Source organism: Leptonychotes weddellii, chromosome 4 (assembly GCF_054177405.1).
Source record: "Leptonychotes weddellii isolate Sample4059 chromosome 4, ASM5417740v2, whole genome shotgun sequence".
NCBI lineage: Eukaryota > Metazoa > Chordata > Mammalia > Carnivora > Phocidae > Leptonychotes > Leptonychotes weddellii.
In genome coordinates, this window is record NC_138372.1 from 15,878,751 (window position 1) to 15,949,785 (window position 71,035).

The following is a 71,035-nucleotide window of genomic DNA, read 5'->3' on the forward strand; positions in this document are numbered from 1 at the left end:
TATGTATAATATTAGTACTTACATTCTTCTGCCTTTAATAAAAGAGGAAGAATTACTACTTAGAGAGCTCACTGGCAAGTCAGAGAAGGTAGCTGGTAGAGAAGGTAACTGGCTTGGAGTCATCCTTGACATTAAAATAAAATGTTATTCAACAAAATAGTTCAAGTGAGGTATTACCTAGTCTCTCATTTCAGTTAATAACTCCAATCTGAGAGCATTAGACAAGCACTGATTAAGCATCTTTTTTTTTTTTAAAGATTTTATTTATTTATTTGACAGAGAGAGACACAGCGAGAGAGGGAACACAAGCAGGGGGAGGGGGAGAGGGAGAAGCAGGCTTCCCGCAGAGCAGGGAGCCCGATGCGGGGCTCGATCCCAGGACCCTGAGATCATCACCTGAGCCAAAGGCAGACGCTTAACGACTGAGCCACCCAGGCGCCCCGATTAAGCATCTTTCTAAGAAAGAACTGCACATAGTTAGTTCTTTGCCAGTGACAGATTCCAAAGGAGTATCTGCTTTGTGGTACCAGGACGGGACTCCTGTACTTTCACACCCTGATAATTGCCATACCAACCTGAAGCAGTTGGAGCACTCCCAACCTCTGGATTAGAGAAAACACTAAAAATTCTAATAATCCATTTTTTTAAAGATTTTATTTATTTATTTGACAGAGAGCACAAGCAGGGGGAGGAGAGGGAGAAGCAAAAGAGTCCATGCTAATAAGCCTAAGAAATTAAAACCGCTACCTATACATAAGCATCATTATGATCAATCATCAAAAATTCTGAGGGGGGCGCCTGGGTGGCTCAGTCATTAAGCGTCTGCCTTCGGTTCAGGTCCTGATTGGGATCGAGCCCCACATCGGGCTCCCTGCTCCACGGGAAGCCTGCTTCTCCCTCTCCCACTCCCCCTGCTTGTGTTGCCTCTCGCTGTGTCTCTCTCTGTCAAATAAATAAATAAAATCTTAGGGCGCCTGGGTGGCTCAGTTGGTTAGGCAACTGCCTTTGGCTCAGGTCATGATCCTGGAGTCCCGGGATCTAGTCCCACATCGGGCTCCCTGCACGGCGGGGAGTCTGCTTCTCCCTCTGACCTTCCCCGTTCTCATGCTCTCTCTCTCTCTCTCTCTAATAAATAAATAAATCTTGAAAAAAAAAAACTAAATAAAATCTTAAAAAAAAAAAAATTTTACCAAGGGCCTACTATGTGCAAAGGGGAGTTTCCAGCTAAAACAACTTAGCTTCTAATGAAGAAGCTTCTGATCAAATTAGGTAAAGATACAAACTAGTAAAACTGACCAAGAATATAAGGGGTACTGGCATTACAAGCTGCAAGATTTGGCGGGTGGGGGGGAGCTTTGGATCCAATTAGGTAGATAAGATACATGCTAGTGTGACTTACCAAGAACATGAGGGCTATCAGCAATAAATGTCAAAATTTTAGAGAAGAAAGATTTACTACTGCAAAGTCAGCACAGACTTCATAGAAAGGAACTGAGCTGAGCCTTGAAGGATGGAAAAGTTTAAATAGTTAAACAGCATAAGAAAAGGACAAAAGATAATGGGAACAAAGATGCTGAATTGGGAATGTGGTCATTAAATATTTATTAAATACCTACTACATGTCATTCACCGTGTCAGGTACTGGGTATACACTGATGAACAAAACAGATGAGTTCCCTGCTCTTGTGAAGTCTATGGGGAAGGCAGATAATAATCATGCAAGCAGTGTATCATTATAAACTAATAGGTGCTATGAAGGGAGGCAACAGACTCCAGTAACAGGGAATAACGGAAAAGGACTAGCAAGATAAAATAATGAGGGAGAGTATCTCTGCTCTATATGCTGAGGCTTGAAAGAGGCAGCCAGGCAAAGAGCAGGGAAAAGGGTGTTCAAGGAAGAGAGAGCCACACGTATAAAGGCCCTGTGGTAGGAAAGAGCTTGTTAAGGATAAATAAGAAGCTGGTGTGATTGAAGCATAATGGGCAACAAGATTGGTATAAGGTGAAGCTGGAAAGGTAGGCAGGACCAGGTTATGTAAGACATCATGAGCCAAAATAAAGAGTTTGAATTTGGATTTTATCCCAAGCCCTAAAGAAAACCCTTAAAAGTTTTTTCATACTCATAAACATACTGTTGAATAAAAGGAACCAGACCCAAAAGAATATCTGCTGTATGCATTCCATTTTTGCGAAAGTACAAAACAGGCGAAATTAATATATGCTGTTAGAAGTCATGCTGGGAGATGGAAGGGAGACAGGAACTGGAAAGGAACTCGGTGGGGGCTTCTGGGTACGAGTAATACTGTTTTGATCTAGGTGCTGGTTCCACGGATATATTCAGTTTGTAAAAAAAAAAAAATCAGCGGCGCCTGGGTGGCTCAGTTGGTTAAGCGACTGCCTTCGGCTCAGGTCATGATCCTGGAGTCCCGGGATCGAGTCCCGCATCGGGCTCCCTGCTCAGCAGGGAGTCTGCTTCTCCCTCTGACCCTCCTCCCTCTCATGCTATCTCTCATTCTCACTCTCAAATAAATAAAATCTTTAAAAAAAAAAAAAATCAAATTGTACTCTTTATATATATACATGCGCATGCACACACTCTCAAAAAAATAAAATCTTTCTGTTGTTGTTTAAAGATTTTATTTATTTATTTGTCAGAGAGAAAGAGCGCACAAGCAGGGAGAGCAGCTGGCAAAGGGAGAAGCAGACTCCCTGCTGAGCAAGAAGCCTGATGTGGGACTTGATTCCAGGACTCTGGGATCATGACCTGAGCCAAAGGCAGACGCTTAATGGACTGAGGCACCCAGGCATCCCAATAAAATCTTTATTAAAAAAAAAAAAATGGGGGGGAGGGCGCCTTCGTGGCTCGGTGGGTTGGGCGTCTGCCTTCAGCTCAGGTCGTGATCTCAGGGTCCTGGGCTGGAGCCCCATGTCCAGCTCCCTGCTCCTCTGGAGAGTCTGCGTCTGCTTCTCCCTCTCCCTCTGACCCTCCTCCCTGTTTGTGCTCTGTTTCTCAAATAAAGGAATAAAATCTTAAAAAAAAAATAAAATAAAATAACACATAGCAAAGCCTAAAAGATTTGCAATGCTTGTTTATATTTTGGCTTATATTTTAATATGGTATTTCCAAGCTCTTCCCTTGCTACCCCAACCCGAATACATAGAGAGTGTAACGAAACTGATCCCAAACTTGAGTACCAATCACTCTGAGTTCAAATCAATGGTCTCTGCCCCTCACTAGCTCTGGCAGTAACTGCTCTGAGCTCAGCTTCCTCACATATAAAGAGGATAATGACTACCGCACAGTTATTATTTTCTCCCTATTATCACCCAAAATACTGAGTTGGTAGACTGGTATTTTAATTTAATTATTATTTCCTAATGATATACGGAGGGCCCACGGCTGATGAGGTTCCATTCTCAAGACTGACAGGTGGGAGAGAAGGGTTTTTATAAAAGTCAACATGTAGAAACAGAATGGACAAAGAGATACAAGGAGTAAGATATAAAAATGGGACTGCTTCTAGGGGCACCTGGATGGCTCAGTAGGTTAAGCATCAGACTCTTGATTTCGGCTCAGGTCATGACCTCAGGGTCCTGATATCAAGCCCCTCAACCAGCACAGAGGCTGCTTGAGACCCTCTCTCCCTCTCTCTCCCTTCCATCCCCACTCGCGCATGCTCATTCTCTGAATAAATATATAAAAATCTTTTTTTTTTTTTTTAAATGGGGTTGCTTCTAGAAGCTGGGCAACAGAGGCTTCAAACTTTTTCTAAGACAGACTTGAGCTATAGCAGCAGATTGGGACAGGTTCAGTGACCTAAGAAATTATGAGAAGGAGGAGTGCCTAGGTAGCTCAGTCGGTTAAGCATCTGACTCTTGATTTCGGCTAAGGTCCATGATCTTGGGGTGGTGAGATCAAGTACCATGTCCTGCTCAGCGCAGAGTCTGCTTCTCTCCCTCTTCCTCTCCCCTCTACTCCTCCCCCCGACCCCGTCTGTCTCTGTCTCAAATAAATAAATAAATCTTTAAAAATTATGACAAGGAAAAAATAATCTTATGTCTTCCAAGAAAGACACAATTTCTAACTGATGTATTCCCTTTGTGGAATATTAACTAAAATAAGTTAGAGATAAACACTAAGGATATTCTGCCATAGGTGGAAGGGCAAGGCCTTCTATTATTTTATAGCATCCCCACCCTTAAGAATTATTTGAACTATAAGGTGTAAAGCACTTAAGTATAGCCGAAGATGCTGAAGTTTTATATTTCAGAAGGTACCATTTCAAAAAGGAAACAAAAATACAAGTTCAACTCCTTAATAAATCTTTGGGTAATTTCCCCCCCCAACGTATATCCTCGTCCTAAAATGAAAACCTGGTCCCTCATGAATTTCTTTCTGCCAAGTATCCCTATCTCTACCTCTCTTATTCTTCTCATGCACCTCACCAATAAATACCAAAGGTTTCCCTGTTTCCTACAAAGTCGGCATACTGACTCTCTAGTACTCACTCTGATCTCACCGGTTTGAATCAGGAACACAGAAACTTCACAACATTCCCAGGGATCACTTTGCTAACCAATACCTTAAACACAACACACAGTTTAAACAAATGATGGCAGTCGTGGGGATTACACAACTGCATACATTTGTCAAAGCTCATCAAACTGCACACTTAAAACTGATGAATTTTATTGTATGAAAATTACACCTCAAATAAAGTTGATTTTTTTTAAAAGAATGCATGTATTTCTTCAGCAAATATTTACTGAGCATCTATTATGTGCTTCCAAGTTTATACCAAATCTCTCAGCTTGACTATCTGGGTCCTACCTGTAAGTAATGTGCCTTACTCAGAAGCTGACACTGTCCCAAAAAGCCGTATTACATGAAAAATGGTTCTTGCTTCTGATCATGAATGTCACCTCAATGATGGCCTCTATAGTAGGACCACTAGCTATCCATCATTCTCCATTATATAAATGAAATCTGTGATCACCCAGGTATCTGCATTTCAATACAAATGCTTCCATCGTAAAAAATACAGCTATATATATATATATTTATTAAGCACGTACTTTACATAGGACACACCACTAGCACAACCTTGTATGTTTGTTTTTCTACCAAAAACCAAGAACATCTCAAAAGCATACTGACAACATTGCTGGAAGAAAAAGAAGGCAACGCTACTGGGGGAATAGACTTAATTGACTTACTCTACAGTCCAATGTGACCCAGTGGCTGAGGCAAAGGCCTAGAAAGTAATGCAGTGTGCACAATGGAGATAATCATGGACCTCAGAAACAGGCTTGGGTTTGAATTCCAGCTCCACTTCTTACCAGCTGTATGTGTAAACTTGGGGAAGTCATTTTACCTTCTGACCTTCAGTTTGCCCATCTGTGAAGCAGGGATGCCAACTACCACCTCACAGCATTGTTGTGAAAATTATAGGAGATATATACCACCTAGCACAAATCCTGGGCACACAGTAGGCAACTCAACAAAGTAAGCTCCCTTTCTTGGTCTCAAACTATTTAGGAGTAAGAAAATACCTATTAATCAAGGCTAATTCATAATCCCTGTTAGTAATCACAGAACAACAATGAACCTGTATTTGCTGCCTTGTTCATACTCTAATCAACTCCCTCCCCATCCCACTATTTCCAGTTTTTCAAACTTTAGTTACTATGTTTAGAAAAGTGATTTAATTTTAGAAACCTGGAAAATTCTTCTGAGTAAATTAAGCAAAACCTTAATCTGCCCCAAGGGGAATCTTGAGCAAAATAATTATTTCTGACAGAAGAGTTTTCTACGGAGTTACTTAATTTAACCACACGAATGCCACCAAAGCTGCACACAAAGTGACAGAACACAATCTGGAACATACTGTACAGATTCTCCAAAGGGAAATATCCTCCTAAAATCCAAACCTGTCCTTCCCTACCTAATCTGAGCTAATAAAATCTTACTGGGGATCTGAATTCCCCTAACTCTGACTCTAATCCAGCTCCTTAGGCCAGAACTGCAGCAGTCCGTAAAATGCCCTGAACTAACCCCACCTCTCAAAATATCCCCATAAGGCAGGGAGGTCCAGAGGGTATTTTCTCCTCAATCAACAGATAAGGCACCAGGAGCTCAGAAGTACAATTCCTTTCCCAAGGTCATTCAAGTCAGTGAAGGTGTGACGGGAGAATCTGCAAGCAATTTCTAGCTTTCTGGACATTACACTGCAGGGTTATGGGGGGGAGGGGGCGCCTAGTCTCTTCCCTTCTCCCACCCTTAAGTGTGAGCACTGGTCTCGGCATTTCCGAAACAAGCCACAACAAGCTCTGCTGTGTTAGGAAAGGGGCTGACGCGACGAAGAAACAGATGCTGCAAAGCAAGATGGTCTTTCTCGGCTCGCAGAGCCTTCTCCAACGTTATTAAGAGAAACCGCAGGCCCCTCTGAGAGCTCTCACGCGGGCTGCGAACCCCTGGCCCGGCCGCTCCGGGACGCCGGCTTCCCCGCAGACAGCCTCCGCAGCCAGAGGCCACGAGCCCCAGAAACCGCACTTCATTCCTGCGCTTCGGGAAGCCATGGCTCCTTCCCCACCCGCCCAGGGGCGGGGGTGCGCAGGGAGGCGGGCCGCGCGCGCTGCGGAAAGTTCACCGCGGCGGCGGCGGCGGCGGCAGCGGCAGCGGCGGCGGCAGCGGCGGGCGGGGGGCGGCCCGGGCCCGGCTCGCCCGCGTCCCCCTGCAGATTCCACCATTAATTAGTCCTAAGGACTGTCTACTGGCAACTTAAACAAAGCGAATGCCTCGAATTCCTTCCCGGCCCAGCGGTCTGGCTGCGAGACCAGCATCGGCCGGGACGCGGGCCGGCGCGGCGGGCCGACAGCTGCGGCGGCGGCGGCGGGACCCCTCCCCAGCCGGCCCGCGCCCCCGCAGCCCGGTCCCGCAGCCCGGCCCGAGCGCTCCCAAACGTCCCTCCTCCTCCTCGTCCTCGTCCTCCTCGTCCTCCTCCTCCTCGGGAGCTCCCGGGCTCTTCCTGTAAGATCACTTCCTTCCTCCCGGGTGCCCGCGGGCCCCGCGCAGCCCCCTCCCCGGCGGTCCCGGCCCCCCGCCCGGCCCGCCGCTCCCCGCCCCCACCGCGCTCCCTCCCCCTGAAGCCCAAACTCGACCCGAAACTCTCCTCCGCCCCCCGAAAATGTCCCCTCGGCTCTCTGCCCCAAACATTTCTCCTCAGATTCTCGCTCCCACCAAAAGTCTCTCAGAACCTTCCCTCCCCCTCCAACAGAAAAATTTCCAACTCCAAGAAATTTCTCAAGGTCTCGCCCCAAAAAATCTCCCCTTGTGAGCACTTTCTCCAAAATTCCGCTCCAACTGCCCCCCGCCTCAACTCCATACCCCCCCCCCAGCCCTTCCCCGGGTGCGCCCACGGATTCTGTCCTGTCGCCCCTGGGTGCCCCGACCCCTTGCCCGGGCAGGCCGCCCCCTTCGGCCGCCCTCCTCCGCCCCCGCCCGCCCCAGCCTCCCGCGCCGCGCGCCCGCCGCCTCCCCGCGAACCCCTCACCTCGGCGACTCCGGCCCACGCTCCCGCCCGCCGAGGGGTCCAGCGCTCGGCTCCCGGCGGCCGGCGCCTCCTCCGGCTCCCCGGGACTGACAATGAGGGGCGGGGCCAGTTGTGACGTCAGTGCCCTGGAAGGCGGGGCCTGGTGTGAGGGGCGGGGCTGACCGACAGTCCCGCCCCCTCCGTTCTTTAACCCCCTTCCCAGGACTTGGACTTTGCCAAGTTTTTATTGCTTGCCTAGCTAGGTGCCCGGGGCCTGTGCTAGGCGCGGTGCGAAATCGAAATGGCAGACAAGAAAGATGTCCTGCTTTCAAGAGGGGCACTCCCAGGAGGATTGTGAGGATTAAATGAGATAATCCATGTAAAGGTGTTTAGCCCAGGGCCTGGTATGGAGTAATCACTCAACGAATACTATTTCTATTACTCAGCAAATGTGGAACAGGCGCTCAGAATAGAGGCATGGGTTCCAGTCCCCAGCTCTGCTATTAATTCATTGTGTGACCCTAGACAAGTCTTCTTCCATCTATGTCCCTCACTTTTACCTTCTTTAAGATGGGAAGGAGTGATGACCAGATGATCTCAAAAGTCCCTCCAATAATTCTATGACACATTTCCGGTGGAGCTACTATGTGCAAGGTACCTAGGGCCCAGAGAAGTGGGGGGAGGGGGCCTTTGAAGGGAGCCCAAACCCAGCCACAGCCACAGATGCACTCTCCCCATAGATGCCCTCCCACGTGCTGGCACAGAGCTGCATTCACAAGCCGGGACACAGATGCGCGGAGGGTTGCTACCTCTCTGACTGTAGCAGCATAGCTAGTCTCTTAAGACATCTCTTGTGTAAGCTCCTTATTGCCTGTGGAATAAGGGCCAAAACCCTGGCCTGGTCTGGTCTCTTCCTACCTTTATACACACACACACACACACACACACACTGTAAAGTTTATCCAAACTTCCACTCGCACTCCCACTGCTTTCCCACATCTGCCCCATGGCTCATGCTCTTCCCCTGCTGTCTCATCTCAACTTACAGCTCCTCCTAGTTTGCCCCAACCAGGAGCCCACTCTCCCTGCTCTCAATCCCCGAATACCTGTGCATTGTGTTTGACACTCATGTGGGCATGAACCCATTTTAACTTGTGTCAAACTGACCTCCTGTTTGTTTCTTAGCACGTCCTCACTTCCTTGAGGTCAGAAACCACGCATGTTTCGTGGTGCCAGAAAACCCTGGAATTATACACCCGTGTTCTGGCCCATGCTAGCTCTCTTTGAGCCTCATTCTTCTCATGTGTAAAATGGGGATATTGATATAGCCCTTGCAGAGTTTGTTCTGAAATCACATAAAACACTGTGTGGAAAGCATCAGGCACAGTGTTCCAGAAATGATGTAGTTGTCATTCTTATTTTCATCATTATCATCAATATTATTTTCAGCTCCTAACAGCACATAGCACACCTAGTGATAATCCTCCCAGTCATTTCACAGGGTTAGACTCGGAGGTCCCAAGAGAGGAAGAGGCTCACTAAAAGTCGCCTGCAGAACATTGTCATTAGAACAGAAACCAACACTCCAGTTTCTAGACCGCAGGGGGGATTCTGCAGAGTCACATCTGACGCCCCAGGGTGTCTGTCACTCAGCACCCATCCAAGTGGGGGACAGCTTCAAGTTCTCTCTGCAAGTTATTTGCAGCAGAGCTGACCCACTTCTCCCTCATGCCTTTCTGCTCTCACTTCCCTGACAAAGAGATAGATCTGTGTTCAACTGCCCTTGGCATCTCTGCAGTCCTCGAGGAGAACTGCAGCAACGCACTGGGCGTTTCCAGAGTGCTGGCCTGTGGGAAGAGGGAAAGGGCTTTGGGATTCTGATTAATTTCCTGAGCTGCAGACAGGCAAATGGCTGTCCTGAAATGCCTGGGCTGGTTCTCAAGGGCCCCTAACAAATTGCAGCTTATTTTTAGAAGAGGAGATTAAAAAATGCTACTTCCCATGAAAAATAGGCACGGCCACAGGATTGCTGCAGGCAAAGAAAAGGCCTTTACTGAGTTCCTCCTGTGTGGGGATGCTGATTCCAAGCATTGCAAACCATCGGCAGAGAGAACCTAGGACATACAGGGGAGGTTCTGAAGGTAGAACTTTCTCTCCAAGACCCACAAGCCCATCAATCACGTATTTGTTCATTCACAGCAAAGGCTTTGGCACAGAAAAGCTCAGGATGCAAATCTCGGCTCTGTCACTTACCAGTTGTGTGACCTCAGGCTTTCAAGTATCTGCACCTCAGCCTCTCATCTGAAAAGTGGGAATAATAATAGTACCTATCTCATACAGTGGCTGTGAGGATTAAATGAAATAACACATGGAAGAGCTTAGTTTAGAGCCTAGCACCTCGTTCATGCCCCAATATGGTTTTGCTGATATTACTATTTCAACACATCTTCCCAGTAAGGCCTGTCCTGTGCTGGCCTCTGGGCTGAAAGTAGGGTGAACAGGGAGTCCTGACCTCACGCATCTCAGTCAGTAAAAGGAATGGGGTAGATTTTTGGTTCTAGGGACTTTTCCTGCAAAGCAATTCTGCTGCAAACATTTTCACCACATAACCCATTGGCCCTCAGGCTATTTTTCCATAAAAGATCAAAATAACTGGTTGACAGTTTGGTTTGATAGTTTGGTTTCATCAAACTGGTAGATAGTTTGGTTTCATTTCTCCATTGACTCAGGATTCCTATTTTTATATTATGTAAATCGTAGCCCTCATAATGGTCTGTACAGGGGCAGAGTTTTGAACCCACATTTCCCAGAGAGCTTTGGAACGGCGATCAAGGGACATGTGACAATATGCCAAAACCAGACAACAGTGTAGAAGGCTTCCACAGTGCAACAGAAAGCTCAGTTACAAATATGCACCCTAGTGTTTGGAGACTGATACCTCTCTTAAGGAAGGAAGAAATTTTAGTGAAAAAAGAAAAAGTCTGGGGCACCTGGCTGGCTCAGTAGGAGGAGCATGTGACTCTTGAGTTTAAGCCCCACATTGGGGATAGAGATTACTTAAATAGCTAAACTTTAAAAAAAAGAAAAAAAGAAAAAGAATAAGAGTAAGGTATGGAATTATAGGTGTAGTGGGATCTCATGGTTATAACTTTTATGCTCAGTACAAACATAAAGGTGGAAAATACACCTTTTTTCACCTTTTTTCTTTCTGATTTGCTTTTCTGTGTGGTGTGTGTGTGTATAGCAGGAACTTTCAAAAAAAGACTCTACTAAATTCTAAGAGAGAGGAGAGGGGATGAAAACACAGCTACAAGGCAATCAGCAGTGGGCATCTGAACCAATTGTGCATACTGCCATAGAAAGTTCCACAGTGTCCATCTCATTCCAGGGAAAGCCCCTGCCCAGACAATTCTCCTTCTCCCCACTCTCCAGCCCTTAGCTACACTTGAACTTTCAATGCTACAACCAAAGGCAAGACTCCTAATAAAACTTCCAGAAGCCATGGCAAGGCCAGTAGGAAAGACTTTAAAGTAGGAAGAATTTTTTTGCTGCCTGTCCTGTGCCCCTCCCAAAGAATAACAATATGTCAGCATCTTTTGTCTACTGTGCCTAAACTTGCACTTTTGTTTTTCCTCATATCTTTTCTGCAATTTAAATTTTTTACAAGAAGCATACATTATGTGGTCATCAGAAAAAATGCAGTAAAGATAGGTATAAAAGGAAAGCTAAGCAAGCTGGTGTTGGTCCACTTTTGTTGGTTGCAAACAATAAATTATAACAATGTGGTTGAGGCCAGTGCTAAGTTCCATAGGAATCATAGAAAGTGAGAGTGGGAAGGGATAAAATCGCCCTCCGTTTCTCCTACTGTCCCCCCAGTGGCATGATTTCCAGTCCTTCACATTGCAGGCCATGCACCAAGATGTGTATTTCATTCATTCATTCAACAAATACTTATGGATCCTTTACTGTAAACGAAGCATCCTACTGGGCACTTTACAGATACTATCTCATATAGGTTATGGAGGTCATTATTCCCACCTTGCAGATTAGGAAAACAAGGCTCAAGGGAGGTAAAGTAACATGCCCAAAGTCTCACATCTAGTGGGATCTAAACCAAGACCTTCACAACATCAAAGCCCATTTCCTAAAGGATGTGGGCTGACTTCCAAAGCGAATGACTTATGTCCTTGGGCAGCCATTATTGCGTGAGTGGCCTTGGCCAAGTCACTGAACTCTTCTCAGAAGCTGCATCCCCATCTCTGCAAAATAAGGGTTTACCCAGATATTTTATGTAAGGTATGTGCTTTTTAAGTCATAACACATAATACAAAGGGAAGTGGTTCCATGAACTCTTGAGGGACTGAGTCTCACTCATCTTTAGATCTCTTGGCGCAAGCCCCGTTAGCACATTTAGAGCTCCTTACAGGAACTCTATCATTACCCCCACCAGCCTGGGACCTCCTCCAGGACAGAAACGACACTTAGTCATTTTTGATCCCTTTCTGCCCCCAGTGCAGCATCTGGCATGAAGCCCTCCATTCCCTCCGTCTTTTATTTATTTCATAATAAATGGCTGAGGGCCTAACATGGGCCAGGCACTGCACAAGACTATAAGACAGCAAAGGGTCTTGCCTTCTTGGAGCATGGCTGATGGGGTGGAGAGACAAAATAACATTAAATACAACTCGTTACTTAAACACAATTGCATTAAGCACCACAGAGCATCAGGTTTGGGGGATGTGGAGTGGGAACCTAACTGAATCCGGGACACAGGGAAGGCTTCCTGGAGGAGGTGGCTTTGAGGTTCAGAGAGACTAAGAAATTTGCTTAAGGTCACACAGCTGCTAAGCACAAAAGCTGGGATTTTTAACCTAGGAACACCTGACTCCAAGGCCCATGCTGCACCTTCTAGAGAATATTGCCTTCTATCTCCTCCATCTTATTCTTCCCTCACTCTTATTGGTGAAAGAGGAGTAAGGTCCGTTTAACACTGGATGCTCTAAAGCAATGTTTTTCCCAGCTTTGGGGATCAGATACCCTTTTGAGAATCTGGTGACATCTATAAAACCTCTCCCAGGAATTACATGTATATGACACACCCACAATACCTTGCCTACAATTTCAGGGCATCCTAAGGCCCAGGTTTAGAACTCACACCATGGAGGACCATAGGACCTTAGAGTGAGATTCTAGAACCTCTGAAAAGAGACTCCAAGATTCCATAGGAACCGCAAATCCCCAAACAGACCCCAGAAACTCTATGGAAAGATTCTCAAGATCCAGAAGGAAGATCCTGGGATCCTGTAGAGAACCCAAGTCCCACCAGAGTAGCAGCAGGGCCCTGCAGAGATATTCAAGGTGCAGATAGGCTGTTGAGGAGTAAAGCTGGAGTCCCCACTGAGGAACCCGTGACCTTGGAAAGCTACGGTTCTTAACCCTTTGGGGGTCACTGACACCTTTAAAACTGAGCAAAAAGGCAATACACATGTTACACACAAAATCAAGAGGTTCACAGACCTCTGGGAGCCCCCGGATTCAGACCTCCTGTTCATGAGCTTCCACTAGAACCTGAACCCCCTGAGCCCCTCAAGAACCTGGACCAGGACCGCAGACTGAAGGCGCACACTTCAGAGTGCAGCAGACGGAGGGTCGAATTCCGGCCTCGCTGTGTGCTAGCCGTGACCTTGGACCACTCACCTACAAACCCTCAGGCCTCAGCGACCTCTCCCTCCCCAGCCCAGCCCCAGCGGCGTGGGCTCCGAGCCGGGCCGGGCGGCGTCGCCTGGGGGACTCAGCCTCGGTGAATTGGGATGTGCGGGCACGCTGCGCGGGGAGTGCGGGCGGCGGGGGAGGCGGCGCGCCTGCCGCAGGTCAGGCCTGGGAAGCCGGCAGTGCGGGGCGCGCTCGCGGCCTTTCCCACCCACCGGGCAGGGCGTGCCCGCCAGCCGGCTTCCTGCAGTCGAGGGCCGGGGAGGAGGGAAGGCGCTGAGGGGCCCGGCGCCTGGCAGGCCTGGTTCCTGGCTTTCTCTCCACGTTTCCTGAGCAGGACCGCCGGGGGATGGGACCCAGCACAAACCTCCTTCCCGGGGAGCGCAGCCAGGAAATCGCGTCCTCGTTAACTCAGGTTCCTCCTCTCCGCCGGAAGGTGCTGACTGCCATCCCCAAGCTTTCAGTCCTTACGAACTGGGTGTGATGTGACCCACTTACCCCGGGAGGACGCCGAGAAATGAAACGGCAGACCGCAGACCCCCGCAACACAGCAAGATTCCAGCCCCCCACCCCGTGGTGTGAGTGCATTAACTCCATCCTACGGATGAGAAAGCTGGGGGCTTACAAAATTGAAATGACCTACCCAAGGTCATTATTAACGTATTACTTGGACTAAAATAAAGTGCTTACTACATTTCACTGTGTTACAAATGCTCTGAATGTAATTGTGCCATTTAAGTCCTCAGAAGCTATGAAGATAACATTGTCCCTATTTTAGAAATGAGAAAACTGAGAACCAGAGAGGCCAAGTGGCTTCTCCAATGTCACACAGCTAAAATCAACAGAGTTAGAAATAAACTCCAGGGGCACCTGGGTGGCTCAGTCGGTTAACCGTCTGCCTTCAGCTCAGGTCATGATCCCAAGGTCCCGGGATCGAGTCCCATGTTGGGCTCCCTGCTCAGCGGGGATCCTGCTTCTCTCTCTCCTCCCTGCTCATGCTCTCTCTCACTCTCTCTCTCTCAAGTGAATAAATAAAATCTTAAAAAAAAAAAAAAAGGAAAGGAAAAAGAAAGAAATTAAAACCCAGTCTCCCATTTCCAGAGCTCAAACCATTAAAGGAATGGTCTCCTTCCTAAAGCAGGAAGGATACCTGCTTCCCAGATATCCTACTTCAACACATTACAGCTGAGTAACCTGACGGCCAGAACCTTGTCTCATTTGTTTTGGGGTCCCCAAAACCCCACCTAGAGCTTAGCACAAAATAGGTGCTCAGAGATGACTGTGGAGCCCAGCACGGAAGCTCAAAGTTGGAAGGACTGGTAGGAGGCATCTAGCTTGACTCCTTCTAAGAACCTTTAGCCAAGTGAAAATTCAGCCTCTGTTTGAATACTTCTATCGTGATGAATTCTGTCTTCCATAATAGCACATTCTCCTGTTGGACAAATATGTTTGGTCCAAAATGTAAATACTGCATTTTGCTCCTGGCTCCCTATAAATGAAGGAAGACCATTTCCCTCCTCGTGGCTTCAATATATATTGCATGGTATTCTTAGCCATTTTATAAGGACCAATAGCTCAAAAATGTTCAGTTCCTTGTGAACTGGAATAATGTCAGCTGTTCACCCAAGATGTTCACCTTCCATGGGTAGAGTTGTTTCAGAGAAAAGCAGCCCACACTACATTTTCCAGCACCCCTTGTGATTAAGTATGTGACTAATTTTCACCAATGGGATGTGGGCAGAGACAAAGTGTGCCATATCCAGGCCAAATCCAAGTTAAGAAGTATGTATGCTTTCTCAGAGCTCTACCTTTTCTCTATCACCTGCCAACTGGATGCCAACACTAGGGTGACCTCGGAAGACACATACGAAATGTGGCAGAGCCTTGGTCAGCCTGGGTCTCACCCAGTCACTTGACTGAATGGGGAACTCAGTGAACTAACTTCCACTGTATTTAGGCATTGAAATTTCAGGATTTCTCTATTACAGCAGTTAGTATAATTTAATACTGGGACTAACTTGGATTCATTGTTATATACTCCACATCATGAAGCATGGTGTTGGTCACACGGAAGATGCTCAAAAGACAACCATCTAGCACCGACTGTGTCCAGTTGGCTCAGCTGATCAGAAATTGTCTCTGTTCATGTAATTGATGCATTCTGTCCTGCCTATTCCCCAAAGTGTTTTGAGGTAGTTTCCATTGCAGCCTCAAGCCTATTTGATGGATAATCGAAGAGCAAAAAATCAACGAGTAATGAAGGCCTGGACCAAAGGCCAGTGAGAAAGGAGGGAAGAAAGATAAAAAATTGACTAATTATAGCAGAAATACTAGGCTAAGTTTCCTAAGGATAGCGCTGTGGTAGAGCAAAACAAAAAACAAAACAGGGACACCTGGGTGGTTCAGTCGGTTAAGTGTCTGCCTTGGGCTCAGGTCATGATCCCAAGGTCCTGGGATCGAGCCCCACAAAGGGCTCCCTGCTCAGCGGGGAGCCTGCTTCTCCCTCTGCCTGCCACTCCCCCTGCTTGTGCTCTCTGTCTCACACAAATAAATAAATAAAATCTTAAAAAAAAAACAACAAAAACCATGGCTGAGTTTCCTGGCAGTCAAAGCAAAAAGGGAAACAATATGAGTTACAAGTTGTATGGGAAATAGCAAACATGTAGTCAAGCACACAAAACCTGGGGCCAGACTGTTGTTTTGAAGTCCAAGTCTACCACATACTAGTCACGTGACCTTAGGCGGTTCTTTAACTTCTCTGTGCTTCTGTTTCTTCATCTGAAAAATGGGGATAATAGAATAACCCCTCTCTTTGGGTCATTGGAAGGATTAAATGAGTTAAAGCATATTCAGTTCTTATAACAGACCTGTCGTATAGTAAATTCTGTGTAGGAATTAGCTATTATGTATTGTACAAGAGACACCCTCCCCCCAACTAATAAGGTGGGCTGTTTTATGACATCTGCTGGGCTGTGGGTCACATGGTTATTTCTCTTATTGGCTTTTGGACCACACAAGCTTTGGCATCCTACTCACTGAGGAACTCTGGGGGCAGTTTGCTTGAGGGTAACCTGGTTTCTTTCTGCTGACCTGTCCACAAGACACATAAGTGTCAATGCAAGGAGCAAAGGGGTTGGTATTAAACAGACCCAGGTACATATGTTAACCTCTTTAAGCCAGTTTCTTCATTTGCACAGTGGACACAATAGCAAACAGGACCTACCTAAGAGTTGCCATAAAGATTACATGAAAGAATTCTACAAAGCACTTGCCATAATAGCTGGTACCGTAGGAAGACTGTAGTGCATGAGCACCTACAAAATAAGGAAGAACCTGAGAAAATAAAACAAGGAATGTTGTCTGAGACCCCTGGAGTAAGGAAAATAACTTTCAGTGCTTCAAAAAGTAGAAGAGAAATGGTACATTTCCCTCAGAATGTAGCCCCAGGCTGATCAAATCATCATATCTCTGCTTCTCGCTGGAATTCCCTTGGCTCAATTCAGTGTGGTGTGCAGCCCAGGCTGGCCCATTTTTGGAGCCACCCTGGCCTGGAAAGGTGCCACAGAGCCAGAAAGACCACCATGTCACAGCAACAGACTCTGTTTTTGAGCAGGATTGAGGACCTGAAGTTCCCCCTTTAGGCTTCCACATGATGGGTAGCAAGCACTGTGCTGAGCTTTACACACACTACCTTGTCCAGCCCCCCCAACAGCTTCACGGGGGGAGCCCTATTCAGAATCACACTTTACAGATAAGGAAACTGAGGATCAGAGAAGCAAAATGACCTGTCTGTGGTCACACAGTTAAGAAGTGGCAGAGCTGGGACATAAAAGAGATGTGTCTGACTTCATCATGTGTTCCTAACCATTAGTCTCTACTGCCTCTCCCCTCCAACCAGACCCAGAATCTTGTCTCTCTTTTTAGTCAACCTCTCTCTTGCCAGGATGTTTTCATCAAGGATCTAGGAAACAACTCTTCTGGGACCCCCTATTCCTCCTGCCTGGCCTCGGGGCAGCCCCTTACCCTGGGGGAACTAGCTCCCGGGCAAGACAGACAAGTTTCCCTGGGGTGCCTCAAGCTGATCAGAAGCTCCAAGTGGATGGAAAATCAGCGACCATCACCATCACCTGAGTTCAGCCTGCAGCTCTTACTTGCTCAGCCTCGTTGTTGGTCTCTCTGCCTCCAGGCTTCCCACCTCCATTCCTCCCTTCACACACAGCCAGAGTGATTGCTCTCTACACTTATCTACCCAAGTCATTCCCCTGATGAATAATCTTCAATAGTTCCTGTTGTTCCCAGTTTAAAGTTCAAAGTCAATAGCTTGGTTTAGCTCCCAAGGCCCAGCCTACTCCTCTAACCCTCTCTTTCCTCTCAGGCATCCTTGGCTCCCCCATGGCCCCAAACATTCAGATCACCAGCAACTCCAGCTCTGTGTAGAGCCCTGGGAAATGAGGACCTTATCTTGCACCCTCTGTATGTGTCAGAGCCAGGTGTCAGGGAGGTGACATGATAAAGCAGCAAAGAGGAGCTAGATTTCCTACAAGTCTGCCGGATAGAGATGACCAAGCTTTTAACAACTGCCCTAAGCTTGAGGCCGAATTCACCTCAGTATATGTTTATAATGTATACAGCTGCTGGAGTGCCCGCCCAGAGCAAGCACAGGCTTTTCCCACCTCACCATTCCCAAAAGCAAAGGAAAATTGCTCTGAATGAGGAAGGTACCCACCCACCTTTGATTTCCGCTCCTCTCTCTGATGCCCCTCCGCCACCTGGTGGTCATACCTGGAATAGACCAGGATTTCTGACCAAAGCTTGGAGGAAGGAGGCCTAGTGCCTGTCCACTCAACAGCAACATTCCAAAGGGTGGTGGTTTCATCCCGGTCTACATCCCTCTCCCCAGGGCTCAACTGTGCCTGAGGTTCTGAGAAAGGCAGAAGTTGATTCTGTCTCACTGTGGAATCTTGCGTCTGTCCACTGCCCCTCTCTGGGCTGTTTCCTCATCAGTAAAATAAGGGCAGGAGGGGGTTGGACCCTACCAGCTCTGATAATTTAGGATCCATGTCTAAAGTTCACCAAGTTGGGCCACCTGGGTGGCTCAGTTGGTTCAGCATCTGACTCTTGGTTTCCGCTCAGGTCTTGATCTCAGGGTCGTGAGATCGAGCCCCGCATCAGGCTACACATTCAGCATTGAATCTGCCTGTTCCTCTCCCTCCCCCTCTGCCCCTCCCCACTCTCTAAAATAAATAAATAAAATCCTTATAAAGTTCATCAAGTGACCCGTGACTTTGCCTCCTTCCTTAGCTCAGTGGGCAGATGTAAATTCCCAGAGGGCTGGGAAGTTGCTGACTTGTTCACTCTCTATACCAAGTGCTTTATACATAGAAGATGCTTCACTGAGCCCTGGTGAATCCCTGGGGAGCTGCATTAATAGAAGCACTATATGTTCAGTGAGGGAGGTGATATTCCTTATGCCCATGTCGGAAGTCCTGCGTTCCATTTGGGATTAGAACTTTGTTTGGGTTTTTTTTTTTTTGGTTTTTGGTTTTTGATTTTTGTTTTAGATTTTATTTATTTATTTGACAGAGAGCGAGAGAGGGAACACAAGCAGGAGGAGCAGGAGAGGGAGAAGCAGGCTTCCTGCTGAGCAGGGAGCCCAATGTGGGGCTCGATCCTGGGACCCTGGGATCATGGCCTGAGCCGAAGGCAGATGCTTAACAACTGAGGCACTGAGGCGCCCCTGGGATTAGAACTTTGAATGGGACATGGGGAAATTGTAACTTTTCCATAGGAGAAAGAACAAAATAATGGCTGAGGGAGGACCACAAACCACATTTTATAGGGAACAGTGGAAGGAGCCAGAATACTGACTCTGTTATAAAAAAAAAAAAGACTCAAAGGGTACAAGTGTCTGCCCTCAAACATCTGAAGAGGGCATCTGGGGAAGAAGGCTGGGAGAACTAGGAATTAGGGGCTACTACTTCAAGGAACAGAATTTTCTCCCCCCAAAACCACGAGAGGCTTTCAGTCTAAGATAAAGAACAGAGCTGCATTTGAATCTCAACCTGTCCCTAACTAATTTTGTAATCTTGGACAAGTTCCTTCATCTTATTAAAGCTTGGTTTTCTCCTATGTAAAATGGGTATAATGTGGAGCATATAGGACCCATGAGGATGGAATGATATAAAACATTTTTTAAATGCCTAGTGCAGGGGCGCCTGGGTGGCTCAGTTGGTTAAGTGTCCAACTCTTGGTTTCGGCTCAGGTCATGATCTCAGGGTCGTGAGACCGAGCCTTGAGTCATTGTCAGGCTCTGCGCTCAGCGGGGAGTCTGCTTCAGATTCTCTTCCTCTCCCTCTGCCTCTCCCCCACTCGCTCGCACACGCACTCTCTCTCTCTCTCTCACAAATAAATAAGTCTAAAAAAATCATAAAAAATGCCTAGTGCAAGACCTAGCACCTTGTTAGTGCTGGGTGAGTGTAGCTATGATTAATAAAATAGAAAGGTAGTGAGCCCCCTGTCACTGGACACGTGAGCAGAGGCTTGAGGATACTTGGTAGGAGTGGCGAGGAATCAAGCAACCGGTGGAGAGTGGCTCAGGATGGCAGTGTGGGCTGATAGCTAGCGGTACTGGCTCTTGGGTCGGTCACACCTACTAGATGTGAATCTTGGATTTGCTATTTATTTGCTGTGATACCCTGGGACAATTACTTAACCCTTCCAAGCCTCAGTCTTCCCATCTGAAAAATGGGAGTAATAGTGGCTCCCATTTAACCTAGTTGTTGGGGGATCAAAGAAGTAAAGCAATCAAAATGTGTGAGCTACAGCTCTGACATTAGTGATCTGATTGGGGTTGTCCTGGATGACCTTGAAGGTCCTCTTCCATCTGATAGCCTCCAGGACTGGAATCCCTGGGGAGCCCTGGTGAAGCAGGTAAATCCACTGTTCTAAGACTCCCCGATGCAGGTGACTACTTGCAGGCACTGTCCCTTCCCCTCCCCCACAAGCCAGCCCTCCCTGTGACAGGGAGGTGACTGGAATGGCACCTGAGGAAGCTGCTGTGGGGGCAGGGCACAGGACAGGGCCACAGGACAGGCTGTCTGGCTTTCTAATCTGCTCGTGCACTTTGGTCTCCAAACTGTGAGCTCTGTGAGGGAACCAACTGCCATACAGGGCCTAGAAATGAGCCAAGAGTGTGCGGGAGGATCACGGGTTGCCAGCTGGTGCCCCGGGGGGCCAAATCTGGCTCACAGGTTTGTTTTGTGGTTGGCATGGTAGCATGGTGGTTTGTTTGTTTTTTAATTAGTTGTCAACAATCAAAATAAGGGGACTGCACAGAAAATCCAGATTCCTCACTCTGTTAAAAATCAACAGCACTAGCACATTTCTGAACAACATGAGTCAGTTGGAGATGAGAAGCGGCTGCCGCCTTAAGATAGGGCTTGTGAGCTCCAGGTCACCAGAGTCCCCACGTCTCCCTCTTGTGTCACAGCCGGTCTGCTTTACTCACTTATGAACGGCCCCCATAGCCCCCTGAGCTTATGATTCCTGAGATAGAGTCAAGAGCACCAGCTTTGCGATGTGTCGGGACGATGGGTTGTCCCAGCCTGGTTATGTGACTCATTAGTGCTCCAAACTTCCTTTGCTCATCTGTAAAAGGGGGATCAGGACTCGGACTCCTCCCAGGGCTGATCTGAAGATTAAATTAAAGAAAATGTCTGTAAAGTACCTAGAATGTAGTCGGTGCTCAGCAAAATTCCTCCTGAGTAAACTGTGGCTGGGTCTCACTCAAGAATATCCCCTGGTTTTGGATGCTACAGTGTTGGCACAGTGCCAAGCCACAACCACCCTCAGAGGCTGACTTTACTGTTACCCACATTGTAGAGAAGAGCATGGTGAGGCACAGAGACAGAAAGTGAGTAAATGGAAGAGCTGAGATGGGTAGCCCCGTCTGTCTGATTCCTAAACCTGTAGCCCCGTCTGTCTGATTCCTAAACCTGTGTTTTTTTCACTGCTTTATGCTGTCCCTCACAGCCACATGCTGTTTTGACCCTGGCCTCATCCACTAGGGTTAAGATGGTGGATTCTAGGGTATAAATATATGGCTTGAATTTTGGCTCTGCTGCTTATTAGAAGCATGACATTGGGCACATTATTTGATTTCTTGGGACTCCAGTTCTTTATGTGGAGGATAATAAAAGGACCAACTTTATGTAGGTTAAATGAGTTAATGTTCATAAAATGCTTAGGGCAGTACCTGGGTACACAGTAGGAACTCAAAAAATGTTAGCTATTATTATTAATTGAACACTGGCTGTGTGCCAAGTACTAAGAGTACAGAGATCATGGAGAGTCCCTGTGGAGCTCATAGTCTGATGAGAGGTCACAGGTCAGAGTGACACGTGCTCTAAGGAGCCTGGCTGTGAGAGCAAGAATGGGGGTGATGGTTAATTGTATGTGTCAGCTTGTCTGGGCCACAATGCCCAGATATTTGGTCAAACATGATTCTGGATGTTTCTGCGAGGGTGTTTTTGGATGAATGTATATTTAAGTCAATGGACTTTGAATAGAGCAGATTGCCCTCCATAATGTGGGTGGGCCTCACCCAATCAGTTGAAAGCTTGACTAGAACAAAAGGCTGACCTCCTCTGAGCAAAAGGGAATTCTCCAGAAGATGGCCTTTGGACTTCATCTGCAACATTGGCTCTTTCTGGTTCTATAGCAGCCTGCCTTTGGACTCAAAGGGCAACTTATTTTCTGAATCTCCTGCCTATCAGCTTCATTAAGCCTCTTAAATTGTGTGAGCCAATTTCTTGAAATAAATCTCTTTCTGTACAAATGCATATCATATTCGTTCTGTTGCTCTGAAGAATTCTAATACAAGGTTGGGGGGCATCCTTAGTTGAATAGAGCAGGCATCCTTATCATGTTTGGCGATGCTAGGTTGGAGGAAGTGGTCCAAGGGCTCTGCCCCTGTTCCCAGTGGATGTAACAGTTCTTTAATGATTGGGATGCATTTCCTATGAGGATCCCACAAAACTGGGAGAGACAACACATAGCGAGGCTGACAGAATCAGGATTCAAAAACTGCTTGGGCGCCTGGGTGGCTCAGTTGGTTAAGCGACTGCCTTCGGCTCAGGTCATGATCCTGGAGTCCCTGGATCGAGTCCCGCATCGGGCTCCCTGCTCGGCAGGGAGTCTGCTTCTCCCTCTGACCCTCCCCTCTCTCATGTGCTCTCTCTCATTCTCTCTCTCAAATAAATAAAGAAGTCTTTAAAAACAAACAAACAAACAAACAAACAAACAAAAAACTGCTTAATCTGGGGCACCCAGGTAGCTCAGTCAGTTAAGCGTCTGCCTTCAACTCAGGTCATGATCTCGGGGTCCCAAGATTGAGCACCGCGTCGGGGGGGGGGCCCCTGCTCAGCAGGGAGTCTGCTTCTCCCTCTGCCCCTCCTCTCACTCGCTTGCTTTCTCTCTTGCTCCCTCTCTGTCGAATAAAAATATAATCTTTTTTTTAAAACTGCTTAATCTACTGAGTAATATGTAGGAATCTACAAGGAGAAATGTAGTGTGGATCACCGAGAAATCCTGCCCTTGGGTTCAATTACACAGGTGTTGAATCAGGGGCCAGGGGCGGAAGAGTGCAGCCATCTTAAAAGCACTAGGTGGGGGGCGCCTGGGTGGCTCAGTTGGTTAAGCGACTGCTTTCGGCTCAGGTCATGATCCTGGAGTCCCGGATCGAGTCCCGCATCAGGCTCCCTGCTTGGCAGGGAGCCTGCTTCTCCCTCTGACCCTCCCCCCTCTCATGTGCTCTCTCTCTCTCATTCTCTCTGTCTCAAATAAATAAATAAAATCTTTGGAAGAAAAAAAAAAAGCACTAGGTGGGTACAAGATTTATGCTTTTAGGGGTGCCTGGCTGGCTCAGTCGGTAGAGCATGCGATTCTTGATCTCAGGGTCATGAATTCAAGCCCCACATTGGGCATGGAGCCTACTTGGAAAAAAGAAAAGATTTAGTGCTTTTAGTTTGACTGCAAGTGCAATATGGGCCAATTCCTTCCTCAGTTATGAGAAGAAGAAAGGCTGAGATGAGGCTGATCAGCCTGGGGAGGAACAGTCCTGGCCTCCAGGTTTCAGAAGAGCAGAATCAAGCCATGTATGTAGAAGTTACTAGAAATAAGATTTGGGGGGCACCCAGGTGGCTCAGTCAGTTAAGTGTGGGACTCTTGATTTTGGCTCAGGTCATGATTTCAGGGTCATGAGATCGAGCCCCGTGATGGGCTCTGTGCTCAGCAGGGAGTCTGCTTGAGATTCTCTCTCTCCCTCTGCCCGCCCCCCTCTCTAAAATAAATAAATCTTTAAACAAATCAGATTTGGCCCCATTGGGAAGAACAGTCAGTGCTGACCAGTGGTGGGCTGGGTGTCTCATGGAAACTGATCTCCCCATCACCAGGAATGTTCCAGTAAGTCTCCCTTCTTGGTGGTGTAACCAAGACAGTGCTGTGAAGAGAAAGAACATGCACTTTGGATGGGACAGATGGAGATTCAAACTAACTGGTGTGGCCTTAGATGAATCACCCTCTCTGAGCCTTCATTTCCTCTGCTGCCACATGTTCCCATGGGCCCCATGGAGCGCTTGCACCACACTGGAAATCCCTGGGTCCCTGGGTCACCTCTCAAAGCAGCCAACGCACATAAGCTGTTTATCGCACTTGCTGGCTCACCCTGAACATCCTCTGGCTGTCTCTACTTCCCTGCCCAAGGCGTCAAGCCTGTGCCAACCCGAGAGTGCCTCTTGGCGCACAGGCTTGCTGCCATCCAGCCTACGGAAGGGCAAGGTAGCAAGAGAAAGGAAGACCCTGCCGTATCTGTCGGGATGTGTTCAGTAGCAAGTAACAGAAGAATCCAGCTAACTGGGTTTCAACCATAAGGATTATTACTGCTCAGTTAACAAGAAATCGGAGACAGGTAGCTCCCGGGTGCTCCAGTGCCTCAGTGATGTGGTCAAGGAACTGGAGCTTGTTCTTTGCCCTCCGCCATCCTCAGGGCGTCCGTGATGTTTTCCTACAGAATCACAGCAAGGCGGCCCAAGCTTCCCCTCCTCACGGGACTTCTCCCAAGCAGGAAGAACTTTTTTTTCCTTTCCTGTTGCTCTTTTCCTGCAAGAAGTATCTTTCCCAAAGCCCCCTGCCGGCTTCCCCTTATATTCCACATGACCAACTTGTTCTGGTTTGCCTGGTACTTTTCTGGCTTATACTGAACTTTGCAGGTTATGGGAACCCCCTCAGTCGTGGGCAAATATCTGTCTGGTTGGTCTCCCTACTTGCATCCCACTGGCCAGGGCTGGTTCACATGTCTATCCCTTGACCAATCCCTAGCAAAGGGCGTGGAAATACCACCAACTGGTTTAAACCAATGAGGATTCACCTCCTGGGGGGCTGGGCGCGTTGCCCTTGGAACTGGTCTGGGGTTCTGTGGGCAAGGAAGCAGGATTGGCTGTTAGGTGGGCACCCTGCCGTGTCCACTACACTTGCTTCAATCAGAAATGAGCTGAATCCCCTCCTAGCCAAGGCTCTGCTCTCCCCCAGCATCACCACTATCACGCTGTGTGTTTGTGACTAAGTGTGAAAGAATTAAGAGCATGACAAGGGTGTTGGGGGAGGGGGGGCGTGGAGGAGAAAGGTCTCAAATACAGGCTTCTTCTGTGGTCATGGGAAACAAGTTTATTTTTAATTTGACCTTCATGTGGCCTAATTAGTGTGCAGTTCTCCAGGCATGATACCCCAAAGGGCAGCTTTCAGGCAATAATAACAAAGATCAGAAAACATCTGGTCTCTCTCCTAAGCTGGTCTATCCTTTGACTGTCAGTTTGTAGAGACTAGGGAGGAGGGGGTCATCTGAACAAAAGGACAGAAGGGCCGGGCTGAGTGCAGGCTAAGAGGTCAGCCCAGCCCTGGCTCCATGGAGACACTGGGGTCACCCATCCCCCTCACTCACTTCTTGCATCAGCTACACTCAGAACAGAACTGTTGAGTCTGACCTAGGTCTACCTGACATCAGATCTCATGATTTGTGAGGTTCCAGCTCCAGGGCCTGTCACCTTCTCTTAAAATTTTAAAGATGAAGACATTGAGAAGAAGTCATTTGTAAACCTGGAAATGGTGTTCCATTAATTCATTCATTCATTCAAACAAATATTTATTGAGTATGTACTATGTGCCAGGCACTCTGGTGTACGGGGTATCAAACAGTGAACATGACAAGTAAGACCTCCACCCTGAAGAAGCTGACACTCTGGAAGCAGACAAGAAGCAAAACTAACACGTACACACCATCATTAGTAATAAGTACAATAAAAAAATAAAGCCAGAGAAGGGGATAGAGAATGACTAGGTAGATGCGGGGAGAGGTGCTTGCTTTTTTTTTTTTTTTTTTAGATCAGGAGTCTACAGCTACACGCCTGTGAGCTGGCACCTATATTAGTAAATAAAATTTTATTGGAATACAGCAAAGCTCGTTTACTTACATATTATCTATGGTTGCGTTCATGCCACAAGGGCAGAGATGAGTAATCGGAACAGAGATGATAGAATCTACAAAGATGAAAATACTTACTATCTGGCCCTTAAAAAAAAGTTTGCCTTCCCAATGAGATACCATTTCACACCCACTAGAATGGTTATCATCAAAAAACAAATACCAGTGAGGATGTGGACACATTGGAGCCCTCATGCACTGCTAATCGGAACGTAAAATGGAGCAGCCATTTTGGAGAATAGTCTGGCAGTTCCTCAGAGGGTAAACATAGAGTTACCATATGACCCAGAAATCCCATCCGCGGGTGTGTGCCCAAGAGAAATAAAAACATGTGTCCACACAAAAATTTGTACAAGAATGTTCATAGCAGCATTATTTATAATGGAAAAAAGTGGATGGGCACCTGAGTGGCTCAGATAGTTAAGCATCTGCCTTCGGCTCAGGTCATGATCCCAGAGTCTTGGGATTGAGCCCCGCACTGGGCTCCTTGCTCAGTGGGGAGTCTGCTTCTCCCTCTGCCTGCTGCCCCCCCTGGTTTGTGCTCTCTCTCTCTCAAATAAATAAAATCTAAAATAAATAACATGGATGAGCTGTGAAAACACTAGGCTAAATGAAAGAAGGCAGCCACAAAAGAGCAGATTATATGATTCCATTCATGTGACATGTACAGAATAGGCAATCTATAGAGACAGACAATAGATTAGTGATGCCTAGGGCCAGGGAGGCTGGGGAGTGTTGGCTAAGGGTGCAGGATTTCTTTTTGGGGTGATGAATTGATTGTGGTGAAGGTTACACAACTCTGTGAATATACTAAAAGGCTTTGAATTGTATACTTTCAGTGGGTGAATTATTTGGTACATGACTTATGTCTCAATAAAGCCATGTTTTGTTTTTTTTTTAAAGATTTTATTTATTTGTCAGAGAGAGAACACAAGCAGGGGGAGCAGTAGGTAGAGGGAGAAGCAGGCTCCCACTGAGCAAGGAGCCCAATGCAGGACTCCATTCCAGGACCCTGGGATCATGACCTGAGCTGAAGGGAGCCACCCTGGCGTCCCTGTAAAGCCATCTTTTAGGAGGTTTATCGACTTTTGTTCTAGATGGTCAAGGAAGGCCTCTGAGGAGGTGACTTTTGAGCTTCCTTTGTAATTGGCTCAAAGCTCTCAAACAGTAACAGATGACATTTTACTGAGCACTTATGTGCCAGACACATGCAAAGCGTTTTATAATTACCACCTCATTGAATCCCCACAAAAATCCTATGGCTTAGATACTGACAATCCCATTTAACAGATGAAGAAATTGGAGCACAAAGAGGATAGGTGACTTGCCCTAGGTCACACAGCTGATAAATGGCAGAACTAGAATTCAATTCTGGCTGTTTCTGACTTCAAAGCCTATGTCCGCTGAGTTAACCACTGAGCTACACTTCCCTGTCCAGTCTCTGAATTCCTAATGTTTCCCAGATCAGGAAGATGGCCCAAATTAAGATGGAGGAGGGGTGCCTGGGTGGCTCAGTCATTAAGCATCTGCCTTCGGCTCAAGTCATGATCCCAGGGTCCTGGGATCGAGCCCCGCATCGGGCTCCCTGCTCAGGAGGAAGCCTGCTTCTCCCTCTCCCACTCCCCTGCTTGTGTTCCCTTTCTCGCTGTGTCTCTCTCTGTCAAATAAATAAATAAAATTTTTTTAAAGACTTTATTTATTTGAGAGAGAGAATGAAATAGAGAGAGAGCACATGAGAGGGGGGAGGGTCAGAGGGAGAAGCAGACTCCCCGCTGAGCAGGGAGCCCCATGCGGGACTCGATCCTGGGACTCCAGGATCATGACCTGAGCTGAAGGCAGTCACCCAACCAACTGAGCCACCCAGGCACCCCAATAAATAAAATCTTAAAAAAAAAATTAAGACAGAGGAGATGGGAAAGAGAGCACAGCCTTAAAGGAAGTTAGGAAAGGGCATGCCAGGTGCAAGGGAGAGCAATGAGCATGCTGAGAGGTGTCTCTGGGCTCAGGGAGGGATCTCCCAGGGGGAGCAAGACACTAACATAGAGGTTCCCAAACTTTAGAGAGATAGAAATCATCTACTGCAAGAAGTCAGAGAGAGGCTTATTTAAAATGCAGACTCCCAGGCCTCACTGCCAGAGGTCTGATTTGATGGGTCTGAGTTGGGGACCAGGAATCTAATGTTAACAAGCTCCCTGGATCTAATGCAGATGGCCCAGGGAGCACAGTGTGAAATGTCCAGCAGGAACTTCAAGGTCAACACAAGACTTCTCTGTCTGCCCCTGCCCACCCCCCATTTTGGCATCCCTCTTTTCCTTCCATTCCTGATATCCCAGATTCCTCGCTATCATTCTTCTCTCTGTGCCCAGAGACCCCAATGAGCATTACAGACCTCCCAGTCTTTGTTCCTGCTCTTTGTTCCACCTGGTATGACCTTCCTTTGCTTCGCTCCATCTCCCCCAAGAGGCCTCATCCCCTCTCCCCTTCCTTAGTCTCCCATCCCACAAAGGTTCAGCTTTTGGGAGTCTGTCCCCTCTTTATGAAATCTTCCCTAACAATAGGAACATTGCTCTACTGCATCTATAAAATGGGGATGAAGAGCGAACAAGAAAATGTGCACAAGGAACATTGTAGGCACTCCATAAACAGTGGCTATTGTTTTTATACAATAACATACCTATCATTATCCCCATTTTACAGTTGAAGAGAGTGAGGCAAAGAAGGCTTCAAAAACTTGCCCCAGACCACCCAGTTAGAAGTTGGTAGTACTTGAATTTGAACTGAGGCATCATTGCTCAGCTTTAACCATCACAAGACTGGCTTTCATAAGGCTCCAGTGAGAGACGAGATGCCAGGGCTCCGGTCCAGCGCCAGGCCTGTGGTGGGTGCTCAGTAAATGCTGGAGACTGAAGTGGATTGAAAGGTTCATCCAGGGAGCGGGGGGACATTACCCGAAGACCTCACTGACCATGACGTCTCATGCTTTTTATTTGACAAGACTCAACATCTTAAGATCTCTGATGAGAACAGGATATAAAAAAAAATAGTTCATGAAACAAAATTCAGAATGGTGTCCCACTCAAAGCTTGGTGGGTCCAAAGCCTGTCAATCTGTCATTGAGGGTAATTGTGGGTTTTAACTTCAGAATATTAAGGTGATGCAGAGATACCGGGGAAGGAGGAAGGGTAGGGGGTAGTTGATCTGCGTGTTATTTTCTAATCAAGGTGCCACATGGAATGGAGAGCTTCCATCCTGACTCCAATTCTCTTTCAGCTCAGGTCATTAACCTCACGTACCCTCCTCCTCTGAGCTCCATACAAAACTTACGTAGACCAGAAAGCCTCCCATTTGAACCTAGGGTCTCTCTGTAGAGTTGGACAGCTTCCCGTCTGAACCGAATCAACGGGGAATCCTGTGGATCACATTTCTCCCAACATGGATGAGCCGTGAAAATATGCTAAGTGGAATCTTCGGTCTTGTCACCCTTCACAAAGCTGCCCCACTTTGGGTGGCACAGAAGTCAAGAAGACAACAGGAAGAAGAACGCTGAACAATTCTATTGGTCGAACCAAAACCCAACATATCAGGATTGACCCAAATCTCAGGAAAAATAAACAAGACAATTCCAGTTGGGTTACAGGACACAACAGATAACAAGAGTCATCAGCAAATAAGACTAGGAGGCTTTCCGAAAATGGACAACTTTCTGAAACGCTTGTCGAAACTCTTCGTTAAACACAGTATATATTATTGGATTGATGAGGGAGTTGAGATAGCCAAGCCAGGTGAAGAAGTCAAAGAGGGCTGGGTGGAGCCAGCAGGAGTCCCGGCAGATGGGGAGGACCAGAGAGGCGACAAAGAAGGGCAGCCAGCAGATGATAAAGGCCCCTAGGATGATCCCCAGCGTTTTCGTGGCTTTCCTTTCTCGAGCCGCGCAAATCCTCTTGCGCTCCAGGACACTATCGGCCAGCTTGATTTTCACGTGGCTGAAAAAGAGAGCGGAGCCGGCAGTATGGGAGTGCCCCTCATGGAGGCTGGGGCTGAGAGAGCAGAGCGAGGACCCCGCAGAGCCCGTGATGAGGTGGGCCGTGGTGAAGCGCTTCCCGTAGAGCGAAGGCGGATTCAGGATGCGATTCCGGGCAGCCATGTAGATGCGGCCATAGAGGATGATGAGCAGCACAGAGGGGATGTAGAAGGCCCCGCAGGTGGAGTAGATGGTGTAGGAGATCTGAGACGTGTTCACCAGGCAGTCCGACATCTCTTCGTGAGCTTTGGCCTGCCGCCAGAAGAGTGGCGGGATGGAGATGCAGATCGAGATGACCCAGACGGTGGCAATCATGGCAGCCGCCCGGCCCGCTGTGCGGCGTTTACTATACTCCAGGGCATCTGTGATGGCCCAGTACCTGTCCAGAGCAATGACACAGAGATGGAGGATGGAGGCTGTGCAGCATGTGATGTCAGAAGACAGCCAGATGTCACACAGGATTTGGCCAAAGCTCCAGGTGTGGGTGGTGGTATAGACAATGCTGATGGGCATGACCAAGATGGAGACTAAGAGGTCCGTCATGGCCAGGGAGCCGATGAGATAGTTCGCTGGGGTGTGGAGCTTCCTGGTGAGGAAGATGGTGGTGAGCACAAAGGCGTTGGAGAGGGCTGTGGCCATTGTGATGATGGAAAGGAGCAGAGCAAGAGAGATCTTGAGGGCCTGGAGTGTCCCTGGACCCCAAGCCTCTGGGGTTTCTGTAGCATTCAGGGATCTGTTGGAGGCCTCCTGGAGAAGGCCTTCCAGTGACTGGTTTGGCGGGGACATTCTAGGTGGCTCTCTCTTCCCACAGACTTGGACACACACAGCTCCCTTCACAGTTGTCCTGCCTATGGGACAAGGTCATCCTTCTGCTTCATGCTGGTGGGGGCCCTCCATCAGAACAGCGCACAGTGAAAAGACCTCAAGACTTGACTATTTGAAGAACAGTGAGGTGACAGCTGATAGTTAAAGGTCTTTCCTAACCCGGATGAATCCCAAGATGTCTCACTATTCTGGAACTTTGCCCAGCAAATATTCAAGCCCAGGGGACACATGCTGGATTTGTTAGACATTTATCAGGATATCACACCAGTGTGGGCAGTACTTTGGGATTCTCGCTTTTGGCATTTTGGCTCCTTCCAAAGCTTGAGGGATAAATGTGTTTAATAAGAACTTCGGAATTTCCCCCACCCTATTCTGAGAAGAGCCTGGGTTTCAGGTTGCCTCTGGGGGGCTTTTAAAACCAGAGACAAACAGAAGGACCAGCAGATTCTGAGAAGCAGTCCAGTCAACAGCTCACCGTTTTCCTAAGTTCATCTTGACACATCATGAGGCACTGAACTTGGGGGTTCCTGTCCCACTGATCACTTTGAGCCTGAACAGACAAAACATTCTGGTTACCAAGACCTGAAGTATGCATGAGCTGGGAGAAGGCAAAACAAACCGATCACTGTGGGTTCATCGAGAAGGGCACATGTCCAGAGCTCTGGAGCTTAAAAAAGAAAAGAAGGCAAGAGTTAGGTTCTAGAAGGACATTGAGACACTCGAACTAACTATAAGTTTAAAAGCATACTGGTTAATGTTGGCAGTGGCACGGTGAACCTAGCTTGTCAAAAGTGCCAGCAGAACACAGGGGAGGGCAACGGGTCCCACCCCCACAATTCCCAGAGGGGGCAGAGCCGCTGGAAGCATCACAGGCTTGTTATAAATACATGAAATCAGCTTTGTAAATTATGAATCAGAACCATCATTCTATTTGCTCAGCAACAATGAAAACTAAACAAAATAACTCTGTGCACAGGAAAAAAAAAAAAAAGGTCAACAGGAAAGATAGCAAATTTTTACAATGTATTTCTCTAGGAATTGGGGAGGGGGAGGTGACCTTTCTTTTATTCCTAAAAAATTTTCCAATTTCCTCGAGTGAGCACGCATGATTCTTAAAACAAACACAAAAGCAAAAACAGAAACACCTTTTGGTTAGCAGAGAAAATTAATTGCAAAAATTAAAACCCTGAGCATTTTTCATGGTGAAAGTTCAGCTCCAGAAAATATATTCAGCTTTCTAAATGGAAACTGGGAATGTCATCACAAAAAAAACCCTCGAAGACTCATTTTCTCCTCTGTGTGCCTCTGGCCTTGAATCTGGGTTTCAGTATTTGGGACATGGGCAAGCCAAGGGGTTCTTGGAGCTTGGGGCCCCTGGTATAGATGATTGGGGTAAGGTAAAGCACAGGGCACTCTGTGTAAGGCCCATCTCTGGCATGACCCCAGCTGAAGTCTGTGGGGCCTGCAGGTAGCCCCTGATGTATGGGGTTGACAAGAAGAGTACCAAGACCCCTTAGCCCCATCCACACCCCTACTGCCTCTTCCCCTGCCTTATATGGAATGCTAAAACTCCACCAGGAATCCCTATGATTCATTTGATTTCTTCCAGGTCCCATCCTAAGAGTGTTCAAAGCCTGGCACGGGGTGTAGACATATAGCTTCAAGGACCCTGGGACGGAGCTGGCCAGGCAGATTTATATATACACACTTTTAAGAATTATTATTATGGGGGCGCCTGGGTGGCTCAGTCATTAAGCGTCTGCCTTCGGCTCAGGTCATGATTCCAGGTCCTGGGATCGAGCCCCGCATCGGGCTCCCTGCTCGGCGGGAAGCCTGCTTCTCCCTCTCCCACTCCCCCTGCGTGTATACCCTCTCTCGCTGTGTCTCTCTCTGTCAAACAAATAAATAAAATCTTTAAAAAAAAAAGAATTATTATTATGTATGAATTTGTTTCATAGTTTGTATGTTTTTCAACTTAATGTGTTTTGAACTCTGTTCCATCAGTCATTCCCATAACATCATGCTTAAGGGCCGTATATTGCTCCAATGGATGGCTACATTAAGAAGAAGGTTTCAATAGTCAAGATCAGGAGGGATGGCATTCCTGGTGGCTGGAAAGGCAAGAGCAAAGGGCCAGAGGTCAGAAAGTGCAAGGCCTGGCAAAGAGCCCAACTGGCTGGAGCAGAGAGAGCAGGGGTGCAGTAGCAGAGAAGGCTCAGGAGGGGGCTGGCGCCAGACGTGGGAGGCAGCTGGGTGCAGGGGAGAGCTTGGCTTGGGTGGGACAGTCTGGACACCAATCCCTCTTCTCTCCCCACCCTCCTGTATGACCTTGAGCAAGTCCCTTACCCCTTTCTGAGTCTCAGATTTCGTCTTCAAAAAAGTGGCCACCCTACCTGCCTCCCCGGGCTGTGGTGGAGCTTCCATTGCTCCTGGCAAGGCCAGCCTCTGAAACCCAGTAAACACTGAGCAAAGTCAAGACTCATTGCCAGTCTGACTGCCGGTCCCTACAGCTTGGCTCTGGGATTTGTTGGGAAGTTTCAGTCTGTGTCTGTTGATTGACTGGTTTTTAAACCATTAAGAACCTAGACTACTGCAATGCAATAGTTTCTCTTGCACTCCTCAAACTGTGGGGACTTTATCTTTGAAAAAAATATCTTCTGGGCACCTGGGTGACTCAGTCGGTCAGGCATCTGCCTTCGGCTCAGGTCACGATCCCAGAGTCCCTGCATCGGTTCCCTGCTCAGTGAGGAGCCTGCTTCTCCCTCTGCCCTTCCCCTGCTTGTGCTCTCTCTCTCAAACAAATAAATAAAATCTTTAAAAATATGTATCTTCCTAGAAGAGGGGAAACATCCTCAGTTTAAGAAAACAAATCTGTTGGTTTACTTTAACGTAAGCTCCACTCCAGCGTGGAGCCCAACATAGGGCTTGAGCTCACAACCCTGAGACGGACACCTGAGCTGAGATCAAGAGTCAGATGCTTGGGGCGCCTGGGTGGCTCAGTCGTTGAGTGTCTGCCTTCGGCTCAGGTCATGATCTTGGGTCCTGGGATCGAGCCCCACATCGGGTTCTCTGCTCTGCAGGAGGCCTGCTTCTCCCCCTCCTGCTCCCCCTGCTTGTGTTCCCTCTCTCGCTGTGTCTCTCTCTGCCAAATAAATAAATAAAATCTCTAAAAAAAAAAAAAAAGAGTCAGATGCCTAACTGACTGAGCCACCCAGGTGCCCTAAGAAAACCAAACTTAATCCTAACCTGCTCAAGAACATTCCTAAAGTTTAAAAGATACTATTATTATTATGTCTTTCATACAGCTCTTGCTATGTTCCAGGCACTGAGCTAGCCCTGGGGCCAAGAGTCACCCACTGTGACGTGGGCAATATGGCCCCCACCTTACAAGTGAGCAGAGAGGTGACGTCACCTGCCGAAGGTCACCCAGCTAAAAGTGGAAAAACTGGGCCCAGAGCAGCTCTTGAGATTTCCATTCTTCTCCACACTGCCTGGATCAGGAAGAAAAGCCTTAAGGCGCATGTGCTTCCAGCAGTGAAACTGGTTTGGGGGCTCACGGTGATAGGTGAAAACGATGCCGTCTCCTGACCCTCTCACTCCGTGCTCCACCTCAAAAGCCTCTGGCTGAAGTTTTCCTCCCACTTTGGTTCACATGGAAAATGTGAAGTTGGGTTGGACTGTTTGGAATGTTCTTCCTTCCAGACAGACTAGGTGCAGTCATTTCTCATGGAGGGCTGTATGCCTGCCCCACAAACCCATGTGGCCGCCCCTTGGGTTCCAGGCATTCCAGTGACCTCACTCAGTGAAAGGCGTGGGCTCAGAAAGGCCTGGGAGGCTGGTGGGTGACATCTTGGGAAGGACAGCGTGGCTTGCCTTGGTCAGGAATGCTGAGCTGGAATTCTGAGGGAAGCCAAGTGCTTCTGAAGCTATCTCCCTCCTCTCCCGCCTGCTGTCCTTCCCCACCCTCAACAAAGTTGGGGGAATTTCCCATAATCCAGCTGCCTTTGGAGATAAAGACTGTAGCTCCATAAGCAACTGCCTCTCCTATCACACTTCAAATAATAAAACAAAAAATACAAATTAAAACAACAGTGAGATAGCATATTCACCCGGCAGACAAGTACAACATTTTAAGTCTGATCATGCCGCATCATCCGCAAGGGCGTGGACCAACAGGAATTGTCACCTACCACTAGCAGAGTGGAAAGACGAGGAACCTCGTTAGCAAACAATCTGATATTATCTCATAAAGCTAAAGGTGCAATGATTACCTCATGGCCCAGTAATTTTGCTCCCAGGTATACATCGCAGGGAAACTCTTGTGTTCATCAGCAGAGAGGAACAAGAATGGTCACGGTGGCATGGGCTAGAAACAAACAACTAGAAACCGCCCAAACGTCCATCCACAGCAGAGTGGTAGAATGTGGTGTATTCCTATGCCAGAGCATCATGGAGAAGCAAACCTGAGTAAACCAAAGCTGCATCCTGTGGGTGCTCCTCACAAACAACACTTAGAAAAACACGCACAAAGAAACAAAGTGTTTAAAGATATAAATATATGTTGGCAAAGCCATAAAGAAAAGCAAGGAAACGTTAAATATAAAATCCAGGATTGTGGTCACCCCTGGAGGGGAAAGAATGCAGGAATGAGATTGTGTAGGGGTTTTAAAAGTATCAGTGATGACGTGTTTGGGTTTTTTTAAAGATTTTATTTATTTATTTGACAGAGAGAGACACAGCGAGAGAGGGAATACAAGCAGGGGGAGTGGGAGAGGGAGAAGCAGGCTTCCCGCAGAGCAGGGAGCCTGATATGGGGCTCGATCCCAGGACCCTGGGATCATGACCTGAGCTGAAGGCAGACGCTTAACGACTGAGCCACCAGGCACCCCTGATGACGTGTTTTTTAAGGTGGTGGTAGGTGCTTGGATGTTGATGATTATTCTTTGAACTGTATGTATATTATAATATGTACTCTTTTGTAGGGAATGATATATTTATAATTATTTCTCTTAGACAATCAATTTTGTACATTTGAGAAAAAAAGGCAGCCATCCTACCAGCAATGACACGGATACAGCTTGATACAGTAATACCTGCTGATACATTTGAATCCGGAAGATGTGGGTTCTGGTCCCAGCTCTGCCACGGGCCAGCAGGTAACCAAGGATAAGTCATGACTTCTCTTGAACCCCCAGTTTCTTCCTGGGTAAAATGGGAATATAAGCATGGCTATGCTGCCCCAAAGGATGTTTAGTACTTCCAATAAGATCATGTATGTGAGGTGCCTGGGTGGCTCAGTCAGTTAAGTGACTTCCTTCAGCTCAGGTCATCATCCCAGGGTCCTGGGATCGAGTCCCGCATCGGGCTCCCTGCTCAGCGGGGAGCCTGCTTCTCCCTCTCCCTCTGCCGCTCCCCCTGCTTGTGCTCGCTCTCTCTCACAAATAAATAAATAAAATCTTCAAAAAAAAGATGTGTGTGGGGCGCCTGGGTGGCTCAGTTGGTTAAGCAACTGCCTTCGGCTCAGGTCATGATCCTGGAGTCCCGGGATCGAGTCCCGCATCGGGCTCCCTGCTCAGCAGGGTGTCTGCTTCTCCCTCTGACCCTCCTCCCTCTCATGCTCTCTGTCTCTCATTCTCTCTCTCGCAAATAAATAAAATCTTAAAAAAACAAAAAAATTTAAAAAAAAAAAAAAACAAAAAAAACAAAAAAAAGATGTGTGTGATGTGCACTAACTATAGAAACTTGGACGAATGTAATGAGGGTACAAAGATGGCAGGCAGTGGCTAAAAGCATACATTTAAAAATATATATATTTATTTGAGAAAGAGAGAGAGAGAAAGCATGAGGGGGGAGAGGCAGAGGGAGATAGAATACTCAAGCATACTCCCCACTGAGCATGGAGCCCAATGCCAGGACCCTGAGATCATGACCTGAGCCAAAATCAAGAGCCAGACACTTAACCGATTGAACCAGCCAAGTGCCCCTTAAAAGCATACATTTTAAGTCAGGTAGGATCAGGGTCCAATTCCTGTTGCTCCACTTTCTTGCTATGGCCATTGGGCAAGTCATGTAAGTTCTCTGGGCCTGCACAGCTTCCGTGATGGAGCCGATAACCCAGACCTCACAGGAGCTTGGGGAGAACTGGTAAAATCATGGATCCAAATGCCCGACATAGCGAATGATGACTTCTCTGGCTTCTCTATGATGTGTCCAACCAAATTCAGGTCTGCAGGCAATGAGGCCTCTTCCGTCCACTGTCCAACAAGCCATCCCTGTCCATTTTAGTGAGTGATGCCTGCCACTGTCAGAACTACCAGCCATACCAGGGAGCTTCTCCCTCGCCCACCACACCCCCGGGAACCACTGCGGCAGCAGCAAGGACTCCCCTTAGCCCAGCAGTGTCTCCCCCAGAGTCCAGACCACATAGACCCCAGCCACTCCATACACTCCCAGCTCTAGCATCTCTGCGAGATGGAGGGGCAAAAGCAGAGTCTCAATCTCAACTTGTTCCACAGACCACTTCTGAGCATAGCTGATTGGACCAGTGGACACGTGACCCCAAATGAGCCAACCAGATTCTCTCCTGGGAATTTAGCAAGGAGACTGTGAACAGCTGGGTGGATTGACAATGGAGGAGGAGCAACCTGCAAGCCAAGGACCCTGAGGCTGAAGTCTGGCCACCGCCGAAGACCAAGGCCAGGGCAAGTTTAGGGGCAGCAGAAAAGCCACAGGTAAATAAGGAAAGAAGTCTGCAGAGAGAGGCAGGAGAAGGGAGAGGACAGAGAAGAGAGCAGAGAAACAGGAGAACCACCTGCCCCAAGAGAGGAAGAGGAAGGAACCTTCCAGATCCAATGGCACTCCTTCCTATTCTTGGATGTCCATAAGCAACCTCTGTATCCAGGAAACCTCATTGTTAACCAGCTCCTACTCTTCCCAGTTGAGCCAGTTCAAATGAACTGAGAAACAGTCCAACAGGCCCTGAGAAGCGGTAATAAGACAGAGGATTTCCAGTTCCTTTCCCCCAAACAATCCCTACTGTGCAGTGGAGGCAAGTCATTTCACCTCCTGGGCTTTTCTTCTTCATCTGTAAATTGGGGTAATAGCACCTTTCCCCCAGAACTGCTCCGGGGATTCAGTGGGAAGGATGCATGCCTGGTCCACAGCAGGGGCTCTTTGTAGCCCTCTTAACAAGGGCTTCCTACCCAGGACTCATTCAGTTTGCAGAAAGATCAGTCACCTCCCCTTTCTGAAAGATCTTTATTTTAACAGTCATAAAACCTTGCCAGAAAACAAGAGAATTTATGGGTTTAATGTATCCTCAGAAACCAGTCTCATCCTTTTGGAAGAAAAAAACCCAGGGCTCTGTGATGAAGATTTGTTGCTGTAGGATAAATACCCCGCAGAGAAATTCCTGTCTGTTCTTTCTCTAGAAGCTGTGTGGTACGGCTGAGTGAGCCCTGGATGGGGAAATCATTCTCCACAAATCTGAAGAGTGCTTTATATTTTACAAAGTGCATCCACAGCTGTGACCATCTCCTTCTCTGTAGGGCACGGGATCTCCCTCAGCCTCAGTTTCCTGCTCTGTAAAATCAGGGCATCAAGTTTATCTCCTGAGGGTGTTGTGAGCATGAAATAATATATGTTCAGAAAACTAGAGAAGTGTTAACATGGGTGTGTGTCTGTCTGTCTATATCTGAGCACAAGGCTTGACTTCTAATTAGTATCTCAAGCAAGTCCATCTTTCACCTGTTTCTCTAATTATAAAAATCTGGAAAATGTAGAAAATAAAAAATGCCAAACCTCTGGCCAAAACCTTCTACTCCCAGCTATATAACCAACAAAAACCTGCATTTATGTCCGCCAAACCACTTGTGCAAGAATTGTTCATACAGGCACGGTTTAACAACCACAAACTGAAAGCTATCCCAACAGACATCAACAGTAGGATGGAGAAATGAGCAAAGTCACGCAGTGGAATATTATACATCAGTGAGAAGGAACACCAGCTCCCCGCTACACACCACCACAAGGAAAAAGCAGAAATAATGTTGAACCCAAGAAGCTGAACATTATGACACACCACGTGTGATTCAAACGTCATAAAGTTCAAGAACAGGCAAAACTGACCTACACTAATGGAAGTCAGGCTAGGGTCAAAGGGAGACCCTGGGCTTGTCCACTTAACCTCTTCGAGCTGTTTCTCCCATATGGAAAACGGGGATGAGGGATGCCTGGCTGGGTCAGTCGGTGGAATGTGCAACTCTTAATCTCAGGGTTGTGAGTTCAAGCCCCACACTGGGTGTAGAGATTACTTAAAAATAAAATCTGGGGCACCTTGGTGGCTCAGTTGGTTAAGCATCTGATTTCAGCTCAGGTCCTGATCTCAGGGTCCTGGGATCAAGCCTCCTGTTGGGCTCCCTGCTCAGCCGGGAGTCTGCTTGTCCCTCTGCCCCTCCCCCTGCTCTCAAATAAATAAATTTTTTTAAAAATAAAGTAAAGGGCACCTGGGTGGCTCAGTTGGTTAAGTAACTGCCTTCGGCTCAGGTCATGATTCTGGAGTCCCGGGATCGAGTCCCGCATCGGGCTCCCTGCTCAGCAAGGAGCCTGCTTCTCCCTCTGACCCTCCCCCCTCTCATGTACTCTCTCTCATTCTCGCTCTCTCAAATGAATAAATAAATTAAAATAAAGTAAAATAAAATCTTAAAGAAATAAAGAAAGAAAACACGGACAATAACAACACCAACCTCAAATTGCTGTTATGTTTGAGCGAGCTGAACAGAAAGCCCAGCCATATAGTAAACACTCCATCAATTAGTTATAATTAACAGCCCCTCCCTGGCAAACCTGATTTCGAAGGAATACCTTAAATGATGCAATCCAATCTAATCAGCTGAGACTGCTGATGCCCAGAGAGGCAGGTGTCTTGTCTAAGACCACACAGCGAAGTTTCACACCCTTCTCAGCTCAGCTCTGTGCTTCTACTCCCTTGTCCCTCAAGTCTGGGTTCAGCATGGACTAGCTGTGGTCAACAGAATGAAGCAGAAGCCACAGTGAGCCAGTTCCAAATTTAGTCCTCAAGAGGCTGTGCACGTTTCTGTTTGCACTCTGCCACGAGCACACGTGTGGGCGAGCCCACTGGTCCCTAGAGGAGGTGAAGACGCATGGAGCACAGCCACGCCAGTCAACTGCCCCCAGCCAAAGCCAGCCTAGAACAGAGCTCCTCAGCTGACCAACAGATGCATGTGTGAGCCCAGCTAAACCAGCAGAAATGCCCAGCCAATCTCTGATTAAATCAGCCAGTCTCCAGATGTGGGATTCATAGTAATAAATGTCATCTTAATCCACTGAGTTTGGGGGTGGTTTGTTACACAGCAATAGCTGACTGATATAGTCTCCTCGTTTGCTGAATTACTAAATTCTGTCAATTCTACTGCATAAACCTAACTCTGCCTTGGCTCTTTCCTCCCATCTAGCCCTTGCTATCACTCTCCTGTTTCTCTCTGCTGCCACTCCTGCCCCCTCTTCATTCTCTTACCACATCACACCCAGAATTTTCCTTAATTTTTTAATTGTTTACAGATTTTATTTATTTATTTGAGAGAGAGAGAAAGAGAGCGAGAGCACATGAATGGTGGGGAGGGGCAAATGGGGAGGGAGAAGCAGACTCCCCACTGAGCAGGGAGCCCGACGTAGGACTTGATCCCGGGACGCTGGGATCATGACCTTAGCCCAAGGCAGATGCTTAACTGACTGAGCCACCCAGGTGTCCCAGAATCTTCCTTTTAACTAAAAGTCTGACCATGTCAGTCCTTTATAATCCTCCAGTGGCTCCCAAGGCCCCTGGGATTCAGTCCCAACTTGGTCTAAGAGACCCTTCATGAACTGGTCTTTATTTACATTTCCAGCATCATCTCCTGAATCAGCTGGCTGTGACGTTTGCACTCCAGTGACACAGATCTGCTAGTCTTCCTGCCAGCACCCCGCTGCCATGAGCCCCAGCGCTGCTTTCAGTTCGGAACCTCTGTCCCCATTGTGTCCTCTGCCTGGAAAGTATCCCCTGCTCAGCCCTCTGGTTGCCTAATCCAAGTCACCCTTCAGGACTAAGCTCTGGCATCTCCCCAGGAAGCCTTCCCTAACCTCCCCCCAGCCCAGCTTGGGTTAGATACCCCACTCTGGATGCCTAACACCATAGTTCTTACCATGCTGGACTGTCTCCATCACTGGACTTTGAGTGCAGGGACCATGTCTTACTTAACCCCTAGAGCCCTGACACCTGGCCCAGAGCAAGAGCTCAGTACCTGTTTATGATAGTCTCCCTGAACTGGTGAGGAATAGGCTCTGAGAATAGAGCTTGGCCTGAGAGGGGGGAGCCCTGATCTTTTGCTTGGTTCTGCCATAACCTCTCTGTGGCCTCAGATAAGTCAGTTCCTGTTCTGGGCCTCAGTTTCTTCATCTTGAAAATGCAAGGGTTTGGGACACCTGGCTGGCTCAGTTGGTTAAGTGTCTGCCTTCGGCTCCAGTCATGATCCTGGGATCCTGGGATTGAGCCCCGAGTGGGGGTCCCTGGTCAGCTGGGAAGAAAAAATAAAAATAAGAAATCCAAGACAGGTGAAACCTGTTTTCCAGACCTTTGCAACAGCTAGGGAAGTCAGAGAATGCAACCCCTTTTTCCTTACAGCTTTGCACTGAGTTATTACCAGCCTTCAGTAGGGAAGGGACCACCTTGAACGACTAAATGTGTTGCCTAAAGGCTTTATGGCTGACCACTCACTGGATTTTCTCCCATGCTTGTGGGAAAGTGGGCAAAGGGGTTTTAAACTCACCATCTCCCTCTAATACTACCGCTTGGAAGCAGAGTTAGTACCCCCACCTTACAGATGACAAAACTGAGGTCCAGAGAGGTTAAATGACTAGCCCAAGGCCACACGGGTAGTATGTGACAGAGCTAGGATTGAGAGCCAGCGCTGAAAAACTCCAGAATAGCCACTGCTGGCCACACGTGGTCATTGAGGGCTTGAAACGTGGCCACTGAGATGTGCTGGAGTGTAAAACGCACTGAGTTTCAAAAAGAATGTAAAATATCTCACTAATAATTTTTTATATCAGTTGATCATATTTTGGTCATATTGAGTAAATAAAACATAAGTGGTTTTTTCTTTTTTTTTTTTTAACACAGCTACCTCTAAATTTTCTAAATCTAAAATTACCTCCGTGGCTTGCTTTCTGTTTTTAATTGCATAGCTGTGCTCTAGAACCAATGGTTCTCAACGGGGGTGATATCGCCCTCTAGGGGTCATTTTGGGACTCTGTCCTCAGGGAACTCCCGCAATCCAGGGGCGGGGTTGGGACGGCCCGGGGTGCTGCGCGCGCAGGGGCTGGAAGCCCAGTAGCAACAAAGTAACCCGACGCGTTCTTAAGAGCTTACTAGGTGCCAGGCACTGTTTTCAGCACTTCTCCTTTATCAACTCAGTTAAGGTGGATCCTCCCACCGTCTGAAATCAGTCCCATTGGTATTACTCCCATTGCCCAGGGCAGAGAACTGCCACTCAGGGAAATGGCTTGTTGGAGGCCCTGCAGATCCAGGCTAGGAGCCCGGCTTGCTCGCCTCCCTGCTCCACCGCTCAGGCAAGGTGAGTGAGTCAGCTCCACTCCCTCCTCTGCTGCACAAATAGCCCACACAAGCCTGCACACACTCCCAGACTCTTTGCTGGGGACCTGGGGCCCTGTTCTATGCCAAGCTCCGTCACTCCCACCCTAGCGGGCCTCGGCCCCGGGGAGCACGCAGGAGCTGTTCCTTCAGCCGGCAACACGATCCTCCGCTCGCCTTCTCCGAACAGCCCAGAGCGAGGGTAGAAACAGCCGCTCACCGCAGCCCATCTCACACTGGAATGAGCCGACGGGCTACCTAGGGGTCTTAGGAAACGGGCAGGTGCTGATTCCGTGGGAGGAGAGCAGGACCTGAGATTCGGCATTGCTGACCAGCTCCCAGGTGATGGGGCTGCTCCATGCGCAGCAATGAATGGTGCCAGGGATAATCGCAATGTCAGGGCTAAGGCTTCAGAAGGATGTGAGTGTCAGAGCGGGAAGGACTCAGGAATAGTGTGGTCCAACTCCCTCATGGTGCTGACGGGGAAAGAGGCCCAGAGAGGGCAGGACACTTGCCCACGGGCACACAGTGAGTTATAGGCGGAGACCAAGTCTTCAGACTCCCATCATTGCTCCTTCCCCTGCCTCCCGTTTGCAGCAGCAGGAACTTGAGACTAAGGACAGCAGTATCCACCGGCTCTTGTGCCCGTTTCACACCGTACATTTTTGGCATTTTCAAATCTCCCAGTCACCTCTGTCGGAGTTTCCATACTAGGGGAGTAATTCTCAGAACAGACTGGCAGGGCAGACCACACTCGGCCAGAAGCCTCCAGGGCTGCATCCCCAGGTCCTGGAGCTCACTCTGCTGCGCCCCCCTCCCCGTGCTGCACATCTGGGTCCCCAGAGAGCACTTGAACTGATGGAGTGAAACCACTTTTAGGGCAAGCGAGAGGCTGTCTTCTCCAGACTGGATAAACAAGGTACGAACAACAGGAATTCATTTCCTAGAAATGGAACACTGAATTTGTTAGGGCTTACGGGATCCAAACCTACTATTCACCATCTGCTCGCCCTGCTGGGAGGCATAATCCAGCTGTGTTACAAGCACAAGCTTTAGAGTCAGGTAGACTGAATTTGCTTTCCCGCTATGCCACTTACTAGCTCTGTGACTTTGGGCAAGTTTCTTGACTTCTCTGAGCCTGTTTCCTCAGCCATTCGATAGCTATTCGCTTAAAGCCTTACCCCGTGTTGCCGTAAGCAACACACATGTGGACCCTGTTCCTGGGAAGACTTCCGGCGGCCCCGGGGATACGCTCCCGGAACCTGGGTCCACAGACATGACTGAGGATGACATCGGAGCATGAAGGGAGCCGTGGGAATGTAGGAGAGACAACCTGCTGCGACCCCGAGACCCCTTCTGAAAGTAGCCCTGAAGCGGAGCGCTGGAGGACAAATGCAGTCAGCCAGGGGAGAGGAGTTGGGGCCGAGGACACCTATTCCACAGACTGAAGAATCCTTGGAGAACTTCTCCCTTCATGTGCCCTGAATCCTTTCTCTTCACTTCCTGTGGCTTACCTATCCAGAGGCTGCACAGTCCAGCCCTTTCCTCTATCCTTCACCTGCACTCGCAGAAGACCCCACCTCCAGCATGGCTGAGGCCTCCTTCTGCAAAAACACCATGGTTCTCTCACTCCTCTGAGCCTTTGCACAGGGTATTCCCTCTACCCAAAATACTCTTCCTCTCATCTCTGGATCCACCTTCTCTGGAGGTTTCTCTGGACCCAAGAGATGGAACTGATTACTCCCTCCTCCCCACTCCACCAGGCTTACTTGCTTACTGCCTGTCTCCCTGTTGGACTTGATTTCTGGAAGGGGGGAGTGGTATACCTGTGTCATGAAGTCCAGAGACCTCTGTGTGGGTAGCCTTCATCTACTCATCCAACTGCAACTTCACTCCCAGGATCAAATTCAACTGTCGCCTCTTTGCTGAAACTTGTCCACTCCATCCACCACTCATGGGAGCTTGGAAGGTCCCAAACTCAGTACAGCCACCATCTTCCTCACCCACACCAGCCCCTCCTGTTTCCTCCTTGGCAGGCAAGATTCTGTTCCCATTCACCTGTCCCTAGCACTTGGCATCCTCCCCCTCCCTTATTCTCCCTGGCAATTAACCAGTTACTTCCCTTTTATGTATGAGCAGGTTGAGGCTCAGAAAGGTCATGCAATCTGCTCAAGGTCACACAGCGCATACGTGGCCAGACCCAGGGTCTTGCTCTGAACGGCTCAGACTTCCTCCGTAGCCTGACCTCTAATTCCCTACAAGTCCTGTCTCCTCTCCCCTGACTTCTCCACACATATTTGGGGAATTCACATGCTGGTTCAGGCTGACTCCCCTCTGCCTGGAAGAACGATCTTTCCCACTCCCCTTCATGCATACCTGATGTCATCTGCTCTCTGTTCTCTGAAGCCCTTCTCAAAAGCCGCTTCCTCCAGGAAGCCTTTTCTGGTGGCAAAACCTTCCTCCTTTAAGCCCTCTCCTGACTCTGGGTCTGTTGGTGCCTCTCACTGCCTGTGCCTGGAAGCTCTTTGAAGAGCTCCCTATTCCCTCCGCACTCCAGTGACCGTGGCACGGTAGGCTGGCAATCAGTACAGAAGAACTCCTTTGTAAGGCTCCAGTGAGCCCTGGAGAAATAATAGCATTTGCTCTCTCCGGTCTGAAACTCTCCAACCGCTCCCATATCAGAACAAAATCCGAAATCCTCACCACGGCCACAAGGCCCTACGCTGTCTGATGCCCAAGACACTTCCTTGACTTCATCTCTTACCAGCTGCCGACCCCACCCTTAAATATCACCTCTTGGGCACAGCTTTGACCAGCCAATATAGTACAGTAGCCCTCATTCTCTATCCTATCACCCTGCTCGATGCTCGTTTTAACACTTAACCCTATCTGATGTTTTCTGCTCGTCTTTGCTTGTCTCACCCCACCCCCTCCCAAAACTCACCTTCTGTCGAGCCCATCGCTACATCCCCAGCGTCTAGAATAATGCGGGGCTGGCAATACCTAGGTGGGTCTACAGCCTGAGGAGAGATCTGAGCTGGAGACAAACCTTTATGAGTCACATGCACAGAGGTGGTTACTAAAGCCAACAGGGTGGATGAGCTCACCCAGGGAGAATGTCTAGTACGAGCGGAGCGGAGGGCCTGGGGGAACAGAGCCGGTAATGGCTGTAGAAAGAAGGATAAACTTGCAAAAACAAGAGATGAAGAAGGGAAAACAGGACAGTGTTACACTGTAGGAGCCAGAAGAGAGTGCGTCCTGAGGAAAGGAGTGGTCAGCCGTGTCATCTGCTGCTGAGAGAGAAAGTTCAAGACTGAATGATGTCCGTGGAATTCAGCTTGCTGGAGAACACTGGTGACCTTGGCAGATCCCTGTTCCTCTGCCTGACTCCAGACCCTGCACCATCTGCAATGAGAGGGACCTCTCAGGTCCCTGGAACTCCCAGCTCTAAGAATGTATTTCTGCTCATAGTCACATCACTTTGCCAAGAACTGTCATCCATCTGCGGCCTAGGAGAGTAAGGATGACCCTGTCCGTTCACCCTCATTATCTGTCATGCAACTGACCAATTCTGAGAAAGCACCTTTGTATTTCTGGGCCTGTACTAGGCACCGTGGGGAGGAGGAGGCCCTAGGCCCTACCACTCACATCCAGCTGGCCGGCCCCTTCCTCCTAGGCCACCCTCTACGTCCTGGCTTCCAGGATGCCTCCACAATAAAGACCACCCATTTTTCCCCACTCGTTGGACAGGACCAAAGCCTGCAGAAGGCCCAGCTGTCCAAGCAGCCTTGCTCACTGCTGCCGGTAAAGAGTCCCTCCTTGTCCCTGTGAGGAAGGCTAAGACCCTGACCAGTGGCTGTGCAGTCCAGAGGAGAGCACAGACCTGAGACGTGTGCTCAATCAGAAAACACTTGAGGCCAATTCCAAGGACGAGATTGAGAGGTGATTCCCACTAACCAGAGCAATGATTTCCACTAATGACTGAGCTGTTGTGTGGCCAGGTGCTGTGCTGAGCAATGACCACATTTGATGTGCACGGCAAGCTTGTAAGGCAGCATTCTTAACCCATTTCACATGGGAGAAAACCACAGCGCAGAGAGGTTAAGGGCTTTCACAAGGTCAGGCAGCTAGTAAATAGCCAAGCCCGGTTTGCTAATGCAGACAATCTGATGGAGAGCACCAGCTCTTAATTTTTTGAACTTCCCCAGAGCTGGTGAGGCAGGGGGCTAAGTCTTAGATCCTCTTACAAGCAATGCGACCTTGGGCAAGATTTAGTCTCCACTCTCCCCACCTGCAGCAAAGCAGATTTCTTACTGCCCTTCCAGTTCTGACATTATGTGATTAGCTAGGATTTGTACAGAACTTTACAGTTTAGAAAAAGGCATCCTGGGGCGCCTGGGTGGCTCAGTCGTTAAGCGTCTGCCTTCAGCTCGGGTCATGATCCCAGGGTCCTGGGATCGAGCCCCACATCGGGCTCCCTGCTCTGTGGGAAGCCTGCTTCTCCCTCTCACTCTCCCCCTGCTTGTGTTCCCTCTCTCGCTGTGTCCCTGTCAAACAAATAAATAAAATCTTAACAAAAAAAAAAATTAGAAAAAGGCATCCTTACAGCATCTCATTTATTCCCACGGATCTTGCAGGGTGGGAGAAGTATCCCCTCCATTTGACAGATGAGCAAACTGAAGTTCGAAGAGATGCAGTGACCTGCCCAAGGTCACAAAGCAAGTCCGGGCCCGCTGGGCTTCGGGTCTGGAAACAGAGGCTCCACACTAGACGCTCTTTCAACTCCCCTCCGGAAAGGGCCGGCCCCGCGCTGCGCCGCACCCCGACCTGGCCGGCAGGGGGCAGCGCCCCGCTTCCCTCCGCCTCCCGGGGCCACGTGGGGGCGTCACAGCCCCCGACCCAGGCGCGCGGCCCCCGCCCGGCCAGATCTCGCCCCGGCGCCGGGCGCCCCGAAGGCGCGCCTGGGACCCCGCACCCGTCTCCCGGCGCTGCGTCGGCCCCCACTCCGTCCCGGGGCTCCGGACGGCGCCCCCCGGACGCTCCCCGCGGGTTGGACTGGTCCTCCGGGACCCTCTGTCCCGCGCGCGCGCACCTCGCGTCCGAAGGCGCCGAGAAGGGGATCGCGCCGGGTCACCGAGGCCCCAAGCCGCGGCGCCCCTTCCCCGCCCCAGCGCCCTCGGGACGGCCGTCACGGCCGGACTCCCAGCCCCGATGGCCCCGGCGCGCCCTCCCTGGGCGGCACTCGGCTCCGAGAGCTTACCCGCTCCCCGCCACGCAGGTGCGGACCCCGGGCTCGCCGGTCCGGGTCCTGCTTCCTCGGGCAGCGCCGCGTCTCTCCGCCGGCGGCCGCCGCATCTCGCCGCGACCCCCGCCGAGCTCCGGGCGCCACCCGCCCCGCCGTCCCGGGGGCTCTGCACGGCCCGCGCCCTCGCGACCCCCACCTCCCTCCTCCGGGGCCGGCGCCCTGCGGCTCCCGCTCGGCGCTCCCCTTCCCGCGCCCGCCGCTCCTCCTCGCTCCCCTCCCCCAGCTCCTCCCCCGCGAGGCTCGCTCCCCTCTCGGCCCCCCGCCCGCGGCCCGCAGGCTCGGCCCTCTGCGGTCCCGGCCGCGCGGGGAGCTCGGAGCCCCCGCCGCCGCCCCAGCCCAGCCCCGGGCTCCACGCGCCGCACCTGTGGGAGAGCGGGTGGGCTGGGTCCGCAGTTGGGGGGGCGGCCACGCCCAGAGCCCCGGGGTGAAAGCCTAGCCTCCCGCATCTGTCCTTCGGTGCCCGTCTCGTGTGTTCATCCCTAGTTGGATTTTTTTTTTTCTTCGTTTAACAAATAACTGTTGATCTGTGTGTCAGGCATGTTCTAGACACTGGGGACATGGTGCACTAAACAGATGTGGACCCAAGGGAGCTTACATGAATGTGAGAAGTAAAACATATAAAATGTTTGTAGAGGTAAATGGTATGGAAGAAAATAAAGTAGGGAAAAGGAAAGAGAGATGAGGTGGCCTCACTGGGAAAGTGGCGCCTGAGCGGAGGCAGGAGGTGGGGAGTGGGCCCTGCAGAAGAGTGGGGAACCGGTATTCCCAGTGAGGGCCCCCACCCCCACCCCCCAGGCTGCCGGTCGGTTGGGGACTAAGTGAATAGCAGGAGTTGAGGTCAGAGAGGCACTTCCCGACTCCTGTGCTGTCATGAATCTGCCCCGTCCCAGAGAACCAGGGCTGAGAAGACTTGAGCACAAAGCGAACATCGAGAACCGCCCCTTGAGGAGGCACAGCGCTGGGCGCGTCCTGTGTCCAGGCTTCACATGGGTCAGGTGGAGCTGGCCTTCCATATCCCTATGGGCTTTTTGTCTACTTGCTCTTCATGCATTTTGAAGCCTTGTTATTAGGTCCATCCAGCATTAGGATGGCTATGTCTTCTTGATGAATTGACCCTTTTATCCTTATGATGTGACTCTGTCCCAGGCAACCGTTTTTGTTGTGAAGTCTCCTTTAGCTGGGTGTAGGGAGAGGCCAGCAGTCGGGTGGCTGGTTTATTTACGGCCCACACGACTGTTTGAAAGCTGGCCCACCAACCCTCAACACCTCCTCCAGACTTTCTTGTTAGTGTCCTTCTGTGTCCTTTTGTCTCCACAAATTCCCTACCCACCTGGCCCTCCCCTCCTTTCTCCACACCTCACCCTCCTGGTTTACCGTTGGATCATTGGCCAGGGACCTCCATCTCTCTCAATCTCTCTCTCTTTTTTGGAGGGCTGTGATCAATGATCATCAATAATGCAAAAGTTCTTTTTGTCTTAGTGCAAACCCCAGGCAAGTAAATCACTGGCAAATAGACAGGAGTTATGGGCAGCCACACCTCAGCCTCCTTCACTCTACTCAGGTCCTGGGCTCTTTTCCCGAATAGGAAATAGGAAGATGGAACAATGCCATATGTAGGCATTTCCCAAAATAGGTGCTGCTGCTGTGCCTGCCCCAAGTAGAACAGTCCTGGAGGAGGAAGGGAACATGTCTAGACAGCAGAAGCAATTGCACTACCACCAGGGTCCCGGCCTGAGGTCCTAGAGTCGGGAAACCCACACGGAGTAAATACACCTGGGGGGTGTCCTCAGTGAAAAGACCCAGACAGCCCCAGAAGCTGTCCTGACCAGGGATGAGAAACAGGGAAGAGAAAGGGGCAAACCTTGTGTGACATCTCAGCGTTCTCTAACCAACTGACAGCATTTAACAACAGCTGGTCTAAGGAAAAGGCTGGATCTACCGGAGAAGGTCACTTCAGCCTCTCAGCCCTCACCCTCTGTGTTGAGTAAGCACATTCTCCACTCGCAGAAAGCTTACAGTCCAGGAGAAAAAACCCACATGCAGTTAAGCACTGCGTGGTGTGGGGGAAAGGAGAGAGGTTCGATGGGGAAGGTCACCCCGCTTGATGGGGAAGGTCACCCTGCTTTGAGCCCGGAAGGGTGAGTAGCAGGCATCTGAGCAAAGGGGGAAGGAGAGCAAAGGTGTTTCCCAGTAGAAAGAACAGCATGTGCAAAGGCATAGACACTAAGAAAAGAACTTGGTTGGGGGGTGGGTGCGCCTGGGTGGCCCAGATGGTTAAGCGGCTGCCTTCCGCTCAGGTCATGGTCTCCGGGTTCTGGGATCGAGCCCCATGTTGGGCTCCCAGCTCAGCGGGGGGCCTGCTTCTCCCTCTCCCTTTGCCTCTCTCCCTGTTCATGCACGTGCTCTCTCTCTCTCTCTATCTCTGTCTCAGATGAATAAATAAAACCTTTAAAAAAATTTTTTTAAAAAGGAATTTAGTTAGGGGAATTGCATATATTGCATATACTGCTAGAGTAGGGAGAAGAGGTCAGGATGTGGCTGGAGGGGCGGGAAGGAGCCAGCTCATGAAGAGCCTTGAATGGCAGGTGAAGGACCCCAGGTTTTATCCTGAGAGCCACGGGAGCCAGGGAAGGGCTCCAAATAAGAAAATGGCATGATTGGACAGTGGTAGGTGGGCAGTCTCTGTACCCTGAACCCTGATACCCACATGGGCATCATCGACAACTCTATCATAGTCCCCATCACTGCTCCCATGCTGAGAAAACCTGCGGCAATTCCCTAAGAGCTTCCCAACCCTTCCAAACCATCCTCCATGCTTCCCTAGAACAGGCTTCCTGAAACACACGGATTCCTGGCCCGGACATCTCCAGCACCTGCCACCGCTCCTGAAGAGGTCCCAGCTCCCCACCCTGGCATTCCAAACTCTTCCCTGTCATTTCCCACTCTATATGTTCTGCCTTCTATAACCTGGCTCATGCTTTTCCTTCCATTTGCAAAGTTCTCATCCCCATTTCCGTGAATCCCTCTCGTTTCCAGAATCTTTCATACCTCCTTGACTTACCATGACTCATCCCCTCAAGGCCCCGCTCTGAGATCCACTTCTCTGCAGGGCCCGTCCCATTCCTCCTGAACGGAAGTGGTGGTTCCCTCCTTGCAGGTCTGATGGTAGAGTGGGGGTTAAAAGGGTCGACTCAGTGATCAGACTGAGTTTTATCTCCTGATTTCACCGCTCAGTGGCCGTGCAACCCTGGACAAGTTACCTCAATTCCAGAAGCCTCAGTTGGCTCATGTGGAAAATGATCACAATAATAGTACTCACTTCATGGGGTTATGATGATGACCGTTAAAACCAAGCCCCTAAAGTACATAGTGTAGTGCCTGGCACATAATAAGCCCTCCACGAGTGTTTCCTGTCACTATAATTGTAGTTGGGATGCCGTACCTTTCAGAATTACTTTGTGTCCATCTCCCCCAACATTGAGTTTTGGAAGGGGAGGGGTTATTCACCTCAGTATGCCCCGTGCCTAGCACCAGGTCCGGCACACTGTGGCTTTCAACCAAAGACGGATGGATGGATGGATGGATGGATGGATGGACGGACAAATTCATGAAAGAAGCCAACCAGCTCCCATTGAGTCTCCTCTGCTTAAGAGGTGGCAGCCAGGCTTGTCCTTTTCTGAACAGGGTTGAATGAATCCTGTGTCAGGGGACTGATGTCCAGGACAAGCTTTGTCATCAGTCTGTGATTTGTAATTTCTTCAGGAGAGATCTGTCTAGACAGAGGGGACATCTGCACCAGGGACTGCATGGGAATCAGAATCCAGGCGAGGGCTTTTCAGGGAACCGGAAGCCCAGCCTTCTCCCTCCTTTCTTCCTTCCTCTCTGCTCCCAAGTTTGCTGAGCAAGTTTGCTGCCTGCTCTCAGCAGTGGAAATTAGTTGACAGTTTTGACCTGGGGACAACAGAGAGGGCCCTTCACCAGGTAGTGACAGGGCAAAGGGAAGGATGGAGAATCCACCAAGGAAAGGAACCAATATTTATTGAGTAATTTTTACGTGCCAAGCACTATGCTGAATGCTTAACATGCATTGTCCTCTCCATAATCCTGGGAGGAGAGGACTACTGTCTTGCCACCTGATGAAGAAACACACACAGAAGTTAAGTGACTTTCTCTTGCAAGCGTAGTGACAGGGTGGGACTTCAGTTATATCCAACTCCGCAAGCCCAGGCTTCTCACCATGAATCATGCGTCTAGTGAACGAATATTTTGAGCACCTGCTTTTTGCACAGTACTGTGGTAAGTGGTTCGGGGACATCAAGGATAATTCAGTTGTGATTTCTACTCTCATTCCCTGCCGCCCTCCACAAGCTGTCTTTGTATTCCTGGCTCAGTGCCTGGCAATGTAGTGAATGTTGACTACAGCATGGATTGTCAGAGCTGGAAGGGCCTTTGAAGTTCAAGTATATTGATCCTGTCAATTTACAGATGAGACCAACAAGGAGGAACTAACTGGAGAGTATGGTCAGGAGCTTTGGGCTCTGGAGGCAGGCCACTTGGTTTGAATCTCAGCTCACACCAGCTGTGTGACTTTGGGTCGGTCACTTAACCTCTATGTGCTTCAGTTTCTTTGAGAAAGGGGGATAAAATTGCAAAAATTAAGTAAGATCATTCTTGAGTGGGGTTTAGCATAACACTTAACACGTAACCCCACAACACATTTTGCTCTGATTATGATTAACTCGTCACACAATGAGTTAGCAACAGATCTGGACTAGACCTTGCACTTCCTGACTCACAGTTCACTGTTCTTTCCAGCTCCCCGTGCTTCCTTGTGTCCATTAGAGTGTGGTTAGGGGAGAATGGGAGTTACCTAGGAAGGGGGATACATGTGATCAGGTGTCTGCTGTCCTTGGCGACAAGTGTCCAGATGTCCCTGAGCCCGTATCTCAGTGCCTCCCACCACTCTTCCTCCCTGTCTTTGCCGCCTTCCCACCCCCACCGTCGCCCCTCACTCCTAACTGGAACACAGCACTGAGACTCCTGATAACATCCCCGTACCTCCCATTGCAATTTCCTCTGGAAGCAGCCAACCGGAAATTCCCCGGAGCAGTGAGGAATGGATGTCCCAAGGGCAGCCCTGATACCATCTCCAACATCAAACCTCCGAACAGGGAGAAGACAGGTCCCACAGGAGAGGTTTCTCTGTTTATTTTCCTCGGGCTTGACTTCTAACCAGAGAATTTAATTAAGAGCTCGATGGCTTCACCCAGGGAATAGAAATCCAAGGGGACAGGAGGGCTGAGGCTGGTGGCCCCCAGGAAGGAAGAGAGGCACCTCCCTTGACTCAGCTCTGTGAAGGGTTTAAGCTGCAGCAGAGAAGTTCAGCTCACAGGGGACTTCTGGTCTGACCCCAAGGCAAGAATCTTTCCCTCTCGGCACTGGAGAAATCGTAGATTCTGCGGCACAAATGGACAGAAGTTTAAACCAGCCAAGGAAATAGGCAAAGTGTGATATTCTGGAAGGCTCCCACTTGTAACCACTCCCACTGTTCTTCCTGGCCCTGCTGGGGATTAGGAGCAAGCCCGTGGGCCTGGGTTCAAATTCTGACACTTTACTTCCCTGAGCCTCAGAATCCTCATCTGTAGAATAGGGACAACTCCACTAACTCCTTCACACTGTCCACCTATAAAATGAGAAGAATATCTTTCTTGCAGAGTCGAGGGCAGGAATAAAAGAGACCGGGTGTGGAAAATAGAAGGGAGACAACGTCTTAGGGAGAAAAGGGCATGGGCTTGGGGTTAGGCCTAGGAGAACATTCTAGCTCTGCCGCTCCCTGGCTGGCGAACCTGGGCAGGTGGGGCTGTTCTCTGAGCCATAGTCTTCCTGTCTGTAAAATGGGGATGTTAGTGTCCAGACTGCATCATGATGAGGATGGAATGACTCAAGAGATGGAAATGCCTTGCACTGTGTTCACTGAATGTGAACAGCCCTCACCCCCTCTGTCACCACCAGATCCCTGGGATCTTTCACGGGGGGAAGGAGCTTCTGAGGAGGGATTGTCTGTGCTCTGGCATAAATTCCTACCCCTCTGCTCTCTGAGACATGGAGGGGCGGGGCAGGAGAGTTAATCATTTGTGAAGAGGAGGACACACTTTGCTCCGCAGGCCGACCTAGACTGGGGCTGGCACCAGATTAGTCACCCTCACAAAATCCACTCATCAGTTCTGTTTAAAAAAAAAAAAAAAGGAGGGGCACCTGGGTGGCTCAGATGGTTAAGCGTCTGCCTTCAGCTCAGGTCATGATCCCAGGGTCCTGGGATCAAGCCCCACATCGGGCTCCTGGCCCAGCGAGGAGCCTGCTTCGGAGCCTGCTTCTCTCTCTCCCTCTGCCTCTCTCCCTGCTCATGCTTTCTCTCTCTCTCTCTGTATCTCTGTGTCTCAAATGAATAAATAAAATCTTAAAAAAAAAAAAAAAAGGAGGTGGGGGGGCACCTGCCTGGCTCAATCGGTAGAGCGTGCAACTCTTGATCACGGGGTGGTGAGTTTGAGCCCCACGTTGGATGCAGAGCTTACTTAAAAATAAATAAACCTGGGGCACCTGGGTGGCTCAGTCGTTAAGCGTCTGCCTTCGGCTCAGGTCATGATCCCAGGGTCCTGGGATCGAGCCCCACATCGGGCTCCCCGCTCCGTGGGAAGCCTGCTTCTCCCTCTCCCACTCCCCCTGCTTGTGTTCCCTCTCTCGCTGTGTCTCTCTCTGTCAAATAAATAAATAAAATTTTAATAAATAAATAAATAAATAAACTTTAGGGCACCAGGGTGGCTCAGTCATTAAGTGTCTGCCTTCGGCTCAGGTCATAATCCCAGGGTCCTGGGATCAAGCCCCACTTTGGGCTCTCTGCTCAGCAGGCAGCCTGCTTCTTCCTCTCCCACTCCCCCTGCTTGTGTTCCTGCTCTCGCTGTGTCTCTTTCTGTCAAATAAATAAATAAAATCTTAAAAATAAATAAATAAATAAATAAACAAACTTAAAAAAAAAAAAGCAATATTCGAGGCGCCTGGGTGGCTCAGTTGGTTAAGCATCTGCCTTCAGCTCAGGTCATGATCCCAGGGTCCTAGGATCGAGCCCCACATTGGGCTCCTTACTCAGTAGAGAGCCTGCTTCTCCCTCTCCCTCTTCCTGCTGCTCCCCCTGCTTGTGCTCTCTCTCTCTAATAAATAAATAAAATCTTAAAAAAAAAAAGCAATATTCAACTTAGTCAGCTCTGATCAGTCATTTTAGCCGAAAGGATTTATGATTTGTGAGTGGGGGTATGTGGTATGCGCCCCCTCCCCAGAGGAGTTGAATTTCTGGGATCTCGGTTTAACTCAGGTCAAAGCCATTTGAGAAGGGTCTTGGTGTTTCTGCTGCCCATGGCCAGGAGGAAGCCTCTAACCCAATATCCTGGCTCTGGGCAGTCTTAGGAATCTCCTAGGGACAACTGAAGCAGAAAGAAACACAGAGAACAGCATGAAGCTGGCTTTGAGCTCCATGCCCTGGCCTTTAGTTCTTGCCAGTGCCTGGGGCCAGGACCCATCATCTCTCTGCCTGTTTCCTGTCTCCCCCAGGTCACTCAGCTCTCCTCTGGCCACCTCCTCCTCCAGGGAGCCTTCCCCAGCACTCCCTCCTGCTCATGCTCCAGCCCTGTTGTACTCGATCCACCGTTGTCTATCTTGCTTGCCACTCTACCCCAGATCTAGATCAATGCCACCCATGCTAGATGCACGGTAGGTATTTCTTGAATGAATAAAATAATGTACAACGAGGCTATGACTTACCTTCAAGGACTGTGGCGAGGATTTCCGCATGTCTACATTCCACTGGTCCACTTTGCAGCTCTGTGTCCTTGCTTATCTGTAAAATGGGCACAGTGAAAGTATCTGCCCGTGTTGTGAGGAGCACATGAAGGGAGGACTATGTTTAGTATAGTGCTGGGTGCATAGTAAGTGCTCAGTAAAAATCAAGTATTTGGACAGTAGTTGATTGGAAGGTTTACTCCATATTTGGTTTGTATGTAGAGAAAACTCCAGAACTAGTGTATAGAATGGATGAAAACAAGGGTCTGCAGTGGGGGAGACCGGGAGGGAGGCTGTGGCAAGGCGTGTGGGGCCTGACTTTAGGCAGGAGCTGCAGGGTAGATAAGGGGAGGAAAGTTAGGACTATTTCTGAGAGGCACATTAGGTTCTCAGTGGACCAGTCCCAGACTCAGGGAGAGACACAGAGCATCCTTAGCCAACCCTGCCGCCGTCCACAAGCTCGTAATTCCTGTCCTCCTCTGAGCTAACACAGTGGGCCAGGACAGCCCTCCTCTGAACATTTCAATCACTAAGAAAAGGGGCTGGGGCCAGAGAAGGAGATGAGGCCAGACCGATGACAAGGGACCGGGCACAGTGCTTAAATTTCACAACAGCATTTGGGGAGGGAATTACCATCCCCATTTTATGGATGGACAATATGAGGCTCAGAGGGCTGAAACAACTCCCAGGCCTCCCTGGCCGGGGGTCGGGGGGTGGGGGGCGTGGGGAAGACACCTGCTAACAACTCAGGCACCGTGAGGAGCTCGTGCCATTTATGATTCTCAAGGGAGTCATGAGGTCTTATCAGTCCCATTTTTCAGGCAAGGAGACAGCACAGAGATGGCAGGAACTTGCCCAAGATCTCACAGCTAATACCTGACAGGAGGCAGCTAGCGCGGGAGCCCACCCTGCTCCACTCGGCCTGAGTATTTCTCCAACTATGAAGTAGGACTCAGAACTCAGACTGAGGGGGACCAATGAGATTGTAATTCCCAGGGAAGTATTACAAAAGGTATGGAGTAGGGAGGGGGGATTGCTATTGCTGAACGGAGATGAAAGGAGGTGAGGGGAAGAGGCCAGCAGGGTGCCAAGCCCCGCTGACAGCTGGCTCCCTCCACAGAGTTGCTTCCCTGCCTTTCTCCCCAGTGCTTCCCTAAAGCCCGTGAACCCCTTTGTCCTCCAGTGTTTTTCCTCTGTGTGTGTGTGTGTGTTTAATTCTCATTACAGAGAAGAATCTGGTAAGTAGGGGTTCTTTCTCAATGTGAACTACACAGAGAGAAGTAGGGCTGATGCTGTAAGCCTACTCGTATACCCGTCTGTCCCCTCATACCACTCCCCACTGGGACCCAGCTAAGCCGAAAGGCAGGATTTAATTCTAAAACGTGGTTTCCTAATAATAATAATAATAATAATAATATAGATGCTGCTTCCAAATTCAACCTTCAGGGACTAGAAAGAGCAGCTTTCCTCTCTCCAAAGACAAGGCAGTTTGACAGTCTGAAATTCAAGGGAACTTTCTGGCATGGATTATTAATTGACAGACACATCTGAGATTTCTAAGCATCCTTTTAAAAATCTCAGGTGTTCCCTTGGGGCGCCTGGCTGGCTCAGTCCATGGAGCATGTGATTCTTGATCTCGGGGTTGTGAGTTCGAGCACCACGTTGGGTATAAGGATCTCAGGGGTCCCCTTCAAAACATAACCTCCAAATTCCATGTAGAAATCAACTTGCATTCCCAAAAGACAATTTTGGGGAATTAGAGCTGATTTTCACTCATCCGAATGGAGAAGTTGGAACAGATTGGTCACATCCAGCATGGGCTAGGGTGTGGGGAAGTGGGGCCCCTGGGAGAAGCGATACTGGGACAGTCTTATTTGGAACTTACTTGGGACAACTTGCCAGCAACTCTCCAAAGGTTAAGCGAGCATGGCTTTTAACAGGGCCATTGCTAAATATCAGCTTATCAAAGTACTCTCCCACATGCGCACGGATGTGTGTTTATCAAAGCAGGGAGAAAAAATGAAAATGACCCAAATGCCTTTGCATTCCCTTTGGTTCAATCGATGATATTATATCTAAATTATGAGCTCCTATAAAGCAGTTAAAAATAACTTGGTAGATTTCTGTGTATCGATATGATAAACCCTCTGGGCGGAAAAAGCTTATGTAACAAAAGCAAGTTCTAGAAGAGTCTGTGTGGTGTGATTCCATTCATGCATTCAATTCAGGCATTCATTCAAACTACATTTGTGTACATTTACAACTATAAAAATGCACATAAATGCTAGAAAAGTAGCTGGGAAGGAATCACACCAAGCTGTTCACAGTGGTCAGCTGGGAAGGGAGGAGGATGGCGTGGGTGCAAACGACTTTCATCTTTTACTCTCTTACATGTACTGTTGGCAATTGTGGACTATGGGATTTTATGTATATAAAATATATTTACGTGAATATATGTGAATAAAAGAAAAAAATAATTATTACCCTTTTGAGCAAGCTGCTTCTTTACATCAGCAAACTTCACGCTCCACATTATATAAGAGAGGTTACTAAGGTAACTTCTGGCTCTAAAATTCTACAAGAAAAAAAAAATCATTTTCAGTAAAACAGAGAATACTTCTGAAGAAAAGGTTTTCCAGCCTGGCTTGAGTCAGGATCATCTGTGAATCTTGTCAAGCATCTCCAGGGATTCTGAATCTGTAAGGCTCCTTTCAAACTACTGCTGAGTTACTTTATTTTTACTTATTTTTTTTAAAACAAACGTGGTACCTAAAGGATCAGGAAGGGAAAGAGACCTTCTCAAGTCACAAAGCAGGTCTCCCCCACTCCTGGCATTTCCTCTCCACCTGCCCCAGGCCCTGGGTAAAAGAATGCTTTCTCTTTCTTCCCCCTCAGCACCGTGTCCCCCACCCCCCACCATTGGGCCAGCTGTGAGCACCACAGAATTCAACCTCAGACATTCTAAAGCAGCTCCAAAGACATTTCCTCCGTGTGGAGGAAGAGTGTCCTTTGAGGAAGATGCTAAATTGCCTTAATTATGATTCTTTCGAAAGCACAACGTGCCCATCTGCTTTCGTGGTGGGGGGTGTGGATGCATGCTGAGCACAAATACAAATCAGTCCAAATGCAAACACAATTAGCAGGTCTGTGCAACCCTGTCATCCAGAGAAAGAGGGAGAGATGGACCCTTGGGTGGGCAGCAGATTGGCTCGGCTCCAGGGCTCCTTAGAACGAGGGTTCCAGGTGGAGCGTGGGGGCCCGCAGCCAGGATGGACTCTTGACAGCGGGGATGGGGTGGCAGTGGAGGGCACAGTGCAGTTCTAGGGAGAGGCGGCAGGGGTGGGGACCCCTGTCTGGGGAGTGCAGACCCTGTGCAACTCAATAAACATGAGAAGCAGAAGGGACTCTGGGATGTCATCATGGCAGGAGCACGTGTGCTGGATCGTATGGCTCTGGATTCAAAGCCTGGCCCTGCCATTCACTGGCTACATGACCGTGGACAAGATGTACAGCCCTCTCTGGGGCTTCCCCTTCTGTAAGATGAGGACAGTAATACCTATTTCCCAGGTTGAAGTGAGGAGGAATGAGGTGATCTGTATGGCTCGTAACATGAGGCCAGGCAGGATTAAGTGCTGGAGAGTTGGTTCTCCTCTTGTTTCTTTTCTCATTATTATTCACCCAGCTTCTCCTGAAAGGCTGACCCCCTCATTCTTTATCAGGCAGGAAGGATGCAGAGAGGAGACGAAACCATGTCTGGAAAGGACAGCAACCTAATCTGTGTCACTGAAAGAAATATGCCCAACACTGGAGGAAGTCCCTCACCCCCTGGGACTCAGCTTCCCCAGTGAGAACACCAGGTCTTTTTTTTTTTTTTTTAAGTAAACTCTACTCCCAATGTGGGGTTCAAACTCACAACCCCGAGATTAAGAGTTACATGCTCTACCGACTGAGCCAGCCAGGCGCCCCTATAACACAAGGTCTTAAGGACATTTCCCCCGTGGCCAGCTAGTATTTGATGCATGATGACAGTACCGGGCTGCCTCCAGAGCTCTTCCTGATGGGATGACTGCAGGGGAGTAGAAATCTCCAGACACTTGCTCATCACTGGAAGAGTCTGACTGGGACTATTAAGGAGTGGGCTGAGGATGAGGATAGTTCTCTGGCAAAGAAAGGACAACTTGTCCAGCTTTTTTTCATACAGAAATTGATGGGACTGTTGATGATAATAGCATCTTCTGTCTTTTTTTTTTTAAGATTTTATTTATTCATTTGAGAGAGAGACAGCGACAGAGAGCACAAGCAGGGAGGAGAGGGAGAAGCAAGTTCCCACTGAGCAGGGAGCCCGACTCAGGGCTTGATCCCTGGGATCGCGACCTGACCTGAAGGCAGACACGTAACCAACTGAGCCACCCAGGTGCCCCTAAAGATTTTATTTATTTATTTATTTATTTGAGAGAGAGAGCATGAGTGGGGGGCAGGGGCAGAGGGAGAGGGAAAAGCAGTCTCCCCACTGAGCACGGAGCCCACCACCCGGGCTCGATCCCAGGACCCTGAGATCATGACCCGAGCCGAAGGCAGATATTTAACTGACTGAGCCACCCAGGCGCCCAGTAGCTTCTGTTTTTTGACTATTCTGGGCCAGGGACTATGTGGGGGGTTTTGCATATATACGATCTTTCACTCTTGTAACACTGCTGGAAATTACCCCATTTCAAAGATGAGGAAACGTGTGCCTGGGTGGCTCAGTCGGTTAAGCATCTGCCTTCGGCTCAGGTCAGGATCCCAGGGTCCTGGGATCAAGCCTTGCGTCAGGCTCTCTGCTCAGGGGAGAGCCTGCTTCTCCCTCTGCCTGCCGCTCCCCCTGCTTGTGCTCTCTCTCTGTCAAATAAATAAATAAATAAATCGTAAAAAAAAAAAAAAAAAAGAGGAAACAGATTTAGAGAGCTGAGATCAAGGCAGAGATGTGATTTGAACCCAGGAAGTTTTGGCATCAGATCTCGGGGCTTCATGCTGCACTACCAGTTGGGAACTGCTTGAAATGGGGTAAGAAAAATAAACATGCAGATTTCCTCCTATGTGTTAAGCAACAGTCTAGACACCATGTTTATTTCATTTAAACATTACAATAATCTTGTAACATAGCCATTAATGTTCCTTTTTTTTTTTTAAGATTTTATTTATTTATTTGAGTGAGAGAGAATGAGAGATAGCACGAGAGGGAAGAGGGTCAGAAGGAGAAGCAGACTCCCTGCTGAGCAGGGAGCCCGATGTGGGACTCGATCCCAGGACTCCAGGATCATGACCTGAGCTGAAGGCAGTCGCTTAACCAACTGAGCCACCCAGGCGCCCCAATGTTCCTGTTTTATAGAAGGGCAGACTGAGGTTCATCGAGGCTAAGAACTGGATTCAGGGTGTAACAACACAAAAGGGCTAGCTTAGGGGCTCCTAACTGGTTTTTGGGCTGTGGCCCCTTTGACAATCTGGCGAAACCTATGGACCCCTCCTCAGAACATGATTTTAATGCATAAAATAAAATACATAGGATTGCAAAGGAAACAAGTTATAATGAAATACAGTTGTCACAATGTATTTTTTTAAATCCACGATATAATAAAAGTGCTTCTTTATTAACACATTAAATAACAAGATCTGGCAGCTGGTCTAATGACCATCCTAATTTCAAAGTCGTGATGATCATAAAAAATATTTCAAGATATCTGTAATAACCATAATGTGATACCAAAATAACTATGATTTTTATTGGAAACAAAACCATAGGAATTGCTAGTAATTTGTGGTTTATTGCCTTCATTCATAACTGAAGAGATTCTAACTTTCAGATAGAAGATAGTGAAAACACAGATGTAATTTTCCCCTATTCGAGTCTGTGTCCTGCCTGAATTTTGTCCATGGAGCTCTTGGGGGTCCCCAAGTTAACACCCTCTGCCTAGACTGTAACTATGGTCACTAGATTGAACTGTACCAGAAATCAGACTTTGTTGTGCATTGGTAACTTACCAATGGCTTGTTTCACTGGAGACTAAATGTTCAACCAAGTATGTGATGCTCTCCAACTCCATTATGCATACCCGGGGGAAAATACCTTTTGTTTGAATGACCCATCCAAGGGAACAGGACCACCGAGAGACACGTGATACTGATGCACGGAGGTTCTACCTGGGCAGACCAGTCCTTTCTGGTCCTTGGTGGCTTCAGTGGGTGGCTTGAGTGCATGAAAACGTGCAACCCCCAATTTTTCACACCATCTTAGGTTTTTGTTTTTTTTTTAATCTTACTCCTGGCTCTGTTTTCAGTAGATAAGATTTCTTCTCTCTTAAATGGAAGACTTCATTCAATAAAGATTAAGACGTACTAAGGAGTGTAGCAAGCACTGAGAATGCATTTATTCATTCAATTTATATTTATTGAGTGTATTGTCAGTCTAGACTCCTTTGAGCTAAGCAAAAAACAAAACAAAGGAAAACAAAAACAAAAAACAAATGGAGGAGGCCGGAGGGTACTTATTGGCTCACATAACTGAAAAAGTCTAAGAATAGCACCATTTCAGGTAAAGCTGGTTCCAGGCTCTATTTCCCACTATATCAGGTTCATCTCAGACAGGCTCCCCATCAAGCAGCCACTAGCAGCTTCAAATTAATATCTCACCTGCTTAGCTGCCGCAGCAGAAAAAAGTGCCTCTTTCTCAATAGTTTCAGAAAAAGTCTTGAAAGTAGCTCTCCGCGGATCAAGCCGGGTCACGTATTTGTCTCTGAACCAATTACTGAGGCCAAATGGATGGAATAGGCCTGAGTTACGGCTGGAGCCAGTCCTACCTGAACCACAAGGCTTGGGGAGGTGGCACCCCAAGGGAAAATCAGGTCACTGACATGGACGCTGGGAAAGGGCAGCAGATGATCTCTGTTTCGATTGCCTCCTATTCACCTGCTTGGTGAGGGAGAGTCCCTGCCCTAACTAGTATGAGATGGCTGAACCCGTGACCCTGACACGGGACAGATGAACTCAAACAGGAAGTTATTAATCAAACATACTCCCATAGCCCCAGAGGAAGACACAGCCTGCCACCCAGGGCCACATGGGGCCACTCGGGGGTTGTACTCAGGAACCGAGTGAACCAGCAGGGGCTGTGGGAAGCGGGCTTTGTAGTAAACCAGAGGGTGAGGTGACCCCTGGTTTCCTCGGGAGGATGTGATTGGCTTGTTTGAATAATTTCTCAGGCTGGCAGGGAGTTGAAATCAATTAGGTTGAGGACAGCTGGGGCAGATGGCCCGGCTGATAGGGGAACTAGCAGGGTGGGGAGCCTTTCCTGCTGGGTAGGGGGCATATCTGGAGCAGGGGAACAGGCCTCTGAGGCCCTGTGAGGCTCAAAGATGCCAGGGCAGCGCAGGATACTTTAGACCTTATAACACACCCTCTAAAGGACACCCCACGTGTGCTCCTTGGCATGGGAGCTGCTGGGTGGGAGGAGTCTCAGACATCTGCTGCCCCCGACTTTGAACTGGAGTATCTGGCTCCATTAGGTCCATCCTGGATCCGACTCTTTAAAAACTGTTTCTAGGGCGCCTGGGTGGCTCAGTCGGTTAAGCATCTGCCTTCAGCTCAGGTCATGATCTCGGCGTCCTGGAATCGAGCCCCGCATCGGGCTCTCTGCTTAGTGGGGAGTCTGCTTCTCCCTCTCCTTCTGTGCTCTCTCTCTCTCAAATAAATAAATAAAATCTTTAAAAAAAGACCTGTTTCTACTTGCCTGCCCTCTAGTTGAATACCTCCGTGAAATCCTCACCCCATTATCAGACATTTAGAAACTTCTTCCTCATATGGAGTTATCCTTGTTTTGCCCTAAATTCAATTTAAAAAACACTTACCCATTGAGTGACTCACAAAGTCTAAAATATTTACTATCTGGCTCTTTACAGAAAAAGTTTGCCAATCCCTGGTCTAGCATCGTGGATCTCAGTCAAGAGGATGCCAACACATGTGATAGGTCTGAGTTCAAATCCAGGCCAGATTACATCACCTCGCTGAGTCTGTTTCCTCGTCTGTAAAATGGGGATGAGAACAGTACTTACCACGGGGTTTCTTTTTGGGGTTAAAAATGTTCTGGATTTAGGGGCGCCTGGGTGGCTCAGTCAGTTAAACGTCTGACTTTTGATTTCGGCTCAGGTCATGATCTCAGAGTGGTGAGATCGAGCTCTGCATTGGGCTCCACACTCAGCTTGGAGTCTGCTTGAGATTCTCTCTCTCCCTTTGCCTCTCACCCTCCCCCCTCCTCCCTCTCTAAAAAAAAAAAGTTCTGGAGTTAGTGGTGATGGTTACCCACCTTTGTGAACATATTAAAAAATCACTGAATTGTACACTTTATTTTTTTTTAAATAGGATTATTTTTCATTTTTTAAAGATTTTATTTATTTGACAGAGAGAGAGACAGCGAGAGAGGGAACACAAGCAGGGGGACTGGGAGAGGGAAAAGAAGGCTTCCCGCAGAGCAGGGAGCCCCATGCAGGGCTCGATCCCAGGACCCTGGGATCATGACCTGAGCCGAAGGCAGACACCTAATGACTGAACCACCCAGGCGCCCCTGAGTTGTACACTTTAAAAGAGTAAATTTTATGACCTGTGAATTATATTTCAATAAAAAAAGAAAAAAAGCTGGCTTCCAAAACTGTTGTAGGGATTACACGAGATAATGTAGAGTACAGCATAACTAAGAGTAGAGCATAGCCCTAACACAGAGCAGGTGAGCTGATCACCAGGACCACTACCAGCAGTGGGAGGTGGGGGAGCATCTGAAACAAAGCAGCGTAAACAGATTTCACGTATCGATTGACCTCTGCTACTTTCTCTTTCACGATACCTAGAATAGTAAAGCATCTGGCAGGCAAGCAAAATCAGCATTCACGCTGAAATTATACCATCCAAATTTAAAATGTTTATCTTTTAAGATAAAAATAAATTTCTTTTCCTTAAAATATTATCGTGCTTGGCAGATTTGACTACACAAAAAATAAACTATTCTCCATGGCGCATGACACTATACTCAAAGTCAAAATAACAAATTAGGGGAAAATATTTCTACAGAAAACAAAGGAAGGATACCCAAGAAGGAGCTAGGAGGAGGACAAAGAACTCACCAGAAAAACAGGCTCAGGACACAAACAAGTCATAGAAGGTGACTGCAAACAGTCAAAGTGCTTATGAAAAGATACTCAGCCTCGCAGAGAAGTCAGGGAAATGCACATTCAGAACTAGAAGTGCTGTTTTCTCTCATCAGATTGGCAAAAATGTTAGCAACTTATAAGATAATAAAATAAAAATAAGTGTGAGCCCACAAATTGCTACAACCTTTGCAAAATTAATCTGGCGCTATTTATTACGATTTAAAGTATAGGGACGCCTGGGTGGCTCAGTCAGTGGAGGGTCTGCCTTTGGCTTGGGTCATGGTCCCAAGGTCCTGGGATCGAGCACCATAATGGGCTCCCTACTCAGTGGGGAGCCTGCTTCTCCCTCTCCCTCTGTGCTCTCTCCCTCTGTTTCTCAAATAAATAAATAAAATCTTTGAAAAAAATAAAATTTGAAGTACATCCAACTTTTGACCCAGTAATTCCACTTCTAGGAATCTGTCCGATGGAAATAAAGCATGAGTACATGCCGATGGGTGTACAGATGATTCACGGAAACACTCTATAATAGCAGAATCAAAACACTGGAAGCAACCTGAAGGTCCCTCGTGAGAGAAGGGCTGAATAAATCAGTCCACACCCCATAGGCTGTTATTAACCATAGGCTGTAATTAACCACTACAAAGAGTGAAAATGTTGCATATGGATAGGAATGACTTCTAGACATGGTATTAAGTAAAAAAGGCAAGATGCAGAGCAGTATGTACTGTATGTTTTGTACATATAATAATAATATATTGTTATGTAAAATGGGAGGGACAGTATTGCATAGACACCTTTGCTTATCCATACATCACATAACTCTGGAGGGTCCACAAGAAAGGCAAGCTGGCTTTTGGAGAGCAGACCGGCTGCCTGGAGGAGGGGGTGGGAAGGAAACTCATCTATGAGTGCTCTTGTGTACCTTTGGCCCATGCGAATGTATTACTTATTAACATTTTAGATGAATTAAAAGAATACACAGATCTAAATATATTGGAGAGGTGTCCACAATATATTGTTAAATGAAAAAATATGTTCCAGAATAATAATGATTTTTTTTTTTTTTTGTAGAAAAACAAGAAGGGGGTTGCCTGGGTGGCTCAGTCGTTAAGCGTCTGCCTTCAGCTCAGGTCATGATCCCAGGGTCCTGGGATCAAGCCCCGCATCCGGCTCCCTGCTCCGCAGAGAGCTTGCTTTCTATTCTCCCTCTGCTTGTGCTCTCTCTGTGCCAAATAAATAAATAATAGCTTAAAAAAAAGATTAATTAAAAAAGAAGAAAGAGGGGCGCCTGGGTGGCTCAGTCGTTAAGCGTCTGCCTTCGGCTCAGGTCGTGATCCCAGAGTCCTGGGATCGAGCCCCGCATCAGGCTCTCTGTTCAGCAGGGAGCCTGCTTCTCCCTCTCCCTCTGCCTGCTGCTCCCCCTGCTTGTGCTCTCTCTATCTCTCTGTCAAATAAATAAAATCTTTAAAAAAAAAAAAAGAAGAAAGAAAGAAAAAGAAGGAAGGAAGGAAGGAAAGAAGCAAGAAAGGAAGGAAGGAAAGGGGGAGGGAAGGGCAAGGAAGGGAGGGAAGAAAGGGAGGATGGAAGGAGGGAGGGAGAAGGGAAGGAAGGAAGGGGGAGGGAAGGAAGGAAAGAAGGGTCTCTAACTATGCACACATACACTCACATGTATTTATTTAGGCATTAAAAAGGGATTTTTTTCGGGCGCCTGGGTGGCTCAGTTGGTTGGGCGACTGCCTTCGGCTCAGGTCATGATCCTGGAGTCCCGGGATCGGGATCGAGTCCCACATCGGGCTCCCTGCTCAGCGGGGAGTCTGCTTCTCCCTCTGACCTTACCCCCTCTCGTGTTCTCTCTCTCATTCTCTCTCTCTCTCGCTCTCAAATAAATAAAATCTTTAAAAAAAAAAAAGGGATTTTTTTCTCTACACATGATCATGCATACCTTCCTAATTAAAAAATAAATTGCCATTGCTTTGACTTTTTTTTTTTTGGTCACAATGATTCATTCATTTTGAGCTGAGGACTCTGATCTGGAAGATTTCCACACAAACTCTTGGGAAGAGCGGCTCCCGCCTGGTTGGGTCCATCCCCGCAGGTCGGGGCTGCTTTTCTTGTCCTCAGGAGCTTCGGGTTTGTGTTTTCAACCCACTGGGCTCGGCCCCCTCCTTTGCCCAGAAGAGGAAACATGCGCCCCCTGGTATGTTAATGGAATTGGGGGGGCGAGTTTCAGGACAGAAGCGGGGAGATGCAAGCAGGGTGAGGAGCAGAGGCTTCTGGGACCCTGTGCCAGGCTCTGAGCTGCGCAGACGCCCTTCCAGCTGCCCAGGGCTGTCCACGTGTATGGCCCCTAGAGAACAGCTCGGTCTTTCTGAGAGTCTCATCTTCAGGACCTCTGGAGGAGTTCATTGGTGACTTTATTCTCCAGTGACATCCCTATGACACTTTGCTCTCATAGTGCGAAGGGCGGGCTGGGCTGAATCTCAAATGGTTCATCCCAGTGGGATTTCTGAGCGGCCTGGGTTCCCCCGACCTGCGGGCTCTCCCAGATTAATTTACTGGATAAGAGCTCCAGGGTCCAACAGACCCCGTCTTCAAATTCACTTCTGCCACACACTACCTATGGGATTCTGGGCAGGTGACTCATCCTCTCTAAGCCTCAGTGTCCCCGTCTGCAAAACGGGGATGAGAGCGATAAAGCTCCGCTCCATGAAGATGCTGTGAGGGGAAATGACGCTGTTTGCCTGACGTGTGGTAGATACGACAGCCAAGCCACTGGCCTTACGCGCTGCGGGATACGGCAAGGGGGTGACGCTGTGGGGTTGCAGCAAGGGGGTGACGCTGTGGGGCTGCAGCAAGCCCGTGACGCAGTTGCAGGGGATACAGCATGCCTCTGGCTCTCATTGGACTGTGACCGGAGGTGTGACCTCATGGGTGTGGCTGGTCAGGGACAGTGCACAAGTGCTTCTGTGGGGGAATTTGTGGGCCGGAGCACAAGGGAAAGGCTGTCCAGAGCCATCTCTTGGGAGGGGATAACACCCCTGGCGGGCAGCCGGTCCGCCATCTTAACGCCCACACGGGTGGAAGGGAGTGGTCGCCTCCGCAAAGGCTCCGAGGCTCAGTTTATAAAAATAACCCTCCCAGTCCCTGCTGGGGCCGAGGCAGCACCCCCACCCCCCGCTCGCTCCTGCACCTCACACCTCAAGTGATATTAGACAAGCACAGTCATTAATTATCTCAGAAATAACCAAGGCAGCACTTGTCACCCCAGCAGCTGAGGCTGCAAATGCCCAGTGGCTTTAATTATTTTTCAGGAAAAGAGTTGCATCCATCAATCACAGACCCATTGGGCCGAGCGCTCAGGGGTAGGTTGGGCTGGTGAGGGGAAGGCGCCTAGTTCTGGCCTCTCCTCCAGGGCACCGACTCAGTGTGGGGGCTGGGCCTTTGAGCCGGGGAAGGGCTATGACAGCTGGGGGGGGGGGAGGGGCAGGATTTGCAGCCAGGCCCCTCCCATCGTGGCCGTGTAACCTTGAACAAGGTCATACATCTTGACTCTATCTCCTCATCGTAGGCTACTGGTCAGGAATCTGGAAACATCGTTCTGTGGAAACAGTGGGAATATCTGGAAGAAGGCCCAGGGGAGTAGAGCGGTCACTGGCAAATGGGACTCTCCAGGGTCCCAACCCAGGTTTGTCACCTCCAGGCCCTCCTTCCCAGAGCCTCCTATGGTCCTCTCCTTTCTCCAGGCCATTTCCAGGGGCCACAGGTGCTTGGTAGCTGCTCTCTTCCTGCGATCGTGGAGACTGGCCCCTGCTCAGCTGACCGGGCGTCCCCATGAGCCTTCTCCCCTCCAGCGCTGTAGGCCCGGTAACCAACTTCCCTCCGCTTGTCAGCCCTGTCAGAGCAGGCCGGGTGGTGGTGCAGCTGAGCAATGAGCAGGTGGACTAGATGAACCCCAGCACTGGGGAACGAAGGATTCTCTTCTTAGGCCAGAGCCCCCCCTGAATCCTGGGAATTTCTGCTCTGAATTCCGGCCATTCCCAACCCTTCCATAGTATGACGTTTCCAAATTCCTGACCAATATCCCTGTCTAAAGTAGGTTCAAACAGGGGCGCCTGGGTGGCTCAGTCGGTTAAGCATCTGCCTTCGGCTCAGGTCATGATCCCAGGATCCTGGGATCGAGCCCCGCATCGGGCTCCCTGCTCAGCGGGAAGCCTGCTTCTCCCTCTCCCACTCCCCCTGCTTGTGTCCTTTCTCTCAATGTGCCTCTCTGTCAAATAAATAAATACAAATCTTTAAAAAAGAAAAATGGGGATAATGATATACCAATATAATGGGGTTGTTGTGAAGTTTAACTGAGATAATGTATGTCAGTGCTTAGCATCGTGCCAGGCCCATAATAAGGGCTCAAGGACTGTCAGCTCAGAACAGAACCAGATAGGTCATTACCGCATATCTGTCCCCCCACTTAGAGTGTGAGCTTGTTGAGGGCAAGGGTCACATCTGTTTGATACCTTGTATGTGAAGAATACTAAAAAAAAAAAAAATTAAATTTGCTGAATTCAGAAATGTGAGTAGGTGGGGCACCTAGGTGGCTCAGTCGGTTGAGCATCTGCCTTCCGCTCGGGTCATGATCCCGGGGCCCTGGGATGGAGCCCCAAGTCGGGATCCCTGCTCAGCAGGAAGCCTGCTTCTCCCTCTCCCTCTGCCTGCAGCTCCCCCTGCTTGTGCTCTCTCTCTGTCAAATAAATAAATAAATAAAATCTTAAAAAAAAAAAAGAAATGTGAGTAGGATTCTAATTCTTTTTTTTAATTTAAAAATTTTAAAAGATTTTATTTATTTACTTGAGACAGAGTGAGAGTGAGCCAGAGAGAGTGAGAGAGCACAAGCAGGGGGAGTGTCAGTAGAAGAGGGAAAAGCAGGCTCTCCACTGAGCAGGGAGCCCGACGTGGGGCTCAATCCCAGGACCCTGAGATCATGACCTGAGCCGAAGGCAGAGGCTCAACCGACTGAGCCACCCAGGCGCCCTCTAATTCTTTTTTTTTAATAATTTTTTTTTTTATCTCGGGGCGCCTGGGTGGTTCAGTCAGTTGGGCTTCCGACTCTTGATTTTGGTGCAGGTCATGATCTCGGGGTCAGTGGGGTTGAGCCCCCAGTTAGCCTCCATGCTTAGTGGAATCTGCTCTCCCTCCCCTCCTGCCCCTCCCCATGCGCACTCTCTCTCTCATTCTCTCAAATGAATAAATAAATCTTAAAAAATAATAATAATTTTTTTTACTTCCTTAAGTAATCTCTGAGACCAACGTGAGGCTCAGACTCACGACCCTGAGACCAAGAGTCGCATACTCTACTGACTGACCAGGAAGTCACCCCAGTATTCCAATTTTTTTAATAAGATTTATTTATTTATTTGAGAGAGAAAGTATGTGTGCACATGCATGTGTGAGTGGGGGTCGGGGGTGGGGGGCAGAGGCACAGGGAGAAGGAGAGGGAGAGTGAGAGAATATCAAGCAGACTCCCCAATGAGTGCAGAGCCCGAGACGGGGCTCAATCCCAGGACCCTGAGATCCTATCCTGAGCCAAAATCAAGAGTAGGTCACTTAACTGACTGAGCCACCCAGGTGCCCCCCACCAGGATTCTAATTCTTGATGTTCATGCTTTGAAGTTTTGGGATTCGTGTTCTGAATGAGTGATATTTTAGTACTTGATTTTAGGCTCATACTTCTCTTATTCTGCTCACACAGAATTGCACATTGCTGAACTTGTCCTTTTTAGCACTTAATTATGTAATTTTTCATTGAATGTTTGCCTCCCTCACTAGGCTATAAAATCCATGAGGGAGGGCACCCTGTTTTCTTTGACTATCTCCAGCTACCCCTTGGCCGAGCATGGGGCCTGGTGCCCATTAGACACTCAGTGAATATCTGTCAACTGACAGATGATTTGAAAGCTTAACATAAGGTATGGGCAGTGAATAGAGAAGCCTTGCTTTTTACTTTTTTTTTTTTTTTAAAGATTTATTTTTAAGTAATCTCTACACCCAGTGTGGGGCTCGAACTCACAACCCTGAGACCAAGAGTCCCATGCTCCACCGACTGAGCCAGCCAGGTGCCCTGAGAAACAATTTTTAAAAGAACAATGAAACACTAGCAAAATGTTCATGTTCTCTATAATAATATCTTAAAATATATGCAATTAGAGGAAGAATTAGTTCAATACAAGTAGCCAGGTATCACTAATCCTTCACTGGTATTTATTATGGCTAGGCTTAACCTTGGCTTAGGGCTCTGGTAGAAGAGAAAATATCTTCAACTCACTCTTCATCTCTTAACCGTCTAAAACTTCCTGGGGTGTATGTCCACATACCTTGTGGGGCTTACAAACACCCTAACTAGCCCTGACATGTGGTTTTTCTTACTGGCCAGTGGTGTCCTCATTGCCATAAACACTCCCTAC

At 48.7% G+C, this 71,035-nt stretch overlaps 2 protein-coding genes across 9 annotated transcripts in view; both read right to left on the reverse strand.

The window, feature by feature from the left end:
* LUZP1 (leucine zipper protein 1) overlaps window positions 1-13,405 on the reverse strand; it is a 243,265-nt gene extending 229,860 nt beyond the window's left edge. For 3 of the 5 annotated variants that reach the window (XM_081817706.1, XM_081817705.1, XM_081817702.1), the window contains exon 1: window positions 7,554-7,668. The gene's annotated coding sequence lies outside the window, so the exon portion shown is untranslated. Of the gene's footprint in view, window positions 1-7,553; window positions 7,669-13,229 lie in introns of those variants that run through there. The other 2 variants (XM_081817703.1, XM_081817704.1) reach the window with 2 other exon arrangements.
* A 12,015-nt stretch (window positions 13,406-25,420) lies between these two features.
* Window positions 25,421-47,729, reverse strand: HTR1D (5-hydroxytryptamine receptor 1D). Of its 4 annotated transcripts, XM_081817701.1 has the most exons (3): window positions 45,214-45,311; window positions 31,098-31,289; window positions 25,421-30,383 (listed from the first exon to the last, which is right to left on the reverse strand). In XM_081817701.1, exons 2-3 carry the CDS (start codon window positions 31,112-31,114, stop codon window positions 29,450-29,452), a joined length of 951 nt encoding a protein of 316 aa, XP_081673827.1. In that variant the 5' UTR covers window positions 31,115-31,289; window positions 45,214-45,311; the 3' UTR covers window positions 25,421-29,449. The 4 variants fall into 4 exon arrangements, with proteins under 4 accessions (XP_081673827.1, XP_081673825.1, XP_081673824.1 ...); XM_081817699.1 differs by lacking the exon at window positions 45,214-45,311 and adding an exon at window positions 47,530-47,729 and having other exon boundaries at window positions 25,421-31,289; XM_081817698.1 differs by having other exon boundaries at window positions 25,421-31,289.
* Window positions 47,730-71,035: the final 23,306 nt, after the last annotated feature.

What these genes read in the sequence shown, in the direction of transcription:
- HTR1D (XM_081817699.1), bottom strand. Translation starts at nt 30,583, where the DNA reads ATGTCCCCGCCAAACCAGTCACTGGAAGGCCTTCTCCAGGAGGCCTCC.